Source organism: Epinephelus lanceolatus, chromosome 16 (assembly GCF_041903045.1).
Source record: "Epinephelus lanceolatus isolate andai-2023 chromosome 16, ASM4190304v1, whole genome shotgun sequence".
Classification (NCBI taxonomy): domain Eukaryota; kingdom Metazoa; phylum Chordata; class Actinopteri; order Perciformes; family Serranidae; genus Epinephelus; species Epinephelus lanceolatus.
The window spans coordinates 34,064,248-34,131,368 of record NC_135749.1 but is presented as its reverse complement, the minus strand read 5'-3'; the positions used below and the strand labels follow the sequence as shown (position 1 = coordinate 34,131,368).

Below are 67,121 nucleotides of genomic sequence, written 5' to 3'. Positions count from 1 at the left end.
GGTAATGGTCAGAAATTCAGCGGGAGCGGGCAGGAGCGGGTTGAAGAAAACAGTCCCGCGCAGGGCTCTACGAGACACCTCCACCTGGAGTAGTATCCAGCTGGGCTTTATCTAGAGCTCGCGAGATTTCAGGCACGCTATGAGATCGCTGCTTGTTCTCGCGATATTTCGGCCGCGCTTTGGAAAGCAGAGCTAAATGGTTAACAAACATGGCAGCACACCGATAAGGTAAGACAACACGTTTACATGTCGTTTTCTATATGTTCTCTGACATTTATCCTAACGATATGAGGCGGTCTTTGTGGAAAATAAGCTTGTTTAGTGGACTAACTTTGCACTTGAAGGTTGCCCTTTCACTTACATTTTAACAGGTCTGATGCTACTATGCGCCCCGGCTGTATCTAGGCTAACGGCTAACATGCTAACTATTATTTTTATGTCACTAGTCACTTGAAACAAATTTAGGACGAGAGGAGACAGGTTGAAATAAACCAAAATTTCCCTTTAAGCCTCCCTGGAAGTGACAATTTTGTCGCATTTATCCAATGACCGTTTCGCTTTGCTGCATGAAAAAAACCTGCTCAGCGCTGTCTCATAGAAATGTATGGAGGCTCCGCGTCCACCGTGCTGACACGAGAATGTATGACAGGGAGATTGCATTTGAAAACTGGTGATAAACAGCTGACACCATAGTCATGACGTTAAACGCATCCTAGCGCACGTTTAATGTAATGTAAATTGTTATTTTAATGTAAATTCAATAGTGCATATTTGACCATTTCTTCTACGAAATTTTAGGGGAAGTTCAACCTCCCTTGTTGTCTCAGAGCAATCGCCCCTGACACAAACTGTGCACACACAATTCTTATTATAATCTCTTTTTCTCATTTGATTGATTTGATTGATTTGTCAGTTAATAAAGAGGAAACAAGCTCAGACATTAAATTAGAAAAGACTTGGTCACGACCTTTGACCTCAGCTTCATACTGGATCACAGCCATCTCAACTCTGTCCAGTTACAAGAAAACATTGACACACAGAGCAGCATTAGAAATATTCATGATAAAATGTAGTCCAAACAGAACTTGTGACTGAATGAATGAACTTTCTTTAATCTCTGCTTAACATAACACTTTTCTTCTTTAACTAAATAAAACCTATAGAGCACTTCAAATATACTTTTTCACAACAGTTCATAGCAACACACACAAAATATTGACAAGAAAATAATGCAAAAAAACATAAAAAGGCCACTCTAAACATGAAGGTCCTCAGCTGCCTTTTGAAGGTGTCCACAGGGTCCACTTGTGTCCAGCTGGAATGAATCCCAAAGAACTGAAGTCCCCAGTCAAAACCACAGTCACCTTCAGTTATAAAGTTGTAGTGAGGTAAAACCGCAGCTTGTTCTTATTCACTGTTCATACATAAACCTATGAAAAATAATGCACCACAATTCTTATGTAACCCACATCGACGGGTGAGACAACACAGGACATTCCCCCAGAATACCAGTTTTCAGAATTGTGTGAAACCAAGTGAACTTTGAGATATTTTAAGGTATGGTGTCGCCATGTTTCTTTTCCTAAACCTAACCCACATAACTTAAACTCTTCCAAACCTAATGACATAACTCCACATTAAACACTAAGTTGTTAGATATGATAGAAACCATTGTTTGTGCGTTTTCCCAAGAAATCCACCAAACTCTTGTATTACGATACGTTGAAAACCAACAAGCCCTGATCATAAAACGTGTCTGACCTCCTTGTGTCATAGGCCTGCATGGCATCATTAATATAGGAGGTTGCCTGACTGTGTAGACCTCTAAAAGTGATCACACGTTTTTAAACTAGATTTTTTTATTGAATGGGAAGTGGGAACAAAAATGAAGACAGTGATATGAGATCTTTTTAAGGACCTGGTCAAAGGCCATATGACAGTCCACTGGACCACTGGTTAGTGATGCATGGATGTAAAAGACATGGCAAAACAGAGTTACAACAGAGTAATTGGACAAAATATATCGGTGTATTAGAATCTTGATTTTACCTCCAGGCACACCAGCACAACATTGTACGATGTATCTTGACTGGAAAATACAGAAGTGGATCAGACACTTCAAATGCTGCTCAAGAGTCAATGTCTGGTCAAAAGTGACACCTATATTTCTGAGGGCAGATTGAACATATGATAAAATGAAAACATCTGAACACTTTAACAATTAAACTTTGATAAGATGTTAGAAACATATCAGCATATAAAGCATCTTCTTAAAGTAACACCACAGTCACATCATCTTCTACACTGATGATATTACATTGAACATGAAAAAACCTGCGTCTTGTCTTTAAGTAAATAATGTGAATAGTTATTGAAGCGTTTTTTTGTTTATTCTGTTCTGCTTTTAAATTTACAAAAAAAGATCAATTACAGACTGTGGAGTTTATATTTTCTCTAAGGTGTTTAAATTAACGTAGATCCCTTTGCCAAAAGAATTAACAGGACATCTAGCAAAATAAAATGGGTGTCATGGTATGAAACCTTTTATGTCACAGAAGAGTGCGGTGAATATTTTTTTGGTCATTATTTTCTCTTTCACACCTGTAAAACAAAGACCCCACTATAAATATCATAACAATTTTATGAACAGAATAAACTGTATGAATGTGGAGGAAGCCAAATGAACATTTTACCATCCTTTCATACCCTATTATATTAAGAAACATTGATATTACCAATGCTGTCACCACTGTGTGATAAACACCATGATAGGTTGAGGACAGCTACAGCTGACTGACTCTGTGTGTTTGCATATGTGTCCTGCCTCTCTGCTCCCAGCTGTTAAGAGACCAGTGTTGATCAGTGGCTGTCCAGGCCTTTCAGAGCCACTGACACGCTGACAGCACAATGATGATGTCACTGATTCTACTGCTGGCCACCCTGGGGCTCCTTGTTCAGGGTGAGACTCTCTTCTGAAAACTTTGCTTCAGGATGCAACCAGGTTCACCTCAATGATGTTCTGCTATGATGGAGAAACACTGAAACAAGCAGCATTTACCTTCTTCCATCTGTTCTCCATGTTAAAGAAATGATACTCTTCTGTCTGGATGTTGATCATCTTTCTCCAAACTGGATTTGTCTCAATAACCCTTCTGCTCTTTTTCATGTTTTCCAGATTCATCAGGAGAAATCATCCTGACTCAGTCTCCTGGATCTCAGTCTGTTGTTCCAGGACAGACTGTTTCTATCACATGTAAAGCCAGTTCAGATATGAGCCACTACCTTCACTGGTACTTTCACAAACCTGGAGAGTCTCCCAAACTTTTAATTTATTGCTCTACAACTCGTCAGTCTGGTGTTTCAGATCGTTTCAGTGGAAGTGGATCTGGGACTGACTTCACTCTGACCATCAGTGGAGTTCAGACTGAAGATGCAGGAGTTTGTTACTGTCTACAGAGTGGTTACAGCCTCCCGTTCACACAGTGATACAATGTCGTACAAAAACCTCCTCACTTGGAGAGGAACTGATCTGACTCAACAGCTGCACAGACACTGAAACACTAGTTGTATATTAATAGTTCTAATGACTGTTGCGTAAATGAGATACATACTCAAAAAAGTAAGATGGAGAAATATAGATTGTGTAATATTAACACAAATAATTAATACATTTCTGAAAATTAATGATATGTTTCTCTAAGTTGTAAGTTAAATAAAAACATAACAATGCCAATTTTAATTCAACTTTTTAGGTTAAAAGTTTTAAAGTTATATTTCAGTGAAACACACTAAGAGGTTTCCAGCAAACTAAGACTTTTTCCAATGATACATGAAAACAGAATGTAGTACAATAAGACATTAGCAGTTCCATCAGTTTCATTTTATTTAAGATTGAGTGTTTTATGTAGATTCAGTGCACCCACATGTAGACTTTGAAAAATGTGAAAAATGTTATTTTTATATATTTTTTTATTTTTCTCATTGATGGGGTTTTTATTTCAGACCTCAACATCTTTTTAATTAAAATCTTTGGAGATGTATTTTAAGGACTGACTGTATGGTCTTGATGCAAATGAATGTTCATGAAATAGGAATCCTAATTCACCTCAGGGTGAAGATATACCTGGGTGACTTTACATGAAATGGTTAATGTTCTAAAAAAAATTAGCAGAACCAGCATTAAATATTTGACATAAGAACATCATTAAAGAACCATGTTATATCATCGTATGCTGATGATAATCTACAATTTGCTTCTAATTTTTAAAACTCTATTAAATCATTTAGATTTAACACATTTTAAAATAATTTCATCAAAATGACCCTGGTCCATAATAATACTGCTAAACAGAGACACTGTCAGATGAACCTCAATGACTTAGTGGATAAGTGCCATTACATGATTCAAGAAGTCATTAATAAAACCATCATCAGCAGTGAGACAATTGAACTGTGACATGGGTTATAATCTTGTATCCCTTAACATGTGGGAGAAGGGAACTGTTGCAATAACAATATTCAGACATTGTTTTTTATTTGCTTATGTTTTATTAAACAGCATTAACAGCATAAGCACTATGACAAGAATAAAAACATTGCTGTTTCAAGGTCAGAGCTGTTAAATTGGTCACATGATAGAAACACAGAGAGCAGACTGAGAGCAGTAGCAGAGTAAAACCAGCAGCAGAGTCCCAGTGAGTCAGGTCAGGACTGGGAACACTGGTCTCTCCTCAGTGTCTCTGAGAGTGGAGTCTGGGAGCCCTGGGTGGCCTCACAGGTCACAGAGCCCAACCTCCTCCACTGGTCTGCAGGGAGCCTCAGGGTGCTGCTCCAGCTGTAGAGGCCGTCCTTCTCCAGCACCCCAGGGCTCCTGCTCTCCTCCCAGTTGATGCTGCTGCTGCTGCCGTCCACCTTCCAGGCCAGACTCCAGTCTGAGGGGAAGCCCTTGTTGGCCAGACACATGAGCGTGGCCTTCCCCTGCTGCAGCTCCTCACTGGAGGGGGGCAGCACCGTCAGGGTGGGACGGACATCACCTAGGAGACACCAATCAGCTTAGAGGACAGGGACCACACAGCTGTCAATCAACCATCAGACACTTGGACACCTTTACTGTGTGAGAGTTGATTTTCTCCTTTAAGGAGTTTCTGTCAGATGGTTTTTCTGCTCCATCAGTCACTCACTCACACATTGTTTCACTTCCCTTTAAGAAGCCTCTCATGCAAATCAGCACAGAGAGAATCATCATACAGAATGACCTCAAATATATCAAACTACACTGGACTTAAAAGCAGCATATTCGGAAAAACTGTAAAAATTTCAAATCAAATACATCAAAAAACCTGATCATACAATACTTTAAAGGATTTAGAGAAAACATTAATAAAGACAGAAAATGAAAGAAAAACAATCAGATGTTCTTTATGTGGATATCAGTCATTCTTTGGCGATTATTAAAACAAACAAAAATCCAACATTATTTAGTACAATAAAAAAGATAACAGAATTTGCACCTTTTCAAATACTGATCTGTATCTTCACTCTGTTCAATTTTACTTGAATAAAGTATTTTTTACTTCATCATAACAAAAGTTATCACTGTGGAGGAAAACTAAACATTAACTTTAGAAAACATTTTTACAGTAGAACTGAAGCTTTATCTTCATCATCAAGTCATTTGAATGTCAGTATGACAGGAATCTGTGAGGAAATGCTTGTAAAGCTGCTCTGAGTGTGTCTCCATGATAAAAGAGGAGAAATAATATCAAAAATACTAAGAGCTTTATGAACAAAACAAACATTTAAAAATGGAATTTGAAACATTATTTTACAGTATGGTATTTAGTATTTCTGTATAAACTTTTTTATTAAAATTTGACTTACGTCCAACATCCAGTCTGGTTCCTCCACCAAAAGTCCACCACAGTGATACAAACTCATTGAGCCGCCGTACAAAAACCTCTCACTGTAGAGAGACACGGCTCTCTGACTTTGACACACTGAAGTAAACCTACAAGCACTCAAGATGAAACTTAATCATTAAAGTAAGAAATAAAGATTTATCTTCTAGCTTCATGTTTTATTTTCATTACAATGGACTTTTGATTTTCTCATTCAAAAACTAACTTTATCTTTTAATGCAAAATATGTCTAAAAACAAAATGGAAAGGCAACTACTGTTTCTTGCCTGTTAAATATATAATATAAAGAAAACATGGCTGCTGAAAAAATAAACATTTTAAACATCTGACTTACTTCCAACATCCAGTCTGGTTCCTCCACCGAACGTGTACCACAGTGATACAAACTCATTGAGCCGCCGTACAAAAACCTCTCACTGTAGAGAGACACGGCTCTCTGACTTTGACACAAACAAACTCACCAAAAATATTCCCAGTTTACCCAGATTGTGTAATAACTGGTTTAACTGTTTAGAGACTGATTCACAAACTTTGAATATATACACAGCAATTTCTATGTGAAACTTCAAACATCTACAAGCAGTATTAATTTCTCCTCCAGTAAAACAAATTCAAATAAATGTAAAAATTCCAAAGGAAAACTGTCCTATAAATCCTGCCATTAATAATCCTGATATATATAATTATCATGAACCTATGTTTATTGTAGATTATGATAAATGAAAATACATTTTGTCTGAATACATCCCACAGTGATGGTGATTTGTGTGGCTGTGAATAAGTGGGAATTCATCATAATATTCTGCAAGTAAATCAACTCATCCAACTCAAACCAAAGCTTTTTATAAAAAGGAAGTAACACATTCCTTATCAATACTCTGGTAAAGTGATTGATCCATTGATAATCAGCATCATCAGAGTAATCCAAGTCCCTGTTGGAGTCAGTCAGAGCATTTCCATAGAGAGCCACTTTGCATCAGCAGCACCATGCTCCAGTGCTCTGGGAGAGTTTATAGTCCTGAGAGTTGAACACTGGATGACTGACAGCTGTCCTTCATGACAACAGAAGCCACAGAAATCCTCCTCATCAAAAACATGACTTTGATCTCCATCCTCATCTGGACTCTCCTCTGCTGCTGCTTCACAGGTAAAGTCCAGAGAATCAAACTCCTCTCCTCTATCAACATCTGTCCCTCTGAAATGAAGCTGACAAAACCATGATGCTGCTTTATGTTTGTGTCTCTGTATCCTCAGAGTCCAGAGGTCAGGTCACAGTGACTCAGCCTGGAGCAGTGAGCTCTGCTGTGGGAGGCTCCGTCACCATCACATGTAGAACCAGTCAGGATGTTTATAGCTCTGACCGTTTAGCCTGGTACCAACAGAAAGATGGAGAAACTGCTAAACTGCTCATATACTATGCCAGCACTCGACAATCAGGGATTCCAGGTCGTTTTACAGGCAGTGGATCAAACTCTGACTTCACTCTGACCATCAGTGGAGTCCAGACTGAAGATGCAGCAGTTTACTACTGTCAGAGTGAACACTACATCAACAGTCAGTGGTTGTTCACACAGTGAAAAAGCGCTGTACAAAAACCTCCCTCAGTCAGACTGAACAGAAACTGAACTGACTGCTGCAGCTGGAAGCTACTGCAGAGACTGATACACTTCACTGAGGACACACACACACACACACACACACAAAGCATTGGCAGCTGCTGGTCTTTCAAACAGGGGAAGCTCACTTTAAGTTTACATCATAAAATTTGTCATATTGTAGCGAGGCAGTAACTTTTAAAAGGAACATTTCATTGAAGCAGTTTTTCAACCACACTCATGCCATAGAACCACAGCAAAACACACCTCAAAGATTTTATATGGGTTTAAACACCTGAACTGTGTACAAACGGTGAAAATGAGCTATATCGCTTATGGAAATAAGCAACTCCAGATGGCACTCTGTCAGAAGACTCCACTCGCAAATATCTGCATGGGACTGAGCTCGAGATGTGAAGTGCTGTCAGTCACAAAGGGGTTCAGCCTTGTAGACAATTCCTCCAATCATCATGCATACACCGAGCGTCCTCTCACGCATACCGTTCCATTAGGACCCAGGGAAGCTGAGCCTCCCTGGAAGTGACAATTTTGTTGCATTTATCCAATGACCGTCTCACTTTGCTACATGAAAAAAATCTGCTCAACGCTGTGTCATAGAAATGCATGAAGCATCCACGTCCGCTGTGCTGAGACGAGAATGTATAAAAGGGAGGTCGCGTTTGAAAACTGGTGATAAACAGCTGACATTTGAACATCATAGTCATGGCGTTCAACGCATCCTAGAGCACATTTAATGCAATATAAATTCTTATTTTAATGTAAATTCAATAGTGCATATTTAACCATTTCTTCTATGAAATTTTAGGGGAAGTTCAACCTCCCTTGTTGTCTCAGAGCAATCGCCCCTGACACAAACTGTGCACACACAATTCTAATTATAATCTCTTTTCCTTATTTGATTGATTTGTCAGTTAATAAAGAGGAAACAAGCTCAGACATTAAATTAGAAAAGACTTGGTCACGACCTTTGACCTCATACTGGATTGTAGCCATCTCAACTCTGTCCAGTTACAAGAAAACATCGACACACAGAGCAGCATCAGAAATATTCATGATAAAATGTAGTCCAAACAGAACTTGTGAATGAATGAATGAACTTTGTTAAATCTCTGCTTAACATAGTACGGAGCAACAACCCAATGCTGCAGGGATGCAGACACTCAGCAATCTCATTCGAAGTCACTTCTTGTGAGCTGTTTGGTATATGCATTTATTTTTCTATTTTCATTCAATAATATGTAATGCAGAAATACACCTTGATTAAACATAATGCTGTAGATTAGAATATGAGTGCTAGTGTGACCCAATAAACTGCAGTGCATTGCAAAGTTAAGCAAATCAACATTTACTGAAAAAAAGATGACTGAAATCACTTTCTAGATTCCAAACATTATTATCAAACGAAATACTCAGTCTCATTAACGTCTAATTATGTTAAGCCACGCAACATCATATTAAAGACACATTGTTTCAGTCACAAAATATATTAGGCTATAGCTCTAATATTTATCGTGGCAAAAAAACAAAAATAAACAGTTCTTTATGGTGTAGCCTGTTTTACACAAAATGAATATTCACAGCCAATATAAGAAAACTTAAACGTGACAATTGAGTGTATTATTTGTGTTTCCTTTTACGCAGGTGGAACTTGCCCACCGTGCGCACCTCTCCTCCCTCTCCGGTCCCTGGCTGTTGGTCACAGATTTCTTCCCATGTAGCGTTCCTTTGTGAGACAGTCAGGTTTCTTTGCTGTAGCTCATTTAAGTGTTTATTGGCCTCATCTACCAACACCTCTAATTCCATAGGGTCGAATTTCACTTTGCGCTCTCTCTCCAAACTCACAATGCTGCAAACCATAAAACATGCAAAACCCTCATTTAAATAGGGTGTCTCCAACATGTTTGCACCTCTTGTCATTTACGCAATCACTCTTAGTAAATCACCTGCAAACCGCAGTTCAGCCCTACACGCAAAATTCTAGATTGCGCAGGCAAATTAGCACACGCACATTAGGATCTTAGTAGATCCGGCCCTAAGTTGTTAGATATGATAGAAAACATTGTTTGTGCATTTTCCCAAGAAATCCACCAAACTCTTGTATTACGATACGTTGAAAACCAACAAGCCCTGATCATAAAACGTTTCTGACCTCCTTGTGTCATAGGCCTGCATGACATCATTAATGTAGGAGGGTGCCTGACTGTGTAGACCTCTAAAAGTGAAAACTAGTTTAAACTAGATTTTTTATTGAATGGGAAGTGGGCAACAAAAATGAAGACAAGTGTGATGTGAGATCTTTTTAAGGACCTGGTCAAAGGCCATATGACAGCTCACTGGACCACTGGTTAGTGATGCATGGATGTGAAAGACATGGCAAAACAAAGTTACAACAGAGTAATTGGACAAAATATATCGGTGTATTAGAATCTTGATTTTACCTCCAGGCACACCAGCACAACATTGTACAATGTGTCTTGACTGGAAAATACAGAAGTGGATCAGACACTTCAAATGCTGCTCAAGAGTCAATGCCTGGTCAAAAGTGACACCTATATTTCTGAGGGCAGATTGAACAGATGATAAAATGAAAACATCTGAACACTTTAACAATTAAACTTTTATAAGATGTTAGAAACATATCAGCATATAAAGTATCTTCTTAAAGTAACACCACAGTCACATCATCTTCTACACTGATATTACATTGAACATGAAAAAACCTGCGTCTTGTCTCTTTAAGTAAATAATGTGAATATTTATTGAAGCAGTGTTTTGTTTATTCTGTTCTACTGTTAAATTTACAAAAAAAGATCAATTACAGACTGTGGAGTTTACATTTTCTCTAAGGTGTTTAAATTAACGTAGATCCCTTTGCCAAAAGAATTAACAGGACATCTAGCAAAATAAAACGGGTGTCATGGTATGAAACCTTTTCTGTCACACTCTCTTAAGAGGTGGTGAATATTTTTTTGGTCATTATTTTCTCTTTCACACCTGTAAAACAAAGACCCCCAGGGCGCCGTCAGGAATTTTTGGCCCCATGAAAAAAAATCACATTGGGCCCCTCCTGCGCAGCTGTTGTCACCACATCTCTAGGACCTAACTGATGCATTAAAAGCTTTACATAACTCTAACTTTGAAGGCTTGCAACTGTCTTGCTTCTTGTAGTTCAATAGTACCAGTACAATATGTACTGCTAGTGAGTTGTACATGCAACAGTCTGCATACAGTATGCAATTCACTATTTGATGCAAGATAAAAAGCTGCCATAAAAAATGTGCTAAAGGCCATCTTTTACAGTCTAAATGCAATGTTTATTGTAAAATCCCAAAATGGAACATTTCTTACAGTAACATTAATGAAAGACTTAAAAAAATAACTTAAATGTACATTAATTATTTTCAATCAAAATGAATTAAGATCATCATCTCAAAATAATGAAAACAGCAGATTTTTGATAAGTCTGTATTTATTATCTATATTTTTAATTGTGTTAGAGGCGATGTATGTATTGTTGGAGATGTTCCTCACCATGATGGTGTGGTTATTAGACTGGATGAGGTATTGTATGCTATAGAGAAATTATCACTGAATAAAGCATGTGGCCTTGATCAAATAGCAGCAGAGCATCTAAAATATGCTAGCAGTAGAGTCTCAGTGTTGATTGCTTTATGTTTTACTGGATTATTAATGCATGGAATATTACCAGACTCTATGCTTGCTGTAGTATTAGTTAGGCATGTAACGATATATCGAATTTAGCGGTGTCGCGATAAAATAAATTCTCGATACCGTTGTGGAAATGCCACGGTAGTTATATAGCTGCGTTCTCCTACAGAGCCAGTAATATGACTGTGCGACTACATTCCCCATAATCCTTTGCATGCAACTGCGCGCGCAGGTGAGAGCAGACTCGTGCAGCTCAGCCTCTCAGCCTCCGACTCTGACCCGTGCGTGACCGGAGGAAACAGCAAATAAAAGTAAAGAGATTGATTGTTCTTCTCTGTGGATTTTCTCCGCGACCGTAGCCTGTTTGTTCTAAGCCACACATATCATGTGAAACAGCAGAATCATGGCTTTCCGACAAGACCGAGCACTTGTCGGTAGTCCAATGTTTCCACAGCGAAAAAAAAAGATAAAGTTACACTAAAATGATGTATAAAAAAGCATTCATACAGCTTTGCACACACATTACTTTTGGATGGATTACTTGCGAAAGCAGGGTCGCACAGAAATGCCACGCATATCACATGAAAGTGCACAAGCAGAGCTTTCCTCTCCTCATCTCCTGTTCTGAGAAAGTGTTAGGGTCCCCTTGATGTCAAGATTATCAACCTGGCGTGAACAAACTGAGTGAATGTGTGTTTTTGAGTTTTTCTATGACTTCCAGGGAAATGGCTGGGCTTTATTTATTTTGGTTTTCTTTTACACACATCTCTACCCACCTCTCTCTCTCTCTCTCCCTCTCTCTTTCTCTCTCTCTCTCTGTCTCTCTCTCTTTCTCTCTCTCTCTCTGTGTCTCTCTGTGTATCTGCGAGTGAGGGATTGTGTGTTATTGAGTTTACATTATTTCTAATTTGTTAATTTTGTTGTTGCAGGGTCTGATTGTTCTAAGTAGTCTCTAGTGGTAGTACTGCACTACTTTTGTTCAGAGCAGGTTAAAAAATACTGAATGTTTCCATTTTCATATTCTGTCACTATCGTTTTAATTGACATGACTTTGTTATGGCACTTTAATGTCTGCCTGCCTAGCAGTAATAGGCAAGGCAAGGCAAGTTTATTTGTATAGCACAATTCAACACAAGGTAATTCAAAGTGCTTTACAGAGACATTAAAAGCAACAAGACACAATTTAAAACAATGAAAACAGTCAATTAAAAATGGAAATAGAAATTGAGAATGATAGTGATAATAAAATACAGTAACATAAAATAAAAACAGGCTCAATACATTGCATCTAAGAGCACTGCATACACAGTCATTATCATTAACATTTGTGTAGCTGCCTAAGCTATACGGCCAAGGGTCCAGGCCGTGATGGCCTATATCGGCTCCTTGCCACCAAAAAGTGCTCTTAGACAACATTTAAGTTTAATTTCAAAAACCGGCTCTGTCAGAGATTTCAGCTAGGATCTCTTGTCCCTGGCTCTGAACCATCTTGAATTTGGTTGGTCGGGTCTGTTTTTTAATGAGTGTATAGGACGTCTCCCTTAATAATACACCCAATGCGCACCCACTATTTGCTCTTGAGTCCTTCACTCAGAGTCTTACCGTCCCGCCAGACACAGGTTCCACACACTGGTCTTATTCAGATCGTAATGAACTCTAAAGATCCATCACAGGACGTCTCCCTTAATAATACACCCAATGCGCGCCCACTATTTGCTCTTGAGTCCTTCACTCAGAGTCTTACCGTCCCGCCAGACACAGGTTCCACACACTGGTCTTATTCAGATCGTAATGAACTCTAAAGATCCATCACAGGACGTCTCCCTTCTAGATCTGAATTCACAGCATGTTCCCCAGTGTCGAGTCACAGCAGTAGCTGACTCAGACTTCCCGATCACCCCCCGCAGGGATGCCGACAGCCCAACCTATGCTTGGGTCTGGGTCAGTAACAGGGGGGAAATGAAGGCACATGTTCAACTGTGTGTTGATTTGTTTATGATACGCTTCCAAGTTAAAAATAGCATGCTGTACAGTGTACATGCACTATTTTTTAATAAAATAGCTATTTTTAACAATAAATTTTCTCTTTATTTCCCCTTGTATAAATATCGTGATATATATCGTATTGTGGACTCTTTATCGTGTTAATATCATATCGTGAGTTTCTGGTATCGTTACATCCCTAGTATTAGTACCTGTTGTCAAAGACAAAACTGGAAAGATATCTAGCCTAGAAAATTACAGACCCATTGCTTTGGCAAGTGTACTTTCCAAAGTGCTGGAACAAATTCTTTTAGATAGACTCCAACAATATATAATCACCACTGACAACCAGTTCGGTTTTAAAAGTAAGCACAGCACAGATTTTTGTATTTATGCACTGAAAGAGATGGTTAGTATGTATAGAAGAAAAAACAGTACAATGTTTCTTGGATGCATCCAGAGCGTTTAACAGAGTCAATCATGGAAAGCTATTTGCCAAAGTTCAGGAGCGAGGGGTTCCACCTTTTATATGATAAGAATATTACAGTACTGGTATACACATCAAACAATGCATGCTCGATGGGGTACAAGTACATCTGCACCTTTCCTAGTGACCAGTGGTGTGAGACAAGGAGGAATCTTATCACCTGTACTCTTCAATCTGTATATGGATGATCTGTCTAGACAGCTAAACCAGTGTAGAACTGGATGTATGGTGGGAGAGAGGCTTATCAATCACCTGGGGTACGTCCCAAGTCTCTTATTTTTTACTGCTAACTCCTAGCGGTAGGAGTTAGGAGGGATCTGTTAGGTGCGATGAGTAAGGTAACACGAGAGGTTCCTAACAGGAAGTCTTTTTCAGCTTGAGGCCCTGACGTATAAATACCCGCCCCCTACATCTGGCTCATTTGAACGAGATGGCGTAGAAACAGCGCAAGTGTACCCAATACATGCATTCTTTGCAATGAAACGCTGTAATTCACATGCCTACGTGACTACAAAGAGTAATGTTAATGATATTTCGTGCAAGACTGTCATGTTGTTATTTAGTTTATTTCATTCACAACCCGTTGCGGTGTTAAGCGGACTGTCAGTGATGTGTGGCTGTTAAATGTGCAACTGCTCATGTCCAGAACCACACGTGTTGATATAACACCACGCACACACACGCACACACACACACACACACACACACACACACACACACACACATTATTACGGGTATTACGGTTTTGATCAGCGAATATAATGTGACTTGGGATGTACGCCAAACGCTGGCTCCGTTATGCAGCAGATCCAGTTGTGCTGCCGTCATCATAAACGGACGTCGCTTTACGTGACGCTTCAGAGTAAGGCTGTCTTATGTCTCTTATCAGCAATCCTCGCTCCTCACTCCTAACTCCTGACTCCTTAAATGTTTCCCTAAGTGGGAGGGGACTAACAGTTAGGTAAGGTGGCTAGGTTAGGTGGTTAGCAGTAAATTTAAGGGATTTGGGAGGCACCCATGGTATATGCTGACGATCTGGTCATTATGTCTTCCTCTAGTGTTGGTATGCAGCAATTACTTAGAATCTGTTCCTGCTACGGTGTGTAGTATGATATTATGTTTAATTCGAAAAAGAGTGTTATTTTAATTGTGAAAACCAAGGAGGATAAGAAGTCACACTTTGCTTCCTTTGTTCTAGCAGACCAAGTGCTTGGAGTTGTGAACAAATTTAGATATCTTGGCCACATAATCAGAGATGATTTATGTGACGATGATGACATCCAGCGTCAGTGCTGCAAACTCTATGCACAAGCCAACATGCTTGCATGAAAATTAACAAGTGTACTGATGATGTCAAGATAGCTTTGTTTAGGTCATATTGTACTTCAGTGTATACTGCACACCTGTGGTGCAGGTACAGTGCTGCAAAAATGAAAAAAATCCAGGTGGCATATAATGATGCCCACTTTTCATGCTGGTCTTAGAAAGTTTATTTACAGTTTTATGTGTCAACTTAGTCAGTCAAAGAATGGTCATTATGGCCCTAGCGGTGCCTGCACAAGTGACACAGAATATTTGTCATACTTCTGGAAGCACTGGAATAGATGCCTGTATGTGTTTTAAACCTACTTGTTGTGTTGTTTTTATTGTATTGTCTGTGTTTTTGTATGTATTTTATATGGACTGAATCTGGAATGAAGTCTATCTATCTATCTATTTATCTATCTATCTATCTATCTATCTATCTATCTATCTATCTATCTATAGATGTCATTTAGCAGCCATAATTCAATCTAAATGAAAGCATCTAACTGGATTATTTTAATATTGGCTACTTAATGTTTCCAACTGCCCAGCATCCAGTACAGACAGGTATAGGCTGTTTTTGTTTCATAATAATCATTATGTGGAAAAATAAAAATGTTTCGTTTTCTTTTTTGTATTGGTAAAAAAAGAGCAAGAGAGAGAGAGAAATTCCCACAGACTCCCTACAATGGTGCTAACTGGCATGTCATTCAACACAATGTTGCTCACCTTCACTGGGACGGGGAGGGGTAAAGTTATGGGGAAACAGGGCTGCTGCTTCTGACTCATCTGTTGTTGAGTCTGGTAAAAGGGGCAGGGACAACTGATTTAATATGAATATCTTGCTAAACATTTAGCTGCACGGATTAAATGTAGGTTAAAAAGGAGTGAAATGTAGGCTAACACTAATCTGTAGCTAGCTTATTTCACTATGGACTAGTTCAGCTAACAGGTTCATTTCTACCACTCACAGACTACAGGCTACCCACCTTTCTTGGAGAAAAACTGGCTCACATATTGACACCCTCTCTGGATTTTCTTGTAGTACTAGGTAGCATGATGATGACTGTAGCGTTCTAGCGCAAATGCTGACTGCTACTAGGGACCGTCACCGTCAGTTCGCTAACGCAGGACCAAACCATTTCATGCAGATATAGGGGGGTGGTCAGTAAATATGGATGTTTACTTTTTGGTCAATGGGGATATTAAACTTTTACTTTTAATTTAAAAATCAGTTTGTTTACATGAAAGTTGTTTAGTTGTCATCAATCCTATACACGTTTTTAATGACCATGTGTTCATAGGAAAAAACATTACTTATGTTATATTTTTGAGATTACACTGCTGAGACTGATACTATGATGATATAATATGCTGATGATATCCTACTTCATATTCAATGCAATGCAATTCATTCTTCTCAGAATTTGTAGTTTACTCAGATTCATTAAACTTTAAAGACATTTCTAAAACCATTTCTACAGTTAGTATAATAATACAGTTTCTGCAGTAACAAAAGCTTTAAGGAATCTGGAATAAAGACTGAATTTACTTCTACCATGTGTGGGTCATAATTTGATAATGATTAACCAGATGAATATTTTGTTACTATTGTGTTAATATTGTGGCATTACATTCACTCATAGTTTAAAGACACTTCCAAGCAATATTTACATCTTAAACTCAGCTGAGATAAATCCTTTGGTATTTTAGGGTACTGTTTAGACAGCAAGTCTGTTCTTGTACAAGAACACATGAAAACCATTGATTTGATGAAAAGGTCTTTATCATTTTGATATAATAAGTTACAACATACAGCAAAACTTTATCAATGAAACATATTATGATAAGCCCCTTTTCCACCAGTATTTCCAGGAACTTTTATTACCAGGAATTTGTTTACCTGGGTAAAATAATTCCTGGTAATCTGTGTGGTTTGCGTTTCCACAGCACTTCAAAGTTCTGGGAAATTTATTTAAATTAGCGTGTTGACGTAGATGATTTAGTGTGTGCCCTGTATTTGGCTCCTCCAGCTTGGCTGGTTACATGCTGGTAGAGAGTTGGGGCTGTTTGTTTAAAAGTATTTTACGATAAGTTTCAAAGTAAGTTAGTCTACATACAGACAGCTGTCATTTGAGCTTATAACTAACAATTCACTATCAGCCAAACTAGCGTGCTGTCCTTGTGTAAGACTTAGTGTTGGTGGATGAGAGACTGTGGGCGGAGCATATTGAATATCGCTGTCTACATGTTTACGCTTGCTGAACACATGTGTTGATAAATTATTGGCTTGTTACTCACTAAGGGTTAATGTCACTTACAGTAACGAGTGTAGCTGCCGTCAACTCGAGTCATTTTCAAGTTATCTTCACTTTGTTTCCACCAAGGCCACTCAGCTGTTCATCGGTTACCATGTCACGTCAGTGTGTGTGTATGTGTGTAGAGGAGATCAGGCCCAAAAGAATCGATACTGTTAGCGCTGATCAGTACTACGGTCTTTAATAATTTAGCTCCGGGGCTAATTTAGTACCGGGTTTCGGTACCCATCCTTAATCAAAACAGAAACGAAGTGGAGATTGTAGAAATGAAATACAGTTTGCAGCGGCTGCAAGTGTGTGCTCCACCAATCAGTGTTCTTCTGCAAACATCCCCGCCCCTCAAGAATTCCAGGTAATCTGAAAAGTCCTACCCCCCCTACTAGGTACTTTTTCCAGGGTAAATTTGGGGTTGAGGGAAAAAAAATTACTCGGGTAATTTCAGTGGAAACACATGGAGGTTTTTCAAAATTTCGGGTAATTGAAAAAAGTTCCTGCAGTGGAAAAGGGGCTATAGTGTGGGTGACAGCAAAAAGAAAATAGAAAGACTGAATTGCAGACTGAGAGCAGTATCAGAGTAAAACCAGCAGCAGAGTCCCAGTGAGTCAGGTCAGGACTGGGAACACTGGTCTCTCCTCAGTGTTTCTGAGAGTGGAGTCTGGGAGCCCTGGGTGGCCTCACAGGTCACAGAGTCCACCTTCCTCTATTGGTCTGCAGGGAGCCTCAGGGTGCTGCTCCAGCTGTAGAGCCCGTCCCTCTCCAGCACCCCAGGGCTCCTGCTCTCCTCCCAGCTGCTGCTGCTGCTGCTGCTGCTGCTGTCCACCTTCCAGGTCAGACTCCAGTCTGAGGGGAAGCCCTTGTTGGCCAGACACATGAGCGTGGCCTTCCCCTGCTGCAGCTCCTCACTGGAGGGGGGCAGCACGATCCACTGCAGGCAGAGAGATTAATAAGGATTTTATGAGATAAAATAAACTCTGTCTTTTTGGTTGTAGCAGAAATGACTACTAGTTCTGCTGGTCTCCCTCAGACTGGATGAACCTGGTCTTTAATGTTTCAATTCCCTCTTGGAGCTCAGTAACCATGGCAACAGACAGGTGTCACTGCTGAACCATGACAGCAGGTTACAGTACTAATAAAAAAAAAGGTACACTTTTACTCCAGTGTATATCTTTCAGTCCATAAATTCTACCAGACACAAATGGTTATCATTCACTCATCTGTATAATATAATATGGAGAAAAACATAAAAAATTCAAAAATGGATTTGTGTAAATATGTCCCACAGTGATGTTCACTTGTTTGTTAATGAACAAGGAGGAATTTTCAAAATATTTGTCCATCAAACTCAAACCAAAAATGCATTTTCATAAGCACTGATACATTCCTAATCAATACTTTGATAAATTTAATGAACCGTTGATAATCAGCATCATCAGAGTAATGCAAGTCCCTGTTGGAGTCAGTCAGAGCATTTCCATAGAGAGCCACTTTGCATCAGCAGCACCATGCTCCAGTGCTCTGGGAGAGTTTATAGTCCTGAGAGTTGAACACTGGATGACTGACAGCTGTCCTTCATGACAACAGAAGCCACAGAAATCCTCCTCATCAAAAACATGACTTTGATCTCCGTCCTCATCTGGACTCTCCTCTGCTGCTGCTTCACAGGTAAAGTCCAGAGAATCAAACTCCTCTCCTCTATCAACATCTGTCCCTCTGAAATGAAGCTGACAAAAACATGATGCTGCTTTATGTTTGTGTCTCTGTATCCTCAGAGTCCAGAGGCCAGGTCACAGTGACTCAGCCTGGAGCAGTGAGCTCTGCTGTGGGAGGCTCCATCACCATCACATGTAGGACCAGTAGGGATGTTGAAGTTTGGAGCAACTACCACCTTTTAGCCTGGTACCAACAGAGAGATGGAGAAACTCCTAAACTGCTCATATACTATGCCAGCACTCGAGCATCAGGGATTCCAGGTCGTTTTACAGGCAGTGGATCAAACTCTGACTTCACTCTGACCATCAGGGGAGTCCAAACTGAAGATGCAGCAGTTTACTACTGTCAGAGTAGACATCATATCAACAGTCAGTACTTGTTGACACAGTGAGAAAGCGCTGTACAAAAACCTCCCTCAGTCAGACTAAACAGAAACTGAGCTGACTGCTGCAGCTGGAAGCTACTGCAGAGACTGATACACTTCACTGAGGACACACACATACACACACACACACACACACACACACACACACTATGAGGGGTGAAACGTATCAGCGAACACACACACACTGCATTCACTGCATACTTGATACGTGTACATTACGTCTGCAACCATCACCGTGTACTTGCTTCACGTGCACTGCGCGTGCATTCACCGTGTACTTGTTACACATGCAATGCGCGTGCAATGCCTGCACACGCCTAGACGTGTCGCTATTAGACGTGCCTGCGTTGACACGTCCTGTGCTCGCAGGGGTCAAAAGTGTCAGCTCGAAGCAACAACGCACCATGTTACGGACGTGTGACACGTATATATATAGGCTATATATATACTGTATATGTACATATATATGTATATATATATATATATATATATATATATATATTTATATATTTATTACACTGTATTCTGATTGGTCAGTTGCGGCATTCAGAAGTCTGATGTTACTGTGTAATGACCGTTGCTATGTAGCCCAGCGTTGCTAGGGATGCTGCCCTGACAAGGAGATTCAGCCGTTGCCGGCAGTTTTTTTTCTCTCCTCCTGATTTAATTTATAAATCAATAAAAATCGTATAATTAATCAATATTCTGTCTCAAATTATTTATTTAACTGATAATTAGCCGTGTAATAAGCAGGATAATGTATAATGAGCCGGTGAATACTGGGAAAACAACTCCCTTCAGGGGAAAAGAACCCCTCCGTCGGGAGTTATTTTCCCAGTATTCACCAGTTCATTTTATATTATCCCTTACATATATACTGTATATATATACAGTAGGTATATATAAATGTAGCCTATATACAGTACAGGCCAAAAGTTTGGACACACCTTCTCATTCAATGCGTTTTCTTTATTTTCATGACTATTTACATTGTAGATTCTCACTGAAGGCATCAAAACTATGAATGAACACATGTGGAGTTATGTACTTAACAAAAAAAGGTGAAATAACTGAAAACATGTTTTATATTCTAGTTTCTTCAAAATAGCCACCCTTTGCTCTGATTACTGCTTTGCACACTCTTGGCATTCTCTCCATGAGCTTCAAGAGGTAGTCACCTGAAATGGTTTTCCAACAGTCTTGAAGGACTTCCCAGAGGTGTTTAGCACTTGTTGGCCCCTTTGCCTTCACTCTGCGGTCCAGCTCACCCCAAACCATCTGGATTGGGTTCAGGTCCGGTGACTGTGGAGGCCAGGTCATCTGCCGCAGCACTCCATCACTCTCCTTCTTGGTCAAATAGCCCTTACACAGCCTGGAGGTGTGTTTGGGGTCATTGTCCTGTTGAAAAATAAATGATCGTCCAACTAAACACAAACCGGATGGGATGGCATGTCGCTGCAGGATGCTGTGGTAGCCATGCTGGTTCAGTGTGCCTTCAATTTTGAATAAATCCCCAACAGTGTCACCAGCAAAACACCCCCACACCATCACACCTCCTCCTCCATGCTTCACAGTGGGAACCAGGCATGTGGAATCCATCCGTTCACCTTTTCTGCGTCTCACAAAGACACGGCGGTTGGAACCAAAGATCTCAAATTTGGACTCATCAGACCAAAGCACAGATTTCCACTGGTCTAATGTCCATTCCTTGTGTTTCTTGGCCCAAACAAATCTCTTCTGCTTGTTGCCTCTCCTTAGCAGTGGGGTTTCCTAGCAGCTATTTGACCATGAAGGCCTGATTGGCGCAGTCTCCTCTTAACAGTTGTTCTAGAGATGGGTCTGCTGCTAGAACTCTGTGTGGCATTCATCTGGTCTCTGATCTGAGCTGCTGTTAACTTGCGATTTCTGAGGCTGGTGACTCGGATGAACTTATCCTCAGAAGCAGAGGTGACTCTTGGTCTTCCTTTCCTGGGTCGGTCCTCATGTGTGCCAGTTTCGTTGTAGCGCTTGATGGTTTTTGCGACTCCACTTGGGGACACATTTAAAGTTTTTGCAATTTTTTCCGGACTGACTGACCTTCATTTCTTAAAGTAATGATGGCCACTGGTTTTTCTTTAGTTAGCTGATTGGTTCTTGCCATAATATGAATTTTAACAGTTGTCCAATAGGGCTGTCGGCTGTGTATTAACCTGACTTCTGCACAACACAACTGATGGTCCCAACCCCATTGATAAAGCAAGAAATTCCACTAATTAACCCTGATAAGGCACACCTGTGAAGTGGAAACCATTTCAGGTGACTACCTCTTGAAGCTCATGGAGAGAATGCCAAGAGTGTGCAAAGCAGTAATCAGAGCAAAGGGTGGCTATTTTGAAGAAACTAGAATATAAAACATGTTTTCAGTTATTTCACCTTTTTTTGTTAAGTACATAACTCCACATGTGTTCATTCATAGTTTTGATGCCTTCAGTGAGAATCTACAATGTAAATAGTCATGAAAATAAAGAAAACGCATTGAATGAGAAGGTGTGTCCAAACTTTTGGCCTGTACTGTATATATATATATATATATATATATATATATATGTAGTCTATATATATATACACATGTCACACATCCGTAACACGACGCGTTGTTGCTTCAAGAGCTGACATTTTTTACCCCTGTGATCACACAACGTGTCTAGGCACGCACGTCTGATTAGCATAGCAAGCTGGGGGGATGAAACTTCAACTTCAATATAACCCTGTTTGCACGGACGAACGGGCAGCATGATGAGGTCAAACACATCATGTGCATAATTAACCACAAAACAAGCAAATACTTCATCTTAATGACCTATAACACTCATTATGCTTCAGCTGAATCCTCTAAGCAAATGACCATGTTGAATTGAAATTAGTTTATCACGTTAAATGTCCGAAATTGTATGAAACTGCTCCAATGCGTTAACCAATCTTTGTGCATAATCACACAGCCTGATATGACCTGCAAACACAGTGGGACTATTTTCTAAAAGCACAGGGCAAAGAAATTTTTTTTCTCCCCTGGTCTGCTGTCAGCAGGAGCGGCAGCTGCAGTGGGGATTTCAGCACCACGGACAGCGCGTGTAAAAAGAAGAAAAGACTTGCGAGGGGGTGCGAGGGGGTGCGATGTGGGCAGCCGGGTCCAGCCACAGCTGCTACTGCTGCCAAGTACTAACGGCTGCTAGCCCCGCCTGTTGGAAAGAGTGTGGGATATAGCTACCACTACTAGGAATGGGAGAGGGGGACTAAATCTTTTAAGATTTAAGGATGTCTGAAAAGCTGTTTCCATAAACAGTCAAATTTGCAAAAGGGCAAAATGCGAAAAAAAAATTAAACATACAGATGGAGGTTTGCAGCATTTAGGATCCAATTCAATAATAGGCTACATATTCACAATTAGGCTGTTGTAGCCTATATATTATCTTAGTTAAATATTTTTAAACCACAGCCAGACATCGAGGGTGGTCAGTAGCTCTGATTTGTGAGGATAAAATAAAGATTAAAAAAAAATCATGCGTGGGGCGGCACGGTGGTGTGGTGGTTAGCACTCTCGCCTCACAGCAAGAGGGTTGCGGGTTCGATCCCGGGTGTGGGAGCCCTTCTGTGCGGAGTTTACATGTTCTCCCCGTGTCAGTGTGGGTTCTCTCCGGGCACTCTGGCTTCCTCCCACAGTCCAAAAACATGCAGACTGGGGACTAGGTTAATTGATAACTCTAAATTGTCCATAGGTGTGAATGTGAGCGTGAATGGTTGTCTGTCTCTATGTGTCAGCCCTAGTCTGGCGACCTGTCCAGGGTGTACCTTGCCTCTCGCCCGATGTCAGCTGGGATAGGCTCCAGCCCCCCCCCCACGACCCTCAAGAGGATGAAGCAGTTAGAAGATGAATGAATGAATGAAAAATCATGCGTGTGTATATGCACGTGTTTGTCTGCAGCGACTTGATTCATTTATTCATTCCACTCTTGTGAAGCACACACACACACGCCTGCCTGCACGTGTAAACTACGGAGACAGACAGTTTGCCAAAATAGGCTAATTTGACGCGTTCAGGTGTTAATGATGTGTACATGCACTGTGTGTGCGAGATTTACACGCACACGCAAGTGTAGTGTATGTGTGGCATCTGTAACGCACTGTGCATGCGTACTGATAAGACGTGTGAGCGCATCATGTGAGTGGAGCGCACAACGCCTGGGTGAAACGTTTGACCCCTCATACACACACACACACACACACACACACACAATGTCATCATTTAGACTGAACATTTAACTGTTGTTACTTTAACATCAAATGAAACATTCATCAAAACAAGTGAAACAAAAAATGATCTTGCTGGAAATCAAAGTGATTTCTCGATCACAGCTTCTCACCATCATTCATAACCCATTATAATCTCCTGTTCTCATCTGTTATTTTACAGATTACAGACACACACACACACACACACACACACACACATACACATACAAAGTTACGGATTGGGGCCTTACTTAATGACACCTCTTCAGCTTCCAGTCCCCACTCCAATCCGATCCTCCAGTTCCCAAGCCAAGTCCCCACAGACTGAGCTACTGCTACCCATGTAAATGTACACATATATTATGAAAAAATAGCTTTATATCATCTGGAATTATAAAAATACAAGAGATATAAGTGACAGACTTGATGTAACTATATCTACACAAATATGTGTGTTATATAAGTATTGAATCTGCTGTCAGACAGAAAGAGACAGAGACTGTCCTCTCATCTCTTTCACATCATGTCCTTTGATGAAGTTACTGTGTCTCATTTGAATATGATATAATGGAAAATCTCAAACTAGATTCATGTTATGTGACTTTATGCAGATGATACACTGCTGTTTATTTATAATCCCAAAAACCCTCTGACTGTTAAGACTTTTGAATTAAAATTTGCACAATAATTTCTAGGCAGAATTTAACAACACACAAACTGGAGAAATTTCTTCCAGGACAGACATCAGTAATAACAGAGAGCTCTGGGTTTTATTATTAAGATGGTCTTACCATGTGTATTGTTACTAAAAGAAATTGAGTGATCTATTATTGGGACTGCAGCAATGGCGGTTTTAGGGGAGGGCCAGCAGGGGCCAGTGCCCCCGTAACTTGGAGTCCGGCCCCTCCTGTGGCCCCCCTGCCGAAGAGTTGGAGGGGCAATGTGGAACGCGGAACTAAATCGTCTAAACCAGTTGCCGGTCGGACCACTTAAAGCGACGCACCCACCGAAAACATCAGTAGAGAATTGTGTGGCTGTATTTAAGACAACTCTTAACCTGCACGGCAACACACAGCACCATTGAAGTAAGCTCTGAAAACTTTCTCCTTCTTATTTGGCTCATGGTAGTTGCATGTCACATCATGTTAATGTAGCCATGTGAAATACGATCCGGAGTTTTCATGGGTGTTTTATTGTGAAAATTGACCGGATGCTCTCGCCTTTTCTGCACCTGACTTTCTGTTTGACTCATCTGGGGCCTCATTTATAAAGCTTGCTTACGCACAAAACGGGGCTTGAAAGTGGCGTATGCCACTTACCATGCAAAGGTTGCCTGCGCACATTTTGGAGACACTGGGAAGTGGCAATGCAGATGGTGAGGTGGAGAAGTGCAGTCAGATTTTTATTGATGTCTCACACAAATTTAATGTCACGCTATGAAATTAAATCCAGCAGCCTTATTTTGCGCTTGGAGTTGTTGTAAAATCCAACTCAAATCCTGAATTGAAATTCTTTCAAATACGTATTTAATCCGCACTGCCTCTAACGTCTCATTGTCCACTCTGTGAGCGCAGGAGGGGGAGAGGATGGCGCGACTGCATGGAATATATTTATTTATTTAGCTAAATATTTCCATTGCATTTATCATGTCTCGAAATACAGCCATTAAGCACAACCGTTACACTCATTTCATCAGCCCTACTTAGACATGTGCTGTTCATGACAAAACCGGCATGAAGAAATGTGTTCGCCTATTACACTTTCATCTTTGAATTGTATTTCAAATTACACGTTGTATTTTGGGACAGGGATACCACTGGTTCATGCTGTAATTCAGGCCGGGAGTCTGATCAGACTAATTGTCATAAACATATAAATACTGCGGTGACCCTCGTGCGTAATTGCGCAAGATGGCACATACTACTTTTTGCCTCCACCTTTAATAAATGTGATTCTTTATGTCGCACATCAATGTCAAACATCCTCAAATTTAAAAGCAACACATTAACTACATGTTGGTAAAGGAGTAGAAATATTTGGTCTACCTTTAGATCAGACCACTTTTTTTTTTGGTTCTGTCACTGTCCGTGCAGTCCCACAGACACAGCTGACAGCATGTGTTGCCACTTTTTTCGCTTTCTTTTATTAGTGATCCCGCTGCTGTGGCCACCAAATAAAATCTTTCTTCAGTCCTCCAACTCCCGTTAAAGGGTCTCGAGTTCAGTCTCAGAGAAATTCCGTTTTTTGGTTCGTTTCTCACACCTGTCACCGTGACTCACAACGAGAGAACACTCGCATGCCGGCTTATTTATATGCAGATCGCATTCATGAGGTGATTTGCATGACCATTTATGGTTGAACTAGGGCGTGTAGAGGGCGAAATATGAGGCGGATCTGGGTGCGCACAACTCCAGGAGGTCTGTGATTTATAAAGAGAACATTGCGTGCAAGTGTGCGTGTTTTATAAATCAGATTATTTTTTGGCGCACGCCATTTTCAGCTTTTGGGCACATGTCAACTTTTAGTATGAATCCTAAGCACTCTTTTATAAATGAGGCGCCTGGTCTGTACAGTGTTTCCCTGCAGAGCTACAGTGGAAGGATCATAACAAAAAATACAAAAGACTGTAACGTTAAAAGATATCTGCCCGAGGTTATTAAATACCTGCAGCGAGCACCCCACCCACCCCCCACCCCGCAGCAGAAACAATAAGCGCGTTTCCCCATAAAGAGAGACGCTGTGCGCATTTACGCATGAGGCACAGCAGCGTCCCCTTTATTATTAATATTATTATTATTTATTATTTATCTGTCTATCTATGCAGTAGGGGCACATAATATTGATTTAACAATAAAGGCCAAACACAAGTTAATTACTGGTTGTGGTCTAATTTCTACTGCAATTGCCCATTTGAAGAAGAAAATGGAAAAAGCACGTGGATTTCCATTATTTTTTTTATTCATACGGAAAAACAAAATAATGCATTTAATATTTGTTTATCCTGTTATAAAACAAACAAGTTGAACTCAGCTGTGGACGGAGGGGACACGCACTGTAACATATATGCTCAGTTTGCATCAGTCATTTATTCATTTGAGTGTTGTTGTATTGCCAGCCTTTAGTAATATCATTAATTCATTTTACTACTTGGGATTCAGATGGGTGAGTGTGAGCAAACATTCTCAATGTGACAATTTCGTTTCAGTTTGTGGCTGGTAGTCTATATTCCTTTTTTTTTAATTCAATTCCAACCTTAGTAATTAAACGGTATCTTTCACCATGTTGTCCACGTTTATATATCCTGCATGAAACAACACGATGAGAACGTACGCCCTCGCGTTCTCATGGTGTGCATTTTGTAGTCCATCTTCAGAACATTATAGTTTCACCACAGCAGACCCACGTCAATAACATTCTTCTCAGCCAATCACAGCGCGATAAATTCTTCTTCTTCGTTTGGTTTTATGGCGCGTTGCAACCATTGCTCATTAGGTGTATACCGCCACCTACTGTACCGGAGTATGTAGACGATACTGCCTTCCATTTCCACTATACTCCTTCCGTTAACACTATACTCTCACTCACACATGCATACATTCTTCTCTTACATACTTATATTTTCTTTCAACATACATACATTTTCCTTTTACATACATATATTACTTATAGTATTAAATGTATACATGATTGCATGTGCATGAGAGCAAAGTGTATGAATGTGTGCATAAAATATATAAATATGAGAGTGAAAATGTATGTATGTGTAAGGAGAATGTATGTGTTTGAGAGGGTGAGAATGAAATATGTCTTGTACGGCCCCTCATACCTTAGCCGTATTTTAAGTGTAACCCTTCACCATAACATACCACTCGTGTTTTTATCAGTAAAAATAGAAAATTTTTCACATATAAAAGCACAAATATGTTGAAATCTAGGCATATTCTGCCATCATAACTTGGCTCTCAGAATTCACCAGACTGATGCCTTTAAATCAAATAGATACAAAATTTTGTCCTGGGGGAGCATGCCCCTAAACCCCCCTACAGGGTTGGATGTAGTCTCCAAAAATCCTGTGGGAAACACTGATATACATATATATACTGTGTGTACATACCTTATTGTTCAGACTTAGATATTTGACTCTACTTGTATGTGCCCCTGTATCAAAAGGACTGGCCCTAGCTTGGCCCCCCCATTGCAACTGGCCTAAAACCGCCAATGAACTGCAGTAGAAGAATATCCACAGTCTGACACCCATTAAAAATTAGTTTGGATAAAAGACTCATTACTGTTGTGTCTTTTGTGCATTAGTTTGAGTAATGCTCCTAATATATAACATATGTCCTAGAAATGAAGTCACATGAAACTCATATGATACATTTGATCAAATCTTTATTGCTTTGAGATATTGAAACCATCAACACAAGCAAGAACATGTTCACACTGAAACGTCATGAGAGAGACAGAGAGCAGACTGAGAGCAGTAGCAGAGTAAAACCAGCAGCAGAGTCCCAGTGAGTCAGGTCAGGACTGGGAACACTGGTCTCTCCTCAGTGTCTCTGAGAGTGGAGTCTGGGAGCCCTGGGTGGCCTCACAGGTCACAGAGCCCACCTTCCTCCACTGGTCTGCAGGGAGCCTCAGGGTGCTGCTCCAGCTGTAGAGGCCGTCCTTCTCCAGCACCCCAGGGCTCCTGCTCTCCTCCCAGCTGCTGCTGCTGCTGCTGCTGCTGCTGCCGTCCACCTTCCAGGCCAGACTCCAGTCTGAGGGGAAGCCCTTGTTGGCCAGACACATGAGCGTGGCCTTCCCCTGCTGCAGCTCCTCACTGGAGGGGGACAGCACCGTCAGGGTGGGGATAGCTCGACCCACTATAGACAGACAGATTAATAAAATTCATGTGAGCTAATCTAAACTCCATCCTGTTAGTTGCAGCAGAGGAGGCTAGTGGTTTTATTGGTCCTTTCCGGATTGGATGAAACTGGTCTTCAGTGTTTCGCTTCCCTCTTTGAGCTCAGTAACCATGGCAACAGACAAGCATCACTGCTGATCCGTCACAACAGACAGGTTTCAGTACTAAAGATAAAAAGTTTAATGTGGCATTTTTTCCCCTCTCTGTATTCATGTTTAATCTGCCTCTGTCTGATAAAAAATGGTTTACATTATTGTGAGGTGTCTTAAAAATAACTTGTCTAAAAAAGAAAGGAAAAGACTTGGTTGTGTGCTCTCTTTGTTCATTCAAAGTGAACGTCGTAACAACTGAATTACGTATTAAAACTCATCAAATCAGTCCTACTCATCGAGCATGTTGTTCAAACAACAGCCATCTTTGAAGATATTCTTTCAAGACATGCATTGTGTGAAGATTGTTAATTTTTGAGAAAGATCAATAAAACCTATGAGATTCTTTGCCCCAGTAGTTGGACTGAAAGTTTAAGAATATTTCTGTCTGACAGACTGCTAAGACATATATGAACATTTCTACAGAAAAACTCTCCAGTAAACTCTGACAAACATAAATGATTATTATGAACTTTTGTTTGTTGTAGATTATGATAACTGAAAAGTAGTAATCTTGTTGAATAGTAAAATTGTTTCACTGTGAAGTTGATTTGTATGGTATTAAATTAGAGGAAATTCATAAAATATTCTGAAACAAATTTGCTCATCAAACTCAAACTACAGACACATACAAATGATCACTGACACATTACTGATCAATACTGTGATAAATATATTGATCCATTGATAATCAGCATCATCAGAGTAATCCAAGTCCCTGTTGGAGTCAGTCAGAGCATTTCCATAGAGAGCCACTTTGCATCAGCAGCACCATGCTCCAGTGCTCTGGGAGAGTTTATAGTCCTGAGAGTTGAACACTGGATGACTGACAGCTGTCCTTCATGACAACAGAAGCCACAGAAATCCTCCTCATCAAAAACATGACTTTGATCTCCGTCCTCATCTGGACTCTCCTCTGCTGCTGCTTCACAGGTAAAGTCCAGAGAATCAAACTCCTCTCCTCTATCAACATCTATCCCTCTGAAATGAAGCTGACAAAACCATGATGCTGCTTTATGTTTGTGTCTCTGTATCCTCAGAGTCCAGAGGTCAGGTCACAGTGACTCAGCCTGGAGCAGTGAGCTCTGCTGTGGGAGGCTCCGTCACCATCACATGTAGAACCAGTCAGGATGTTTTTAACTCTAACTTCTTAGCCTGGTACCAACAGAGAGATGGAGAAACTCCTAAACTGCTCATTTACTCTGCCAGCACTCGAGCATCAGGGATTCCAAGTCGTTTTACAGGCAGTGGATCAAACTCTGACTTCACTCTGACCATCAGTGGAGTCCAGACTGAAGATGCAGCAGTTTACTACTGTCAGAGTTATCATTACATCAACAGTCAGTACGTGTTCACACAGTGAAACAGCGTCATACAAAAACCTCCCTCAGTCAGACTGAACAGAAACTGAACTGACTGCTGCAGCTGGAAGCTACTGCAGAGACTGATACACTTCACTGAGGACACACACACACACACACACACACACACACACACACAATGTCATCATTTAGACTGAACATTTAACTGTTGTTACTATAACATCAAATAAATATTCGTCAAAACAAGTGAAAAGACAAAAAAATTATACCCATTATAATCTCCTTTTCTCATCTGATTTTCCAGTAAATCAAGAGGAGCCAAGCTTGGACTGTTAATGAGAAAAGTCTCGGTCATGACCTTTGACCTCTGCTTCATAATGTATCACAGCAATTTGAACTTTATCCAATTAAAATGAAACACAAAGACACAGATCAGCATCAGAAACATTCATGATCAAAAGTTATCCAAACTGGAAAATTCAATTTTTTTTCACTCTGTTGTTATTTTACAGATCACACACACACACACACACACACACACACAGACACACACACAGACACACACACACACACACACACACACACACAGGCCCAAAATACAGACACATGCACAAACAGTCCGGAGAATCAAACTCCTCTCCTCTATCAACATCCGTCCCTCTGAAATTTACACTGCTGGTATATTACAGCTGATAGAACACTGATCAGACAGTGTACTACTCTATTGGTATTTATCACAGATAACAGCCTGTTCAATCAGTTAAATTAATTTTACTTTGATTTGTCCCAAAACTTGTGATTTCCTTGTTTCCTTCATTATAGGACAGTGTCAGTATACGTAAATGCAGTTCTTGAGAACAGAGTTTAAATTTGCTGCATCATGTTAAAAGTTTCAGAGCTGTAGAATGTGCAGCTGTCACATCAGAAATAAACTGAGTGGTGAAATAAATATACTAACTTGTGAAGTGATTAGTAATGGTAATGGAAGTATCCCTTTCACATGCTGAATGCATCATTTGACTTGTTTAATGTGAGCACATACAGAGTCTAAAGAAGACAGCCTGGGTGAACAGAGACAGTTGATAACCACCTTCATTGTACCTGTTATCTCAGACTGAGGCTTTAGGGTTTGTAGATCCAGCTCAGACAAAGAGAACCTGACTCTGTGGAATTTGCCTCATGGTACAGCCCTCTGGACCACCAGCCCTCCAATATCACAAGAAATAGGCACAAAATAAAGAACTAAAAAGACAACACACTCAGAAAGTCAGAAGGCTGCTTTGTCTTCAGAGAGAGACACTTCCTTCTCCTCCAGCCTCCCTTAAATACGAGGCCAGTCACCCACTAATCAACCTGATCAGGAGCACCTGAGGGACAAAAGAGAAAAGAGAAGGAGAATAACACAAGAAGAGGGAAGAGCTGAAAACTGAAATTAAGTAGTTAATATGTTAATATTATATTACAGATCTTTTGGAAAGAAGGAGGCATTTTACGTTGTGTCTGTCTTGAAAAACATCTACAGAACTTGTCCTGTCTTTCCCAGAATCAGGTTCTTATGCGTTGTTGTAGGTTTCCTCAGACTGGCTCTCTTAACAATGGATCCATTAGATTTCTATACCTGCATTTAACAACAGGCCATTGGAAGCTTTGGTTTGTTTTACATCACTCATTGTACATTCTGGACTTGATAGAAAAAACTGCTAATCAACCTGTGTAAGATGTTTAAAATTATTCTGAGTAATAAGTTTAATAGCTTTCCAAAAATACAATTCAAATAATATTTTCTAACAGCTTGGTGAAAAACTAATTCAACAGATTTTAACTCCATTATGACAAAGATCATTTAATCTCAGTTTTTCTGAATTTCATGACCCATTATATAATACATTACCTGAATAAGCAGTGCTGTCAGCATTGAGAAATGTGCACCATGATATGTTGAGGACAGCTACAGCTGAATGACTCTGTGTGTTTGCATATGTATCCTGCCTCTCTGCTCCCAGCTGTTAAGAGACCAGTGTTGATCAGTGGCTGTCCAGGCCTTTCAGAGCCACTGACATGCTGACAGCAACATGATGATGTCACTGATTCTACTGCTGGCCACCCTGGGGCTCCTTGTTCAGGGTGAGACTCTCTTCTGAAAACTTTGCTTCAGGATGCAACCAGGTTCACCTCAATGATGTTCTGCTATGATGGAGAAACACTGAAACAAGCAGCATTTACCTTCTTCCATCTGTTCTCCATGTTAAAGAAATGATACTCTTCTGTCTGGATGTTGATCATCTTTCTCCAAACTGGATTTGTCTCAATAACCCTTCTGCTCTTTTTCATGTTTTCCAGATTCATCAGGAGAAATCATCCTGACTCAGTCTCCTGGATCTCAGTCTGTTGTTCCAGGACAGACTGTCTCTATCAGATGTAAAGCCAGTTCAGATATGAGCACCTACCTTCACTGGTACCTTCAGAAACCTGGAGAGTCTCCCAAACTTCTAATTTATTATGCTACAACTCGTCAGTCTGGTGTTTCAGATCGTTTCAGTGGAAGTGGATCTGGAACTGACTTCACTCTGACCATCAGTGGAGTTCAGACTGAAGATGCAGGAGTTTGTTACTGTCTACAGAGTGGTTACAGCCTCCCGTTCACACAGTGATATAACGTCGTACAAAAACCTCCTCACTTGGAGAGGAACTGATCTGACTCAACAGCTGCACAGACACTGAAACACTATTATAACTATTATACTATATTAATAGTTCTAATGACTGTTGTTGCATGAATGAGATACATACTCAAAAAAGTAAGACAGTAAGAAATATAGATTGTGTAATATTAACACAACTAATAAATAAATTTATTAAAATTAATTATAATTCTCTCTAAGTTAAATAAGAACATAACAATACCAATCTTAATTCAACTTTTTAGGTTAAAAGTTTTAAAGTTATATTTAAGTGAAACACACTGAGAGGTTTCCAACAAACTAAGACTTGTTCCAATGACACATGAAAACAGAATGTAGTACAATAAGACATTAGCAGTTCCATCAGTTTCATTTTATTTAAGATTGAGTGTTTTATGTAGATTCAATGCACCCACGTGTAGACTTTGAAAAATGTGAAAAATGTTATTTTTATATACTCTTTATTTTTCTCATTGATGGGGTTTTAATTTCAGACCTCGATATGTTTTTAGTTAAAATCTTTGTAGATGTATTTTAAGAACTGACTATATGGTCTTGATGCAAATGAATGTTCATGAAATAGGAATCCTCATTCACCTCAGGGTGAAGATATACCTGGGTGACTACATGAAATGGTTAATGTTCTAAAAAAAAAACAGCAACACCAGCATTGAATATTTGACATAAGAACATCATTAAAGTATCATGTTATAGCATCGTATGCTGATGATAATCTACAATTTGCTTCTAATTTTTAAATCTCTATTAAATCATTTAGATTTAACACATTTTAAAATAATTTCATCAAAATGACCCTGGTCCATAATAATACTGCTAAACAGAGACACTGTCAGATGAACCTCAATGACTTAGTGGATAAGTGCCATTACATACGGAAGACGAGAACGGCCATGTATTATTCTTTTTTTTGTGCACTGTTATCTCGTGTTATTACACGGCTCTATTAAATACTGCATTCTGATTGGTCAGTAGCGGCATTCTGCGGTCTGATATGTAAGGGATAATGTATAATGAGCCGGTGAATACTGGGAAAATAACTCCCGACAGGGGAATAGAACCCCGACGCGCAGCGGAGGGGTTTCATTCCCCTGTCGGGAGTTATATACATAGATCTATACATAGATATATACATAGATCTGTGCTTTTGAATGTGATATGCAGCCTGCCTGACTACATACAGTAGCCTTGGCATCTGGCATAGGCTAGCCTACTGTATGTAGTCAGGCTGCAGGACCTCCTGCGCTCAGAGGTGGAGCGGCGTTTTGATTAGGAGGGACTCCGCGTAGCTGCAGGGCGAGAGCAGACAGTTCTCTAGGCGGCTTCGGGGAAACGAGTGGATGTGGGTTCCCCGGAACTGACCCCCTTTCCACGAGAGTGGCTAAGCCTTGAGCTGGACATACTGAGGGATGTGTATAGGGGACGAGAAGTTAGCACCATCCAGGATGTTGTGTCCATCCTGCAAACCTTGCAGCCCCAAACCCGCTCCATGCTGTCGGAGGTGGAGAATCTCATTAAGCTCTGTCTGGCCCTGCCCATATCTGTCGCGGCATCCGAGCGCTCTTTCTCAGCCTTGCGCAGGCTGAAAACCTGGCTGCGCAACACCATGACGCAGGAGAGACTAACACATTTGGCCATTATGAACGCTCACAGTGACCTTATGGATGAAAGCGATGTCTCTACCCTGCTTAAAATCTTCATCAGTAGGTCAACTGAGAGAAGGTCCACTTTTGGAAATTCATTTTCTTAACAATAAAGATGCCGTGTTCATCCATTCTAGTTCTCTTATAACTGCATGTTATTATAAAATAACTTCAAATCAAATCCTTAATCACTGATAAGTGTGTGCGTCCGCCGCCCCTCCCAGCAAAAATCCCGCCCCCCCCCCTCAGAAAATAGTTCCGACGTCCATGGGTATTCCCCACACACGGGAAGATGTTTTAAGGTGGGGGGTTGCCAACTGGATGAATGAATGTGTGACATCATTGTATTTTTTTCCTGCTGTATAGCGCATCGCACATCGCCACTCACTATAGGCTACTGACTGGCTGCCATAAGCTACACACAAATAAAACATTAAGAAGTTCTAACAAATGCAAATTTTATTACATTTTTTCCATAAGCAGGCCAACAGTAGAATTCACACATGACAAAAGCAGACAAGAAACTGTAGTTTGAGCACTGTCCTCGGTGCTGAAGATGTCCCCGAGCCTGTTAGGCAGCGGTTATAACAAAATCACTTTAAGCGCTGTCCTTGGTGCTGAAGATGTAAAAACAAACAAATGTCTATACTCCAAAACTCGCTACCTCTGACATGACGAATCAAGACAGTGTACACAGATAAAAAAAAACAGCATCAGCAGAAAAACTGACCAACAGCAAGCCGCGATCACCATGGCCAAATAATGTCGCATATCTGTAATAAAGAAATAATAACAAGGCAGCTGTTGGCAACTAGCGGTTGCTGCTGCAGCTACTATTAAACGTGACTGGAATTAATAAACAAGCAGTAAATGCACAGTGGGGGTTATTTGTTTTCTGTATCGACGTGACGCGCTGTGTTAACTGAGTGAATCGTCCGAGCCGGACGCTTGTTAATTTGGGTTTGATTTAATTTAATTACACTAAAATTGTTGAGTTAAAATAACCATATGAGTCCTTTTCGTTTTTATACAATTTATTGCTGTATTTTGAAAACAAAAAGAGTTAAGTTTTTTGGGGTTATGTTAGCCTATATCAGGGGTTTCAGCTTGGTACCGTGAACCTGTGCCTCCCGTGACCTGTAAAAGCAGCGTTGTGACATAAGCCTCAGTTTATGTTGTTGGCGAATTGTTACAAGCTGATGAATTCGCTGGTCAAGGCAGGCCAAACAGGTGAGATGACAGACAGATGGATGGTTTGTCTCTAACGAATACTTTCTGTAGAGATGCTGCAAGAACGGATTCATGCTTAATACATCTGCAGCCAGAGCGCATTACGCTGTCAATAGGCTTTATGTGTGGGGAATACCGTGTTATCCAAATAAGGGCATGTACGTCACATATAGCAGATGATGTGATTTCCCGTCGATGAGCAGGATCACTTAACCGTCGCCTGTGAAGTTGTAACCGCACTAGTTTTCTCCTTCAATGACAAGGACTAATCTGAATGCCTAACAGAAAGACACAATACAATTTCTGCCTGTGTTAGACCTTGACTGAAGTAGCCTACATCCTGATGCGTTGATCAATAATGTGATCTGCCATAACAGTTTTTATTATCTCGAGATGCCGAATTAATTAATTCGTTATCTCGAGATAACAATCTTTGTTATGTCGTGATAACGAATTAATTAAGTCGTTATCACGACATAACAGTCTTTGTTTGATAACAATCTTAGTTATCTCGAGATAACGAATTAATAAGTCCTTATCACGAGATAACAAAGACTTTTATCTGGTGATAACGACTTAATTAATTCGTTCTCACGAGATAACAGTGCACAAAAAAAGAATAATACATTGCCGTTCTCGTCTTCCGTAATTACATGATTCAAGAAGTCATTAATAAAACCATCACCAGCAGTGAGACAATCTAACTGTGACATGAGTTATAATCTTGTATCTTTTAACATGTGGGAGAAGGGTACTGTTGCAATAACAATATTCAGACATTGTTTTTTATTTGCTTATGTTTTATTAGACAGCATTAACAGCATAAGCACTATGACAAGAATAAAAACATTGCTGTTTCAAGGTGAGAACTGTTAAACTGGTCACATGATAGAAACACAGAGAGCAGACTGAGAGCAGTAGCAGAGTAAAACCAGCAGCAGAGTCCCAGTGAGTCAGGTCAGGACTGGGAACACTGGTCTCTCCTCAGTGTCTCTGAGAGTGGAGTCTGGGAGCCCTGGGTGGCCTCACAGGTCACAGAGCCCACCTTCATCCACTGGTCTGCAGGGAGCCTCAGGGTGCTGCTCCAGCTGTAGAGGCCGTCCTTCTCCAGCACCCCAGGGCTCCTGCTCTCCTCCCAGCTGCTGCTGCTGCTGCTGCTGCTGCTGCCGTCCACCTTCCAGGCCAGACTCCACTCTGAGGGGAAGCCCTTGTTGGCCAGACACATGAGCGTGGCCTTCCCCTGCTGCAGCTCCTCACTGGAGGGGGGCAGCACCGTCAGGGTGGGACGGACATCACCTAGGAGACACCAATCAGCTTAGAGGACAGGGACCACACAGCTGTCAATCAACCATCAGACACTTGGACACCTTTACTGTGTGAGAGTTGATTTTCTCCTTTATGGAGTTTCTGTCAGATGGTTTGGTTTTTCAAATACTGATCTGTATCTTCACTCTGTTCAATTTTACTTGAATAAAGTATGTTTTACTTCATCATAACAAAAGTTATCACTGTGGAGGAAAACTAAACATTAACTTTAGAAAACATTTTTACAGTAGAACTGAAGCTTTATCTTCATCATCAAGTCATTTGAATGTCAGTATGACAGGAATGTGTAAAGAAATGCTTGTAAAGCTGCTCTGAGTGTGTCTCCATGATAAAAGAGGAGAAATAATATCAAAAATACTAAGAGCTTTATGAACAAAACAAACATTTAAAAATGGAATTTGAAACATTATTTTACAGTATGGTATTTAGTATTTCTGTATAAACTTCTTATTAAAATCTGACTTACTTCCAAACTCTAGTCTGGTTCCTCCACCAAAAGTCCACCACAGTGATACAAAGTCATTGAGTCGCCGTACAAAAACCTCTCACTGTAGAGAGACACGGCTCTCTGACTTTGACACACTGAAGTAAATCTACAAGCCCTCAAGATGAAACTTAACCATTAAAGTAAGAAATAAAGATTTATCTTCTAGCTTCATGTTTTATTTTCATTACAATGGACTTTTGATTTTCTCATTCAAAAGCTAACTTTGTCCTTTAATGCAAAATATGTCTAAAAACAAAATGGAAAGGCGACTACTATTTCTGGCCTTTTAAATATATAATATAAAAAAACATGGCTGCTGAAAAAATAAACATTTTAAACATCTGACTTACTTCCAAATTCCAGTCTGGTTCCTCCACCGAACGTGGACCACAATGATACAAACTCATTGAGCCGCCGTACAAAAACCTCTCATTGTAGAGACACGGCTCTCTGACTTTGACACAAACAAACTCACCAAAAATATTTCCAGTTTACCCAGATTGTGTAATAACTGGTTTAACCGTTTAGAGACTGATTCACAAACTTTGAATATATACACAACATTTTCTATGTGAAACTTCAAACATCTACAAGCAGTATTAATTTCTCCTCCAGTAAAACAAATTCAAATAAATTTAAAAATTCCAAAAGAAAACTGTCCTATAAATCCTGCCATTAATAATCCTGATATATATAATTATCATGAACCTATGTTTATTGTAGATTATGATAAATGAAAATACATTTTGTTTGAATACATCCCACAGTGATGGTGATTTGTGTGGCTGTGAATTAATGGGAATTCACAATAATATTCTGCAAGTAAATCAACTCATCCAACTCGAACAAAAGCTTTTTATGAAAAGGAAGTAACACATTCCTTATCAATACTCTGGTAAAGTGATTGATCCATTGATAGTCAGCATCATCAGAGTAATCCAAGTCCCTGTAGGAGTCAGTCAGAGCATTTCCATAGAGAGCCACTTTGCATCAGCAGCACCATGCTCCAGTGCTCTGGGAGAGTTTATAGTCCTGAGAGTTGAACACTGGATGACTGACAGCTGTCCTTCATGACAACAGAAGCCACAGAAATCCTCCTCATCAAAAACATGACTTTGATCTCCGTCCTCATCTGGACTCTCCTCTGCTGCTGCTTCACAGGTAAAGTCCAGAGAATCAAACTCCTCTCCTCTATCAACATCTGTCCCTCTGAAATGAAGCTGACAAAACCATGATGCTGCTTTATGTTTGTGTCTCTGTATCCTCAGAGTCCAGAGGTCAGGTCACAGTGACTCAGCCTGGAGCAGTGAGCTCTGCTGTGGGAGGCTCCGTCACCATCACATGTAGGACCAGTCAGGATGTTCATGGCTCTAACGACTTAGCCTGGTACCAACAGAGAGATGGAGAAACTCCTAAACTGCTCATATACTCTGCCAGCACTCGAGAATCAGGGATTCCAGATCGTTTTACAGGCAGTGGATCAAACTCTGACTTCACTCTGACCATCAGTGGAGTCCAGACTGAAGATGCAGCAGTTTACTACTGTCAGAGTTTTCATGTCATCAACAGTCAGTACGTGTTCACACAGTGAAAAAGCGTCATACAAAAACCTCCCTCAGTCAGACTGAACAGAAACTGAGCTGACTGCTGCAGCTGGAAGCTACTGCAGAGACTGATACACTTCACTGAGGAGACACACACACACACACACACACACACACACACACACACACACACAATGTCATCATTTAGATTGAACATTTAACTGTTGTTACTTTAACATCAAATGAAACATTCATCAAAACAAGTGAAACAACAAAAAATGATCCTGGTGGAAATCAAAGTAATTTCTCGATCACAGCTTCGCACCATCATTCATAACCCATTATAATCTCCTGTTCTCATCTGATTTTCCAATAAATCAAGAGGAGCCAAGCTTGGACGGTTAATGAGAAAAGACTTGGACATGACCTATGACCTCTGCTTCATACTGCATCACAGCTATTTGAACTTTATCCATTTAAAAGGAAACACAAAGACACATATCAGCATCAGAAACATTTATGATCAAAAGTCACTCAAACTGGAAATTTTTTCACTCTGTTGTTATTTTACAGATCACAGACACACACATTTAAATTCTTTGTTTGATTCCACCAATTACATTAAGTATGGCAGGGAGTCAAATGCAAAAGGGTCAAGAAGACAATACTGGTCACTCATGGAAATACATAGCATCTTCTCCTCCATACAGCCAAGCTGCTTATAACAGCAGAAACAGAGCAGAATTTAGCAAGCTTTTTTGCTCTGCATTTAGATATGCCAGCAATGTTCAGGCCACTAGTGATATAGTACGGTGATAAGACACATGAAAGCAAAAGTGTCCAGCGCATCTTCTTAAATCCCTACTGCATTAACGATGTCGGTTACAATGGGCATATGTGAGCGGTAGATGTTAAAAAATCACCGTGCCACAGAGAGCAGCACACTGAGCGTGCGCCACCACCGGAAGCACACACACACACACACACACACACACACACACACACACACACACAAGCCCAAAATACAGACACATGCACAAACAGTCCGGAGAATCAAACTCCTCTCCTCTATCAACATCCGTCCCTCTGAAATTTACACTGCTGGTATATTACAGCTGATAGAACACTGATTAGACAGTGTACTACTCTATTGGTATTTATCACAGATAACAACCTGTTCAATCAGTTAAATTACTTTTACTTTATTATATAGGACAGTGTCAGTATATGTAAATGTAGTTCTTGAGAACAGAGTTTAAATCTGCTGCATCATGTTAAAAGTTTCAGAGCTGTAGAATGTGCAGCTGTCACATCAGAAATAAACTGAGTGGTGAAATAAATATACTAACTTGTGAAGTGATTAGTAATGGTAATGGAAGTATCCCTTTCTCGACATGTTGAATGCATCATTTGACTTGTTTAATGTGAGCACTCACAGTCTAAAGAAGACAGCCTGGGTGAACAGAGACAGTTGATAACCACCTTCATTGTACCTGTTATCTCAGACTGAGGCTTTAGGGTTTGTAGATCCAACTCAGACAAAGAGAACCTGACTCTGTGGAATTTGCCTCATGGTACAGCCCTCTGGACCACCAGCCCTCCAATATCACAAGAAATAGGCACAAAATAAACAACTAAAAAGACAACACACTCAGAAAGTCAGAAGGCTGCTTTGTCTTCAGAGAGAGACACTTCCTTCTCCTCCAGCCTCCCTTAAATACGAGGCCAGTCACCCACTAATCAACCTGATCAGGAGCACCTGAGGGACAAAAGAGAAAAGAGAAGGAGAATAACACAAGAAGAGGGAAGAGCTGAAAACTGAAATTAAGTAGTTAATATGTTAATATTATATTACAGATCTTTTGGAAAGAAGGAGGCATTTTACGTTGTGTCTGTCTTGAAAAACATCTACAGAACTTGTCCTGTCTTTCCCAGAATCAGGTTCTTATGCGTTATTGTAGGTTTCCTCAGACTGGCTCTCTTAACAATGGATCCATTAGATTTGAACACTTGCATTTAACGACAGGCCATTGGAAGCTTTGGGTTGTTTCACATCACTCATTGTACATTCTGTACTTGACAGAAAAAAAATGATTATCAACCTGTGTAAGATGTTTAAAATTATTCTAAGTAATAAGTTTAATAGCTTTCCAAAAATACAATTCAAATCATCTTTTCTAACAGCTTGGTGAAAAACTAATTCAACAGATTTTAACTCCATTATAACAAAGATCATTTAATCTCAGTTTTTCTGAATGTCATAACCCATTATATAATACATTACCCAAATAAGCAGTGTTGTCAGCATTGAGAAATGTGCACCATGATATGTTGAGGACAGCTACAGCTGACTGACTCTGCGTGTTTGCATATGTATCCTGCCTCTCTGCTCCCAGCTGTTAAGAGACCAGTGTTGATCAGTGGCTGTCCAGGCCTTTCAGAGCCACTGACACGCTGACAGCACAATGATGATGTCACTGATTCTACTGCTGGCCACCCTGGGGCTCCTTGTTCAGGGTGAGACTCTCTTCTGAAAACTTTGCTTCAGGATGCAACCAGGTTCACCTCAATGATGTTCTGCTATGATGGAGAAACACTGAAACAAGCAGCATTTACCTTCTTCCATCTGTTCTCCATGTTAAAGAAATGATACTCTTCTGTCTGGATGTTGATCATCTTTCTCCAAACTGGATTTGTCTCAATTACCCTTCTGCTCTTTTTCATGTTTTCCAGGTTCATCAGGAGAAATCATCCTGACTCAGTCTCCTGGATCTCAGTCTGTTGTTCCAGGACAGACTGTCTCTATCAGATGTAAAGCCAGTTCAGATATGAGCCACTACCTTCACTGGTACCTTCAGAAACCTGGAGAGTCTCCCAAACTTCTAATTTATCAGGCTACAACTCGTCAGTCTGGTGTTTCAGATCGTTTCAGTGGAAGTGGATCTGGGACTGACTTCACTCTGACCATCAGTGGAGTTCAGACTGAAGATGCAGGAGTTTGTTACTGTCTACAGAGTGGTTACAGCCTCCCGTTCACACAGTGATATAACGTCGTACAAAAACCTCCTCACTTGGAGAGGAACTGATGTGACTCAACAGCTGCACAGACACTGAAACACTAGTTGTATATTAATAGTTCTAATGATGGTTGTTGTGTAAATGAGATACATACTCAATAAAGTAAGACAGTAAGAAATATAGATTGTGTAATATTAACACAAATAATAAATGCATTTATTAAAATTAATTATAATTCTCTCTAAGTTAAAAACACAACAATACCAATTTTAATTCAACTTTTTAGCTTAAAAGTTTTAAAGTTATATTTAAGTGAAACACACTGAGAGGTTTCCAACAAACTAATACCTGTTCCAATGACACATGAAAACAGAATGTAGTACAATAAGACATTAGCAGTTCCATCAGTTTCATTTTATTTAAGATTGAGTGTTTTATGTAGATTCAATGCACCCACGTGTAGACTTTGAAAAATATGAAAAATGCTATTTTTATATACTCTTTATTTTTCTCATTGATGGGGTTTTAATTTCAGATCTCGATATCTTTTTAGTTAAAATCTTTGTAGATGTATTTTAAGGACTGACTATATGGTCTTGATGCAAATGAATGTTCATGAAATAGGAATCCTCATTCACCTCAGGGTGAAGATATACCTGGGTGACTTTACACAAAAAAAATCAGCAACACCAGCATTAAATATTTGACATAAGAACATCATTAAAGAACCATGTTATATCATCTTATGCTGATGATAATCTCCAATTTGTTTCTAATCTTTAAAACTCTATTAAGTCATTTAGATTTAACACATTTTAAAATAATTTCATCAAAATGACCCTGGTCCATAATAATACTGCTAAACAGAGACACTGTCAGATGAACCTCAATGACAAAGTGGATAAGTGCCGTTACATGATTCAAGAAGTCATTAATAAAACCATCACCAGCAGTGAGAAAATCTAACTGTGACATGGGTTATAATCTTGTATCCCTTAACATGTGGGAGAAGGGAACTGTTGCAATAACAATATTCAGACAATGTTTATTTGCTTATGTTTTATTATACAGCATTAACAGCATAAGCACTATGACAAGAATAAAAACATTGCTGTTTCAAGGTGAGAACTGTTAAACTGGTCACATGATAGAAACACAGAGAGCAGACTGAGAGCAGTAGCAGAGTAAAACCAGCAGCAGAGTCCCAGTGAGTCAGGTCAGGACTGGGAACACTGGTCTCTCCTCAGTGTTTCTGAGAGTGGAGTCTGGGAGCCCTGGGTGGCCTCACAGGTCACAGAGCCCACCTTCCTCCACTGGTCTGCAGGGAGCCTCAGGGTGCTGCTCCAGCTGTAGAGGCCATCCTTCTCCAGCACCCCAGGGCTCCTGCTCTCCTCCCAGCTGCTGCTGCTGCTGCTGCCGTCCACCTTCCAGGCCAGACTCCAGTCTGAGGGGAAGCCCTTGTTGGCCAGACACATGAGCGTGGCCTTCCCCTGCTGCAGCTCCTCACTGGAGGGGGGCAGCACCGTCAGGGTGGGACGGACATCACCTAGGAGACACCAATCAGCTTAGAGGACAGGGACCACACAGCTGTCAATCAACCATCAGACACTTGGACACCTTTACTGTGTGAGAGTTGATTTTCTCCTTTAAGGAGTTTCTGTCAGATGGTTTTTCTGCTCCATCAGTCACTCACTCACACATTGTTTCACTTCCCTTTAAGAAGCCTCTCATGCAAATCAGCACAGAGAGAATCATCATACAGAATGACCTCAAATATATCAAACTACACTGGACATAAAATATCAGAATTTGGAAAAAATCTTTCTTATCCAAAACCTTGACTAACCATTACGTATTAATGGCATATTTAGTGGAAACAGAACCAAAAGTAGAAATTAAACAGATGACAATCAAATGTTCTTCGTGTGGATTTCAGTCATCATTAAAAGAAGTGTTAAAAATATTTTCAAAATCTAAAACACTAGATGACAAAATGAAGTGATCTTGCACATTTTCTAATACCCACTTTTATCTTCACTCTGTTCAACAATATTTAACAACTGATTCTGAATTTGTTCTAAAAACAGGTATTATTTAGGAGGAAAATTTAGATATAATATCAGAAAACATTTGAAAAACAGGTTTGCAGTTTTATCATCTTTATATTTCAAGATTTTTTTTAAAATCCCAGTGTGATGGAATTTTGTGAAGCCACTGTGAGTCACTCTCCATGGTTAAGGAGGAGAATTAAAAACATGAATAATAAACTAAACAAATCAAGTTTCTTTTAATCTATTGCAAATATTACAAATCAGAATTTAAAACATAACAGTATGGTATCTAGTATTTGTGAAGAAACTTACTTCCAACATCCAGTCTGGTTCCTCCACCAAAAGTCCACCACAGTGATACAAAGTCATTGAGCCGCCGTACAAAAACCTCTCACTGTAAAGAGACACGGCTCTCTGACTTTGACACACTGAACTAAACCTACAAGCACCCAAATGCAATTTTACAATTTAAGTTGGAAATAAGGATTTATCATTGAGTTTAATTTGTTATTTTCGTCCAATGACCTTTTGATTTTCTATTTCAAAATCAGTCTGTCTTTCAGTGCAAAATATTTCTGTAAAATTAAATAATAATATAGAAGTTCCAGAGTGCTGAGTATAAAGGCAGGAAAAAAGCTCTTCAATAAAAACAGGTTTTTGAAAGTTTGACTTACTTCCAACATCCAGTCTGGTTCCTCCACCGAACGTGCACCACAGTGATACAAACTCATTGAGCCGCCGTACAAAAACCTCTCACTGTAGAGAGACACGGCTCTCTGACTTTGACACAAACAAACTCACCAAAATCAGTCTCTGTTTGTAAGATCTTGCCAAAAACATGAAAGCTGACAATAACACAGAGCCACAGAATTCCAGAATGCATGTTTTTGATATGTTTTTTAATTTCAAATGCAATTTTTGTTAATTTTCTCCAGCAGTTAATTAAAATAATACAAAAGATTTTAGACTTGATAAGGTTAGAATGATGTCATTGGCAACCTGCGTAGAATTTCTATTTGGCTTCTAGTGCACCAAAGGTAGATACAATGCACACAGCACACCTTTAAAAACATACAGAGTGTACAGCATACAATATACAGTCGTGCAAATGGATGAGGTAGCAGAAAATAAGTTCTATAAATAATGCAAGAAAACAGTTCTTATTAAATAAATGTTCCCTGATGCAGCTGTTCTGTGTTCAATGCCTGCATGGAACAGGGAATAAATGACTTTTTGAAATGTTCCAGCTGGCCCTTAGGTGCCTAAATCAAACATTTTGAAACAAAAGTTATCAAGTTGTAAAACATATATCAAATTGGTATGGAGATATTTCTAACTACGCTCTGATAAATATATTGATCCATTGATAGTCAGCATCATCAGAGTAATCCAAGTCCCTGTTGGAGTCAGTCAGAGCATTTCCATAGAGAGCCACTTTGCATCAGCAGCACCATGCTCCAGTGCTCTGGGAGAGTTTATAGTCCTGAGAGTTGAACACTGGATGACTGACAGCTGTCCTTCATGACAACAGAAGCCACAGAAATCCTCCTCATCAAAAACATGACTTTGATCTCCGTCCTCATCTGGACTCTCCTCTGCTGCTGCTTCACAGGTAAAGTCCAGAGAATCAAACTCCTCTCCTCTATCAACATCTGTCCCTCTGAAATGAAGCTGACAAAACCATGATGCTGCTTTATGTTTGTGTCTCTGTATCCTCAGAGTCCAGAGGTCAGGTCACAGTGACTCAGCCTGGAGCAGTGAGCTCTGCTGTGGGAGGCTCCGTCACCATCACATGTAGGACCAGTCAGGATGTTCATGGCTCTAACGACTTAGCCTGGTACCAACAGAGAGATGGAGAAACTCCTAAACTGCTCATATACTCTGCCAGCACTCGAGAATCAGGGATTCCAGATCGTTTTACAGGCAGTGGATCAAACTCTGACTTCACTCTGACCATCAGTGGAGTCCAGACTGAAGATGCAGCAGTTTACTACTGTCAGAGTTTTCATGTCATCAACAGTCAGTACGTGTTCACACAGTGAAAAAGCGTCATACAAAAACCTCCCTCAGTCAGACTGAACAGAAACTGAGCTGACTGCTGCAGCTGGAAGCTACTGCAGAGACAGATACACTTCACTGAGGAGACACACACACACACACACACACACACACACACACACACACACACACACACACACACAATGTCATCATTTAGATTGAACATTTAACTGTTGTTACTTTAACATCAAATGAAACATTCATCAAAACAAGTGAAACAACAAAAAATGATCCTGGTGGAAATCAAAGTAATTTCTCGATCACAGCTTCGCACCATCATTCATAACCCATTATAATCTCCTGTTCTCATCTGATTTTCCAATAAATCAAGAGGAGCCAAGCTTGGACGGTTAATGAGAAAAGACTTGGACATGACCTATGACCTCTGCTTCATACTGCATCACAGCTATTTGAACTTTATCCATTTAAAAGGAAACACAAAGACACATATCAGCATCAGAAACATTTATGATCAAAAGTCACTCAAACTGGAAATTTTTTCACTCTGTTGTTATTTTACAGATCACAGACACACACATTTAAATTCTTTGTTTGATTCCACCAATTACATTAAGTATGGCAGGGAGTCAAATGCAAAAGGGTCAAGAAGACAATACTGGTCACTCATGGAAATACATAGCATCTTCTCCTCCATACAGCCAAGCTGCTTAACATGACTTTGATCTCCGTCCTCATCTGGACTCTCCTCTGCTGCTGCTTCACAGGTAAAGTCCAGAGAATCAAACTCCTCTCCTCTATCAACATCTGTCCCTCTGAAATGAAGCTGACAAAACCATGATGCTGCTTTATGTTTGTGTCTCTGTATCCTCAGAGTCCAGAGGTCAGGTCACAGTGACTCAGCCTGGAGCAGTGAGCTCTGCTGTGGGAGGCTCCGTCACCATCACATGTAGGACCAGTAGGGATGTTCAAGTTTGGAACAACTACCATCTTTTAGCCTGGTACCAACAGAGAGATGGAAAAATTCCTAAACTGCTCATATACTATGCCAGCACTCGAGCATCAGGGATTCCAGGTCGTTTTACAGGCAGTGGATCAAACTCTGACTTCACTCTGACCATCAGTGGAGTCCAGACTGAAGATGCAGCAGTTTACTACTGTCAGAGTCAACACTACATCAACAGTCAGTACGTGTTCACACAGTGAAAAAGTGTTGTACAAAAACCTCCCTCAGTCAGACTGAACAGAAACTGAGCTGACTGCTGCAGCTGGAAGCTACTGCAGAGACAGATACACTTCACTGAGGATGGACACACACACACACACACACACACACACACACACACACACACACACAGATCCATTTAGATTTAAAACCTTAACTTTCCTTAAACTTTTAACATGCCACTTTTTTTTTTTTTTTACATACAAACACAAAAAATACTCACAAGAAAAAAATGCAAAAAAACAAACAAACAAAAACACACACATAAGACAGCTGTTGCTCAGAGGCAGAGCAGGTCGTTGACCAATTGGAAGATCGGTGGTACGATCCCCAGCTCCTCCAGTCTGCGTGTCGAAGTATCCTTGGGCAAGATACTGAAACCCAAATTGCTCCTGATGGCTGTTCCATCATTGTGTGGGAGCGTGTGAATTGTTACTGAGTAGCAGATGGCACCTTGTTTGGTAGCCTCGGCCACCAGTGTGTGAACGTGTGTATGAATGGGTGAATGTGACTCAGTAGTGTAAAAAGAGCTTTGAGTGGTCAAAAGAATAAAGAGGCACTATACAAGTGCAGGTCCATTTACCATCTGAACAGGAAGGTCCTCAGCTGCCTTTTGAAGATGTCCACAGGGTCCACTTGTGTCCAGCTAGAGTGAGTCCCAAAGAACTAAAGTCCCAATTCAAAGCCACAGTCACCTTCACTGTAGTGAGGTAAAACCGCAGTTTGTTCTTATTCACAGTTCATACATAAACTTACCAAGAGTAATACACAACAATTCAAATATAACCCTTCATGGACCGGTCAAACAACACAGGATGATCCTCCAGGTAACCAGTGTTCAGTATCATGTGAAACCAAGTGAGCTGTAGGAGATAAATGGATGTTTCACCTGGCTTGACCTGGCTGACGCACTTTGCACTTTGTGCTGTCAGGTCCACTTGTGTCCACCACAAGATGTCTCTGACCTTCTAGTGTTATAGGTCTGTATCACATCATTAGTATAAGAGGGTGCTTGACCATGTAGAGCTCTTAAAGTGATCAAAAGTTTCTTGAACTGGATTATTTATTTAATGGGAAGCCAACAACAAAAATGAAGTCAAGTGTTATATGAGATCTTTTTAGGGACCTGGTCAAAGGCCATATGACAGCCCACTGGACCACTGGTGATGCATGGATGTGAAAGACATGGCAAAACAGAGTTACAACATGGACAAAATGAATCAGTGTATAAAATAGAAACATCTGAACACTTTAACATCTGAACTTTAATTAGATGTAAGATAATATATATCCAAATCTCAAGCATCTTCTTCAAGTAACACCTGGCTCTATTAACAGTGGACTCATTAGATTTGAACAAAGGCATTTAACTACAGACCGTTGGTAGCTTTGGCTTCTTTCACATCACTCATTGTACATTCTGTACTATATAGAAAAAAAAAAGTGATTATCAACCTGTGTAAGATATTAAAAAAATATTGTGAACTAAGCCTAAAATCTTTTCAAAAATACAATTCAAATCATCTTTTCTCACAGCATGGTGAAAAACAAATTCAGCAGATTTTAACTCCATTATGACAAAGATCATTTAATCTCAGTTTTTTATTTCATACCCTATTATATAATACATTATTTAAATAAGCAGTGCTCTCAGCATTGAAAGGAAACACCATGATATGTTGAGGACAGCTACAGCTGACTGACTCTGTGTGTTTGCATATGTGTCCTGCCTCTCTGCTCCCAGCTGTTAAGAGACCAGTGTTGATCAGTGGCTGTCCAGGCCTTTCAGAGCCACTGACACGCTGACAGCACCATGATGATGTCACTGATTCTACTGCTGGCCACCCTGGGGCTCCATGTTCAGGGTGAGACTCTCTTCTGAAAACTTTGCTTCAGGATGCAACCAGGTTCACCTCAATGATGTTCTGCTATGATGGAGAAACACTGAAACAAGCAGCATTTACCTTCTTCCATCTGTTCTCCATGTTAAAGAAAAGATAATCTTCTGTCTGGATGTTGATCATCTTTCTCCAAACTGGATTTGTCTCAATAACCCTTCTGCTCTTTTTCATGTTTTCCAGATTCATCAGGAGAAATCATCCTGACTCAGTCTCCTGGATCTCAGTCTGTTGTTCCAGGACAGACTGTCTCTATCACATGTAAAGCCAGTTCAGATATGAGCACCTACCTTCACTGGTACCTTCAGAAACCTGGAGAGTCTCCCAAACTTCTAATTTATCAGGCTACAACTCATCAGTCTGGTGTTTCAGATCGTTTCAGTGGAAGTGGATCTGGAACTGACTTCGCTCTGACCATCAGTGGAGTTCAGACTGAAGATGCAGGAGTTTGTTACTGACTACAGAGTGGTTACAGCTGGCCGTTCACACAGTGATACAACGTCGTACAAAAACCTCCTCACTTGGAGAGGAACTGATCTGACTCAACAGCTGCACAGACACTGAAACACTAGTTGTATATTAATAGTTCTAATGATGGTTGTTGTGTAAATAAGATACATACTCAAAAAACTTAGATGGAGACATATAGATTGTGTAATATTAACACAAATAATTAATACATTTCTGAAAATTAATGATATTTCTCTCTAATTTTAAGGTAAATAAAAAGACAACAATACCAATTTTAATTTAGCTTATTAGGATAAAAGTTTTAAAGTTATATTTAAGTGAAACACACTGAGAGGTTTCCAACAAACTAAGACTTTTTCCAATGACACATGAAAACAGAATGTAGTGTAATAAGACATTAGCAGTTCCATCAGTTTCATTTTATTTAAGATTGAGTGTTTTATGTAGATTCAATGCACGTACATGTAGACTTTGAAAAATGTGACAAATGCTATTTTTATATACTCTTTATTTTTCTCATTGATGGGGTTTTTATTTCAGACCCTGATATCTTTTTTTTGGTAAAATCTTTGGAGATGTATTTAAAGGACTGACTATATTGTCTTGATGAAAATGAATGTTCATGAAATAGGAATCCTCATTCACCTCAGGGCGAAGATACCTGGGTGACTTTACATGAAATGGTTAATGTTCTAAAAAAAAATCAGCAACACCAGCATTAAATATTTGCCATAAGAACTTCATTAAAGAACCATGTTATATCATCTTATGCTGATGATAATCTACAATTTGTTTCTAATCTTTAAAACTCTATTAAGTCATTTAGATTTAACACATTTTAAAACAATTTCATTAAAAATTGTTGACGACGGCTTTCCAGTTTGTAAAACATGCCGCAAAAAAGTCGCGGCCAAAGGATCAAACACGAGCAACATGATACAACACCTGCGGGACAACCACCCAGCTTTACATGCGCAAGTAAAGGTAAATGGACAATAACTGGGTTAAAATACGTCAATCTCAATTTATCTAATGTAACATTGAATTAAAAATTATATGTTAGCGTGTCATTTGCAATTAATGCCATAGTGGTATGATATGAGTTGGGCTTACAGTGCAACGTGACAAGCTAAGGCATGTCTCTTTTTTGATGGATAGTTTTGCAGTTTGTGTGCACACAGCGTGAGGTTGTAATGGTTTTGGGTCTGTGTAGCTCTTTGGAGTGAGACGACAGGCAGAAACTCACATCCACACGAGTGCGGGATTTCACAAATGCTTGTCGTTTATTTTTACATCAACTTGAAAACACTCCAAGCTTACCAAGCCCGGTTGTTACGGCTACTACATTTTCATACATGAACAAAATAGTCGCCACACGTACTTATAACCATCAGTGTTGTGTTGAGAGATAAAAGAAAAAGCAGGAGCACATAAGTATACGTCCGACCAGCGTTGGGTGCGCTCAACAGACTCAAATCATAACAGGCGCTGCTTGATGACGTTGCTGCTAAAGGCACATTTCATATATTCGACTGTTACAAGTTCAAATCCTTGTTTTAGTCATCAGACTGTTTCAGTGTCAGTGTACAATGTGGAAGATATACGTAAGTAAGTAAGTAAGTAAATTTTATTTCTATAGCACTTTTCACAGATAAAATCACAAAGTGCTTTACAGCAAGAATAAAAAGCAATAAAATACAGACAGAGACAACACAGAAAAACACACAACGGCTCAGAAAACAGATAAAGTCACAGAGGCCTCAAAACATCAACATCAGTAAAAAGCCTGTCTAAAAAGATAAGTTTTAAGTTCTCTCTTAAAGTCCGCACACCAGAAGCTGCTCCTTGACAAGTTTATTCATATGTTATATTTCGGGCTCTTGCCCTTCATCAGACATAAAGTGAATGTGAGTACACCTCCATATATACAACCCCTTAGGGTCACCTGACACAATCAGGTGATAAACCACAGGTGTTAGAACAATCATAATATTATCAAACAGAAAGGAAAAATATATTTCTGATTGATGAGAAACAATCTTTAAATGCAGTACAATACAACAGTGCCAGAATACCACTTTACAAAGATTCTATTAGAAAATCTTTAAGAATTTGTGCAGGTATAAGGCCTGCAGTGCAGATATAAATATAAATATAAATATAAAAATATCCCACACACTTTAAATATCACATAAAGAGAGCATCAGGTGAAGACCATCATAAATTTATGCGATATTAAAGGGAAAAAAATATTCTGCAGAGGCGTCTCTAACAAATATCAAACCACCGCAATATGGCAAATGCAGACAACATGAGAAACATGGCTCACACAGTAGTAGCAGAAAACAATCAAATCCAACATCATACCAGCTACTAAGGGAACAATGTAAACACAAATGACAAGTTCCTATACCCATAACAATGAAAATGAAAATGAAGCGCACAGACCACACACATCATAAAAAAGGCCTCAAGTCAAAATCAATATTAAGGCCTTTGGGAGCCAAAGTGTCCAGGGTATATATCCAAAAAGCTTCTCTTTTAAGTACGAGAGAGTTAATGTCACCACCACGTGAGGGCTGTTTAACAAGTTCTATACCTATGTATCTGAGAGAGGAGACATTATGAGAGGCTTGTGTGAAGTGCACTGCCACTGGACTTCTGGTGTCGTGGTTTCTAATGTTAGATCTATGTTCTGAGATTCTAGTTTTTAGTGGTCTGGTGGTTTTACCAACATATGCCAGGCCGCACGGACACTTAAGCAAATAGATAACATTTTTGGTATTGCAAGAAATAACACCCTTGATGTTAAAAGACTTGCCATTCCGTGGATGATTGAAAGTAGAGGTTTTGTGTGTGAAATTACACTGGGTACAGTTGCCACATCTGTAATTCCCGGAGGGGACACGCTGTAAGAAGTGTGGTGGAGTCACAGGTGGCTGATATGCTCTCACTAACATGTTTCTAAGGTTTGGAGGTCTCTTGAACACAACTCGAGGAGGTGTGGAGAAACATTTAAGTGAAGGATCAGAGTTGATGATGTGCCAATGTTTTTGAATGATGTTTTGAAGTTCTCTACCAAGAGGTGAGTACTGGATCACACAGTTAACCTTGGGCTCAGTTGCTATAGAACTAACATTGTTCAGACACTCAGATTGGGATACAGAGTCAAAGCAGCTGCGAGCTTGTGCCACCCATTCATGTTTATATTGTCTGTCTTGAAAACGTTTTTCCAGGTCAGAGGCTTGAGCATGATAGTCCACATCCGAGCTGCAAATGCGGCAGATATTTTGATTGATATTTGATTGATGCGCTGTTTGAAATCTTGTGTTGGATTGTGATTAAGTTTTTTATAAAAGGTGGTATTATTCAATTGTCTCTGTATCTCTTCATCATATGCAGCACGGTCCAAAACAACAATAGCTCCCCCTTTAACCGCGCTCTGAATAATCACTGTCTTGTCAATTTGTAAAGTTTTCAGTTCATGCCTTTGTTCCTTTGTCAGGTTATTAGCCACCTTATATTCCCTCTTCTTTTGGAGAAGGAGGGAGACATCATTCTCCACTTTTATTTCATACTTACTTTTTGGTCCAGCACCCAGCACTAAGTTTTTTTGGGATGTGCATGCTACCTTTACCCTTTATAAGTTCTCTCTTAAAACCTTCAGTGGACTCTATGCTATGCAGAGTCAGGGGTAGTGCATTCCAAAGGCGTGGAGCACTGGCCTGGAAAGAGCAACCTCCTCGTGTTTTGAAATGGGTGCGAGGGACCATCAGGAGTTTCTGATCTGATGACCTTAGTGAACGTGAGGGAGAATAGGGTCTCAGTAGCTCAGTGATGTACAAGGGGGCTTGATCATGGAGTGCTCTAAAAGTAAGTACCAAGATCTTAAAATGGATTCTAAAATTAACTGGTAGCCAATGTAGGGAATGTAGAATCGGGTGATCCCTTTTCTTAGACCCAGTCAAAAGCCTTGCTGCTGCATTTTGCACAGTCTGAAGGCAATTTACAGCCTTTTTGTTAAAACACATAAAAAGTGCATTACAATAATCAATGTGAGATGAAACAAAGGCATGAATAATCATCTCCATTTCAGTTCTTGAAATCATGGACCTCAGTTTTGCGATATTCCGCAGGTGATAAAAGCAGTTCTTCACCAACTGTTTACAGTGGAGGTCCAAGGACATGTCCTTATCAAACACTACTCCTAGATTTCATAAGATAGGTTGGACAGAGAGGCCTAACAGACCTAAATGCTGCTTTATGAGGGGAATGGCACTGTCTGGGGCAATAATTATTGTTTCAGTCTTGGCAGAGTTCAGTTGAAGAAGATCGTTATTTAGCCATTTTTTGATGGCAGTCAAGCAGGCAGTTAAATTATCTAATTTGTGCAGCTCGGTTTGCTTTAAAGAGCAGTAGAGCTGAACATCATCAGCATATAGATGATAAGAGACATCGCTGAACTCTCTGATGATCTGTCCTAGAGGGGTCATGTAAAGCAAAAAGAGAATAGGGCCAAGAACTGATCCCTGTGGGACCCCGCAGGCTAGCCCTGTCATGTCTGATAAAAACTGATTGACATGGACCAAAAAACTCCTGTCAGTCAGATAGGACCTGAACCAATTCAAAACAGTACCTGAAATCCCACATGTGTCTCTGAGTCTATTTAGTAAGACTTTATGGTCCACCGTGTCAAATGCCGCGGTGAGATCTAACAGTACCAGGACTGTGTATTGACCAGAGTCTGCTGCCATCAGGACATCACTTGAAACTCTAATTAAGGCAGTCTCAGTGGAGTGTTTTTTTCCGGAAGCCTGATTGGAAGGTATCAAAGATAGAATTTGTATCAATAAAGGCAGTTAGTTGTTCGGCTACTACCTTTTCCAGAATTTTAGCCAGAAAAGGGAGCTTTGAGATGGGCCTATAATTTTTCAAATCAGCGAGATCCAAGTTTGGTTTCTTTAATTTAGGTTCCACTACTGCCTGTTTAAAGAAAGCTGGGACAACACCTGTTTGGAGAGATTGATTAATAATCTCTACAATACAAGGGCCAATAGAGCCAAGAGTTTTAAGAAACAATGATGTTGGGAGTATATCCAGAGGGCTAAAGGACGGTGTCATGGTGGCAAGGAGAGCACTGATGTCTGACAGTGAGACCAAGGAAAACAAGGACCATCTACACCAGGGAGGCTGAATGGAGCAAGGGTTTGAACCAGCTAGAGGGATATTGGCCCTGATGTCATTGACCTTGTTCACCATAAAGCTGGCAGAAACATTACAATACAATCAGTCTTAGAATAGGCGGGGGCAGAGAAAACATCAGGGGATGTAATAGAGCTGATGGTATCAAACAGAAACTTAGGATTTCTCTTATTAAAAGAAATAAGTTGGGCAAAAAAAGCAGCTCTTGCAGTTTTTAGCATATTATTAAAAGCTAATCTCAGATCCTTGAGGTACAACCTGTGGACCTCAAGCTTCGAAGCTTTCCACAGCCTCTCCTATGATTTTGAATCTCTTCATTTATCCAAGGGCAGGGCTTCCTAAGAGAGGTGGATCTAGATTTTATTGGAGCTACTATATCAAGAACAGACTTGCATCAAAAATTGAAACACTGTACCGGTGAATCCACATCATCATCATCATCACTGTTTGAAACAGGCTTGGCATCAAACAAGGAAATAAAATTATCAACAACAGGCTAACTAATAAAACGACTCTTTCCCTGAAAAATACATGGCGGGTGCTCCTCAACATATGCCATGTCAAAAAAGACACAGCTGTGATCACTGAGAAGAATATCCTCCACATGTAGATTTTCAACTTTCAAACCATATGAGAAGACAAGGACCAGTGTATGTCCCTTAATGTGTGTGGGACCAGAAACGTGTTGCACAAAGTTAAAAGATTCAGTGATATTTAAAAGCTCAGCAGCAATGTTAGATGACAGATCATCTAGGTGAATATTAAAATCACCAATAATTAGAGCCTTATCCAATTTGATAGTAGAAGATAAGAGTTCAGTGAAGTCAGATAAAACCCCACCAGCTGGGCCAGGAGGGCGGTAAATTAAAATACAATAAAATGGGTTATGTTCATTTATCTTAGCCACCTGAAGCTCAAATGAGGGGAAACAGTCAGAGTCCACCAACCTAATTTTGTAGAAGTCACGGAAAACAACGGCGAGGCCCCCGCCACGTCCAGTGGGGTGGGGCGTAGCAAAAAACGAGTAATTCGATGGACACAGCTCCTTTAGGTGGATAAATTCCCCGTGCCGCTGCCAAGTTTCAGACAGGAACAAAACGTCAAGATTTTTCTGGATGAGCAGGTCATTCAGGACGAAGGATTTGTTTGCGATGGAGCGTGCATTGAACAAGGCCATATTGGACCGTGAAGGCACCATAACGTCACCGCCAGCTGACTGAGATCTGACAGCGGACAGACAGCTGACCCGCGGGGCTAAGACACGCCGTGGGCAGAGGCTGCGGTGGACCTGGGTATACCAGGGAAAAAGCCGAGGGTCGTTATCCTCCTCAAGTGCTTGCAAGGGGATGGGATGCAGGTAGCTCGTGAAACTTTCCTGGCCATGCCCGGGACGAAGCCGCCTGCTCTGCCTCAGCCACACCTGAACGCCGGCCCTGGATCCGCGTTTCCGCAGTCTTCTCCGGAGTGGAGGTAGCAGCAGCCCTCCAAGTGACAGGTCAGCAAAGACAGAAGGAGGAGGTAAGAAACTGTGGCCCCAGTTTGCACTGAATTGCTCCATGGAGTTCCTGATTTGTAGCAGCATGGACCGATCATAGCACAGACTGGAAGTGCAGGTTGACAGGGCTTGTGAAATTGACAGAACAAAAATGAACTTAAACAGATGAGACGCCGAGGCAGCGGCCGTGCCAATCACAGGTGTCATCTTGCCGTAATGTCTTCTCAAGATCCTCAGTCAGTGAACATTTAGCATTAGTATTACCTCCTTTTGCTTCCTCCCATCTGTGTTGAATAAATGTTGGACTTGTCCTTCCAGCACGATGTCTGTTTCATTTATTATTAACACTGCAGGAGATATGCTCTCTATTTATTTGTGTAATTGTAATCTAAAGAGAACAAAAAGACACGCACATCCTCGAAAAAACTTCAACTGCTGGACCACAAAGAGGCATGTAGTAAAAGTAGAGTCTGCACACTACTTTTTGGTTACTTTTCTTTGTTGCTATATTATTTTTGTTATGTCGGCATGGAAATAAATGAAACCACATGAACACTCTCTAAGGAGTGTTCATGTGATTTTACACATTTATAGTGTGAAATTAATTAATGCATAAAAATCATGAAACCGTGATTATTTCTCTGACAATAATCGTACCAAGAAAATCTATAATCGTGACATCCCTAGTCCATAATAATACTGCTAAACAGAGACACTGTCAGATGAACCTCAGTGACAAAGTGGATAAGTGCCATTACATGATTCAAGAAGTCATTAATAAAACCATCACCAGCAGTGAGAAAATCTAACTGTGACATGGGTTATAATCTTGTATCTCTTAACATGTGGGAGAAGGGAACTGTTGCAATAACAATATTCAGACATTGTTTTTTATTTGCTTATGTTTTATTATACAGCATTAACAGCATACGCATCATGACAAGAATAAAAACATTGCTGTTTCAAGGTGAGAACTGTTAAACTGGTCACATGATAGAAACACAGAGAGCAGACTGAGAGCAGTAGCAGAGTAAAACCAGCAGCAGAGTCCCAGTGAGTCAGGTCAGGACTGGGAACACTGGTCTCTCCTCAGTGTCTCTGAGAGTGGAGTCTGGGAGCCCTGGGTGGCCTCACAGGTCACAGAGCCCAACCTCCTCCACTGGTCTGCAGGGAGCCTCAGGGTGCTGCTCCAGCTGTAGAGGCCGTCCTTCTCCAGCACCCCAGGGCTGCTGCTCTCCTCCCAGTTGATGCTGCTGATGCAGCCGTCCACCTTCCAGGCCAGACTCCAGTCTGAGGGGAAGCCCTTGTTGGCCAGACACATGAGCGTGGCCTTCCCCTGCTGCAGCTCCTCACTGGAGGGGGGCAGCACCGTCAGGGTGGGACGGACATCACCTAGGAGACACCAATCAGCTTAGAGGACAGGGACCACACAGCTGTCAATCAACCATCAGACACTTGGACACCTTTACTGTGTGAGAGTTGATTTTCTCCTTTAAGGAGTTTCTGTCAGATGGTTTTTCTGCTCCATCAGTCACTCACTCACACATTGTTTCACTTCCCTTTAAGAAGCCTCTCATGCAAATCAGCACAGAGAGAATCATCATACAGAATGACCTCAAATATATCAAACTACACTGGACAGAAAAGCAGCATATTCGGAAAAACTGTAAAAATTTCAAATCAAACACATCAAAAAACCTGATCATACAATACTTTAAAGGATTTAGAGAAAACATTAATAAAGACAGAAAATGAAAGAAAAACAATCAGATGTTCTTCATGTGGATTTCAGTCATTCTTTAGTGACTATTAAAACAAAGAAAAATCCAACATTATTTAGTACAATAAAAAAGATAACAGAATTTGCACCTTTTCAAATACTGATCTGTATCTTCACTCTGTTCAATTTTACTTGAATAAAGTATGTTTTACTCCATCATAACAAAAGTTATCACTGTGGAGGAAAACTAAACATTAACTTTAGAAAACATTTTTACAGTAGAACTGAAGCTTTATCTTCATCATCAAGTCATTTGAATGTCAGTATGACAGGAATGTGTGAGGAAATGCTTGTAAAGCTGCTCTGAGTGTGTCTCCATGATAAAAGAGGAGAAATAATATCAAAAATACTAAGAGCTTTATGAACAAAACAAACATTTAAAAATGGAATTTGAAACATTATTTTACAGTATGGTATTTAGTATTTCTGTATAAACTTTTTTATTAAAATTTGACTTACGTCCAACATCCAGTCTGGTTCCTCCACCAAAAGTCCACCACAGTGATACAAACTCATTGAGCCGCCGTACAAAAACCTCTCACTGTAGAGAGACACGGCTCTCTGACTTTGACACACTGAACTAAACCTACAAGCCCTCAAGATGAAACTTTAGCATTTAAGTAAGAAATAAAGATTTATTTTCTAGCTTCATGTTTTATTTTCATTACAATGGACTTTTGATTTTCTCATTCAAAAGCTAACTTTGTCTTTTAATGCAAAATATGTCTAAAAACAAAATGGAAAGGCGACTACTATTTCTTGCCTGTTAAATATATAATATAAAGAAAACATGGCTGCTGAAAAAAGAAACATTTTAAACATCTGACTTACTTCCAACATCCAGTCTGGTTCCTCCACCAAAAGTCCACCACAGTGATACAAACTCATTGAGCCGCTGTACAAAAACCTCTCACTGTAGAGAGACACGGCTCTCTGACTTTGACACAAACAAACTCACCAAAAATATTCCAAGTTTACCCAGATTGTGTAATAACTGGTTTAACTGTTAAGAGACTGATTCACAAACTTTGAATATATACACAGCATTTTCTGTGTGAAACTTCAAACATCTACAAGCAGTATTAATTTCTCCTCCAGTAAAACAAATTCAAATAAATGTAAAAATTCCAAAGGAAAACTGTCCTATAAATCCTGCCATTAATAATCCTGATATATATAATTATCATGAACCTATGTTTATTGTAGATTATGATAAATGAAAATACATTTTGTCTGAATACATCCCACAGTGATGTTGATTTGTGTGGCTGTGAATAAGTGGGAATTCATCATAATATTCTGCAAGTAAATCAACTCATCCAACTCAAACCAAAGCTTTTCATAAAAAGGAAGTAACACATTCCTAATCAGTACTCTGGTAAAGTGATTGATCCATTGATAATCAGCATCATCAGAGTAATCCAAGTCCCTGTTGGAGTCAGTCAGAGCATTTCCATAGAGAGCCACTTTGCATCAGCAGCACCATGCTCCAGTGCTCTGGGAGAGTTTATAGTCCTGAGAGTTGAACACTGGATGACTGACAGCTGTCCTTCATGACAACAGAAGCCACAGAAATCCTCCTCATCAAAAACATGACTTTGATCTCCGTCCTCATCTGGACTCTCTTCTGCTGCTGCTTCACAGGTAAAGTCCAGAGAGTCAAACTCCTCTCCTCTATCAACATCTGTCCCTCTGAAATGAAGCTGACAAAACCATGATGCTGCTTTATGTTTGTGTCTCTGTATCCTCAGAGTGCAGAGGTCAGGTCACAGTGACTCAGCCTGGAGCAATCAGCTCTGCTGTGGGAGGCTCCGTCACCATCACATGTAGGACCAGTCAGAATGTTTATAGCTCTAACTTCTTAGCCTGGTACCAACAGAGAGATGGAGAAACTCCTAAACTGCTCATATACTCTGCCAGCACTCGAGCATCAGGGATTCCAGATCGTTTTACAGGCAGTGGATCAAACTCTGACTTCACTCTGACCATCAGTGGAGTCCAGACTGAAGATGCAGCAGTTTACCACTGTCAGAGTGAACATTACATCAACAGTCAGTGGTTGTTCACACAGTGAAAAAGCGTCGTACAAAAACCTCCCTCAGTCAGACTGAACAGAAACTGAACTGACTGCTGCAGCTGGAAGCTACTGCAGAGACTGATACACTTCACTGAGGACACACACACACACACACACACACACACACACACACACACACACACTGTCATCATTTAGATTGCACATTTAACTGTTGTTACTTTAACATCAAATGAAACATTCGTCAAAACAAGTGAAACAACAAAAAATGATCTTGGTGGAAATCAAAGTAATTTCTCGATCACAGCTTCTCACCATCATTTATAACCCACTATAATCTCCTGTTCTCATCTGATTTTCCAATAAATCAAGAGGAGCCAAGCTTGGACGGTTAATGAGAACAAGATTTGGTCATGACCTTTGACCTCAGCTTCATACTGCATCACAGCTATTTCAACTTGATCCAGTTGAACAGAAACACAAAGAGACAAATCAGCATCAGAAACATTTATGATCAAAAGTCACCCAAATATTACCTACACATCTGTCCAATATGAAGCATTCCTTTATTAGTCCCCCACTGGGAAATTAAATTTTTTCACTCTGTTGTTATTTTACAGATCACACACACACACACACACAGACACACACACAGACACACACACTCACACACACATTAATGGAGAGATGAGGGGGCTGCCCATGGACAGGTGCTGGGAGCAGTTGAGGGTTTGGTGCCTTGCTCAGTGGCACCTCCTGAGCTCCCAGTCCCCACTCCGTGTTCAGTCAGTACAGGCACTTGAACTGGGGACCCTCTGGTTCCCAAGCCAAGTCCCAACAAACTGAGCTCCTGCCACTCATGTGATTGTAAACAAATGTTATGAAAAGAAAAGCTTTATATCACCTGGAATTATAAAAATACAAAAGACAGAATTGACACTTTGAACTATATCTACACATATATGTGTGTTATATAAGTGTTAAATCTGCTGGCAGACACTAAGAGACAGAGACTGTGCTGTCATTTCTATCCCATCATGTCCTCTGTTGAAGTAACTCTGTCTCGATTTGGTGGAAAATCTCAAATTAGATTCATGTTGTGTGACTTTATGCAGGTGATACACTGAAACACTCGAGTAATGCTCCTAATATATAACATATGTCCAAGAAATGAAGTCACATGTCGTCACTCATATGATACATTTGATAAAATCTTTATTGCTTTGAGATATTGAAACCATCAACACAAGCAAGAACATGTTCACACTGAAACGTCATGAGAGAGACAGAGAGCAGACTGAGAGCAGTAGCAGAGTAAAACCAGCAGCAGAGTCCCAGTGAGTCAGGTCAGGACTGGAAACACTGGTCTCTCCTCAGTGTCTCTGAGAGTGGAGTCTGGGAGCCCTGGGTGGCCTCACAGGGTGCTGCTCCAGCTGTAGAGGCCGTCCTTCTCCAGCACCCCAGGGCTCCTGCTCTCCTCCCAGCTGCTGCTGCTGCTGCTGCTGCTGCTGCTGCCGTCCACCTTCCAGGCCAGACTCCAGTCTGAGGGGAAGCCCTTGTTGGCCAGACACATGAGCGTGGCCTTCCCCTGCTGCAGCTCCTCACTGGAGGGGGTCAGCACCGTCAGGGTGGGACGGACATCACCTAGGAGACACCAATCAGCTTAGAGGACAGGGACCACACAGCTATTTTCTCCTCTGAGAAGTTTCTGTCAGATGGTTTTTCTGCTCCAACAGTCACTCACTCACACATTGTTTCACTTCCCTTTAAGAAGCCTCTCATGCAAATCAGCACAGAGAGAATCATCATACAGAATGACCTCAAATATATCAAACTACACTGGACAGAAAATATTAGAATTTAGACAAATTCTTTCTTATCCAAAACCTTGACTAACCATTACGTATTAATGGCATATTTAGTGGAAACAGAACCAAAGTTAGAAATGAAACAGATTCCAATCAAATGTTCTTCATGTGGGGCGGCACGGTGGTGTGGTGGTTAGCACTCTCGCCTCACAGCAAGAGGGTTGCCGGTTCGATCCTGGGCGTGGGAGCCCTTCTGTGCAGAATTTGCATGTTCTCCCTGTGTCAGCGTGGGTTCTCTCCAGCTTCCTCCTACAGTCCAAAGACATGCAGATTGGGGACTAGGTTAACTGATAACTCTAAATTGTCCGTAGGTGTGAATGTGAGCGTGAATGGTTGTTTGTCTCTATGTGTCAGTCCTGCGATAGTCTGGCGACCTGTCCAGGGTGTACCCTGCCTCTCGCCCAATGTCAGCTGGGATAGGCTCCAGCCCCCCCGCGACCCTCAAGAGGATGAAGTGGTTAGAAGATGAATGAATGAATGAATGTTCTTCATGTGGATTTCAGTCATCATTAAAAAAAAGTGTTAAAAAGATTTTCAAAATCTAAAACACTAGATGACAAGATGAAGTGATCTTGCACATTTTCTAATACCCACTTTTATCTTCACTCTGTTCAACAATATTTAACAACTGATTCTTAATTTGTTCTAAAAACAGGTATTATTTAGGAGGACAATTTAGATATAATCTCAGAAAACATTTGGAAAACAGGTTTGCAGTTTTATCATCTTTATATTTCAAGCTTTTTTTTTAAATCCCAGTGTGATGGAATTTTGTGAAGCCACTGTGAGTCACTCTCCATGGTTAAGGAGAAGAAATAAAAACATGAATAAGAAACTAAACAAAACAAGAGTTTTTTTTAATCTATTGCAAATATTACAAATCAGAATTAAAAACATAACAATATGGTATCTAGTATTTGTGAAGAAACTTACTTCCAACATCCAGTCTGGTTCCTCCACCAAAAGTCCACCACAGTGATACAAACTCATTGAGCCGCCGTTCAATAACCTCTCACTGTAGAGAGACACGGCTCTCTGACTTTGACACAAACAAACTTACTAAAATCAGTCTCTGTTTGTAAAATCTTGCCAAAAACATGAAAGCTGACAATAACACAGAGCCACAGAATTCCAGAATGCATGTTTTTGATATGTTTTTTAATTTCAAATGCAATTTTTGTTAATTTTCTCCAGCAGTTAATTAAAATAATACAAAAGATTTTACACTTGATAAGATAAGAATGATGTCATTGACAACCTGCGTAGAATTTGTATTTGGCTTCTAGTGCACCAAAGATAGATACAATGCACACAGCACACCTTTAAAAACATACAGAGTATTCAGCATACAATATACAGTCGTGCAAATGGATGAGGTAGCAGAAAATAAGTTCTATAATAATGCAAGAAAACAATTCTTATTAAATAAATGTTCCCTGATGCAGCTGTTCTGTGTTCAATGCCTGCATGGAACAGGGAATAAAAGACTTTTTGAAATGTTCCAGCTGGCCCTTAGGTGCCTAAATCAAACATTTTGAAACAAAAGTTATCAAGTCGTTAAAATTTTATCAAATTGGAGATATTTCTAAAAACACTCTGATAAAGTGAATGATCCATTGATAGTCAGCATCATCAGAGTAATCCAAGTCCCTGTTGGAGTCAGTCAGAGCATTTCCATAGAGAGCCACTTTGCATCAGCAGCACCATGCTCCAGTGCTCTGGGAGAGTTTATAGTCCTGAGAGTTGAACACTGGATGACTGACAGCTGTCCTTCATGACAACAGAAGCCACAGAAATCCTCCTCATCAAAAACATGACTTTGATCTCCGTCCTCATCTGGACTCTCCTCTGCTGCTGCTTCACAGGTAAAGTCCAGAGAGTCAAACTCCTCTCCTCTATCAACATCTGTCCCTCTGAAATGAAGCTGACAAAACCATGATGCTGCTTTATGTTTGTGTCTCTGTATCCTCAGAGTCCAGAGGTCAGGTCACAGTGACTCAGTCTGGAGCAGTGAGCTCTGCTGTGGGAGGCTCCGTCACCATCACATGTAGGACCAGTAGGGATGTTCATGTTTGGAGCAACTACCAACTTTTAGCCTGGTACCAACAGAGAGATGGAGAAACTCCTAAACTGCTCATATACTATGCCAGCACTCGAGCATCAGGGATTCCAGGTCATTTTACAGGCAGTGGATCAAAGTCTGACTTCACTCTGACCATCAGTGGAGTCCAGACTGAAGATGCAGCAGTTTACTACTGTCAGAGTTATCACTACATCAACAGTCAGTATGTGTTCACACAGTGAAAAAGCGTCGTACAAAAACCTCCCTCAGTCAGACTGAACAGAAACTGGACTGACTGCTGCAGCTGGAAGCTACTGCAGAGACTGATACACTTCACTGAGGGGACACACACACACACACACACACACACACACACACTCACACACACACATTTAGATTTAAAGCCATAACTTTCCTAAATCTTTTCACATGACACTTTTCTTTTTCAAGCAAATGAAACCTATATAACACTACAAATACACTTATTTTTAAACTGGTCCTCCAGGAAACCAGTGTGCAGTATCATGTGAAACCAAGTGAACTGTAGAAGCTTAATGGATGTTTCACCCAGCTTGACCTGGCTGATGCAATTTGCACGGTTGATGCCACAACTTCCTTGGCTGTGTCGAGTTCAGACAATAAAGTGTAGGTTCCACTTGCAGAACAACCATCATGTTTATTCATTCCAACAAAACACAGGTTCAATAAATGTCCATTTTTTATCCTTTATCCAAACTGAACATACAGCATGTTGTACACTGTACTGCACAACAGTGGTCAAAAACCTTTTGCTCCTTCAGGTTGAAACACCTGACAGAAACAATGTTGTTCCTACCTTTATACACTAGTGCTCCAAGTGCCAACACAGCACCACCAGTGTTCATCCATGGTAAACACAATTCATGTCTGCTGAGTGGACATATTTGGCTCTTACATGAACTTTGACATATTTTAAGGCACATTGTCAACATGTTTCTTTTTCTAAACCTAACCTACAAAACTTTGCTTCTCTAAACCTAATGTACATAACTTAACATTAAGCACTAAGTTGTTAGATATGATACAAACCATCGTGTGTGAGTTTTCACAAGACACCACACAAACTGTTGTATAACGATACTTTGAAAACCAACAAGCCCTGATCATGAGACATTTCTGACCTCCTAGTGTTAAGGCCTGTATAACATCATTAATATACTGTAGGAGGGTGCGTGACTGTGTAGACCTCTAAAAGTGATCACAAGTTTCTTGACCTGGATTTTTCCTGTAGGACGAAGCGAGCAACAAAAATGAAGACAGTGATATGAGATCTTTTTAAGGACCTGGTCAAAGGCCATATGACAGCCCACTGGACCACTGGTTAGTGATGCATGGATGTGAAAGACATGGCAAAACAGTAACAACAGAGTAAATGGACAAATACATAAGTGCAGTGAAATCTTCATCCAAGCTTGAGGCACACCTGCACAACATTTTATATTGTATCTTGACTGAAAAATACAGAGGTGTATCAAACACTTCAAATGCTGCTCAAGAGTCAATGTCTGTTCAAAAGTGACACCTATATTTCTGAGGGCAGATTGAACAGATGATAAAATAGAAACATCTGAACACTTAAACAATTAAACTTTAAAAATATTTAAAACATAAAAATCTCAAACAATGTCTTCAAGTAACACCATAGTAAAATCATCTTCTACATAGATGATATTCAATTATACATGAAAAAACCTGCAGCTTCCCTTCCTCAAGTTAATAATATGGACAGTAATTGAAGCAGCTCTTCTGTGTACTTTCCTCTGCTTTTCAAATTTATGACAAGTATTAATTGAATACATTGGAGCTTTCCATTTTCTCAAAAGTGTTTAAATTAACGTTAATCCCTTCGCTAAGAGAATGAACATGATGTCGAGCAAAACAAAATCAGTGTCCTGGTGTGAAACCTTTTTATGTCACACTATAAATATTAGAAAATTCTCACAAACATTAACAACTGTATTTACTTGAAGAAAGCCAAATGATTTTTTTTTTTCAGTGACAAAATTGTACCATTCTTTCATGGACCACTATGTAGAGAAACATAGAAATGATCAATGCTGTCACCACTGAGGGATAAACACCATGATATGCTGAGGACAGCTACAGCTGAATGACTCTGTGTGTTTGCATATGTGTCCTGCCTCTCTGCTCCCAGCTGTTAAGAGACCAGTGTTGATCAGTGGCTGTCCAGGCCTTTCAGAGCCACTGACACGCTGACAGCACAATGATGATGTCACTGATTCTACTGCTGGCCACCCTGGGGCTCCTTGTTCAGGGTGAGACTCTCTTCTGAAAACTTTGCTTCAGGATGCAACCAGGTTCACCTCAATGATGTTCTGCTATGATGGAGAAACACTGAAACAAGCAGCATTTACCTTCTTCCATCTGTTCTCCATGTTAAAGACATGATACTCTTCTGTCTGGATGTTGATCATCTTTCTCCAAACTGGATTTGTCTAAATAACCCTTCTGCTCGTTTTCATGTTTTCCAGGTTCATCAGGAGAAATCATCCTGACTCAGTCTCCTGGATCTCAGTCTGTTGTTCCAGGACAGACTGTCTCTATCAGATGTAAAGCCAGTTCAAGTGTTACTAATGACTTGCAGTGGTACCTTCAGAAACCAGGAGAAGCTCCTGAGCTCCTGATTTATAATACTCAATCCCGTCAGTCTGGTATTTCAGATCGTTTTAGTGGGACTCAGTCTGGAACTGATTTCACTCTGACCATCAGTGGAGTTCAGGCTGAAGATGCAGGAGTTTATCACTGTCAGCAGGATAACAGTCTCCCTTTCACACAGTGATACAACGTCGTCCAAAAACCTCCCTCAGCTGGAGAGGAACTGATCTGACACAACAGCTGCACAGAAAGTTTGACCTGCACTGAAGTTCATATAGTACAATAATGTCAGGAAACAGTATTTATACTGTAAAAAGTTATAATAATATTAATGTTTTACAATTCTCCAAATATATATATAAAAATAATCAGTTTATTT

At 40.2% G+C, this 67,121-nt stretch overlaps 3 pseudogenes and 3 gene segments (V, D, J or C); 2 read left to right on the top strand and 4 right to left on the bottom strand.

Annotated features, from left to right (window-relative positions):
- Positions 1-4,528: 4,528 nt before the first annotated feature.
- Positions 4,529-5,188, bottom strand: LOC144467423 (Ig kappa-b4 chain C region pseudogene; annotated as a pseudogene). The gene is made up of 2 exons (XR_013493636.1): positions 5,185-5,188; positions 4,529-5,033 (listed from the first exon to the last, which is right to left on the bottom strand). The product of XR_013493636.1 is annotated as an Ig kappa-b4 chain C region pseudogene (transcript).
- Positions 5,189-28,035: 22,847 nt separating this feature from the next.
- Positions 28,036-28,528, bottom strand: LOC117263799 (Ig kappa-b4 chain C region pseudogene; annotated as a pseudogene).
- A 3,552-nt stretch (positions 28,529-32,080) lies between these two features.
- LOC144467398 (immunoglobulin kappa variable 2-29-like) lies at positions 32,081-33,419 on the top strand. The segment is given in 2 exon segments: positions 32,081-32,161; positions 32,378-33,419. Coding segments are annotated over 2 exon segments (363 nt in total).
- Positions 33,420-36,391: 2,972 nt separating this feature from the next.
- Positions 36,392-41,642, bottom strand: LOC117263798 (Ig kappa-b4 chain C region pseudogene; annotated as a pseudogene).
- A 1,386-nt stretch (positions 41,643-43,028) lies between these two features.
- LOC144467422 (Ig kappa-b4 chain C region-like) lies at positions 43,029-45,992 on the bottom strand. The segment is given in 3 exon segments: positions 43,029-43,530; positions 44,710-44,761; positions 45,957-45,992. Coding segments are annotated over 3 exon segments (417 nt in total).
- A 3,024-nt stretch (positions 45,993-49,016) lies between these two features.
- Positions 49,017-50,414, top strand: LOC117263795 (immunoglobulin kappa variable 2-29-like). The segment is given in 2 exon segments: positions 49,017-49,141; positions 49,358-50,414. Coding segments are annotated over 2 exon segments (327 nt in total).
- The last annotated feature ends 16,707 nt before the right edge of the window (positions 50,415-67,121 follow it).